General features: G+C 39.1%; 2 protein-coding genes across 4 annotated transcripts; both read right to left on the bottom strand.

Annotated features, from left to right (window-relative positions):
* Window positions 1–25,707: 25,707 nt before the first annotated feature.
* LOC109038323 (uncharacterized) lies at window positions 25,708–41,003 on the bottom strand. 3 transcript variants are annotated; one of them, XM_019053349.2, is made up of 3 exons: window positions 40,875–41,003; window positions 27,080–27,377; window positions 25,708–26,103 (listed from the first exon to the last, which is right to left on the bottom strand). In XM_019053349.2, exons 1-3 carry the CDS (start codon window positions 40,878–40,880, stop codon window positions 25,841–25,843), a joined length of 567 nt encoding a protein of 188 aa, XP_018908894.2. In that variant the 5' UTR covers window positions 40,881–41,003; the 3' UTR covers window positions 25,708–25,840. The 3 variants fall into 3 exon arrangements, with proteins under 3 accessions (XP_018908894.2, XP_018908896.2, XP_018908895.2); XM_019053351.2 differs by lacking the exon at window positions 40,875–41,003 and adding an exon at window positions 39,726–40,852; XM_019053350.2 differs by lacking the exon at window positions 40,875–41,003 and adding an exon at window positions 38,071–38,486.
* A 7,163-nt stretch (window positions 41,004–48,166) lies between these two features.
* On the bottom strand, window positions 48,167–67,579 carry LOC109038287 (uncharacterized). Its single transcript, XM_019053310.2, has 3 exons — window positions 67,141–67,579; window positions 56,436–56,687; window positions 48,167–49,814 (listed from the first exon to the last, which is right to left on the bottom strand). Exons 1-3 carry the CDS (start codon window positions 67,144–67,146, stop codon window positions 49,287–49,289), a joined length of 786 nt encoding a protein of 261 aa, XP_018908855.2. The 5' UTR covers window positions 67,147–67,579; the 3' UTR covers window positions 48,167–49,286.
* Between the last annotated feature and the right edge of the window lie 345 nt (window positions 67,580–67,924).

Raw genomic sequence — 67,924 nt, 5'->3', positions numbered from 1 at the left:
CAAGAATAGACAATTTATCCGAGGAAATTTGGCAACTCTCGAATGTTCGTACGGCGTTTTTTCTTAGCATGGCCGAATCGGATGTATTTCTGCCAAACGGAACTATGTGCATTACGACATTAGACCAGGGCTGGGAACCCGATCGGAACCCGGAACCCTCAGAACCCGCATGTTTATGCGGAACCGGAACCGGAACCCGAACCCGAAACTTCGGACCTTCAGAACCGGAACCGGAACCGGAACCGCCGGGGCACAATCCGAGAACAGGGTTCCTACACGGGTTCCGTATCGGTTCCGTGACAGCTGATGTTGCAGCAACGCCGGGTTTGAGACGGCCCCGTATCCAAGGAAATTGTAACAAATTTTTTATCGGTGAAAAATCAATTTAATTGAGCGAACTCATTTTAAGTGAAGTGGAATTTTAAAAAGTAAAATGGGAAGTATTAGAATTTTTTTTGACTACATCAAGGAAGAAAATAAATCAGTTTGTAGACGTTGCAAAGAAAAAATAGGAGGGAATCATGTAACAAACTTAAAAAAGCATGTCCGAACGCAGCACAAGGAGGAATACGAAGAGTGGTTAAACAAACAAAAGACCGAAGAAGAAGATAACCTCAAAAACAAAAAACGGAATCGAGAAGACGAAGATGCTGCAGCAGGAAGTTCAGCAAAAAAGTTGAAGCAAGGCGACATAAGATCGGCTCTCTTTAACGAAGTGACGGTGAAGATTGCATTTTTTGATCATTTTTGATTGCTTCATTAAAATTGCCCAGTTTTGAACTCTCTCTCATTTTGAGTAATTTACTTTAAAATTAAATTATTTTCGCGAATACTAATACCATGGAACCCGAGTGGAACCGGTTCCGGAACCGGGACCCGAATCTTCGGACCCCCGGAACCGGAACCGGAACCGGAACCCGAATCATTGGACCATGAGAACCGGAACCGGTTCCAAAATCCATTCGGGTTCCCAGCCCTGCATTAGACCCATAAGAATATGTCCATATCAGGGCTCACGTCATATTTCACATAGTTCCGTTTGGCAGAAATACGTTCAATTCGTCGTTTCCCGAACAGAGGAACTTAACTCGATTCCAAGGTTTCAAAATTGACCCGCAAACAATTCAATTTTTTACGAGAATGTAATTTTTAAATTTGTGTCCAAAATGTTTACGATTTTTGCATGAGATTCGAAGAAAAATCAGTTGAATTCTTAGGTAATAGTAACCAAGATTCTTCTGTTATATATTCAATTTCCGATTGGAAATTTTGCAGCATTGAAATTTAGTCACGTTTTTTAGTGAGGGAAACTACGAATTGAGGATGTCCCTTTTAATCTTTGATATTTGTAACTTTCAGACGTGTGAATGAGATAACATCGTCGTATCGTCTCGGGGATAATGAAATTCAATTGAAAACAACGCTTTTCCTTTCAAGTTTAGTTGAAGAAAATCATGTATTTCCGCCTCCAAAGGAAGAAATAAATGTGAAAAGGAATAGGTATCATCAGTTTCTCTCTTCCCAAAAGTTGGATGATAAAATCATGTACAGACAGGCTCAAGCAAGAGTCCGTCGGGTAATCACTCGGAAGAAGAATGAGGCTTGGGAATAAAGAAAGCTGAAGAAAACCATGATTATTGAAATTTATAGGCAAAGCCACAGATAAAGACGACAGAAAAATTGGAGCGATCTTATTGGTGAAAACGGATGATTAGAATGGACAAGAAGGTCTTATTAATTGAGTAACAACCAGTAACCCATAATGGACCCTATATGGTTAGTCCATCATTTCCCCCCTTAGTCCATAATAACTACCAGTTTGAACCAGTGGCGTGGCGTGCTTTGGAATATATTCATTGATCCGCCATTTAAACCTATGGAATAGGATCGATAAACAGGGTGTTTGCAACGAATACCGAAATAATCGATTCTTTACCATAGCTTTAAATGTGGAAATATCGATAATCGATCACTCACGCTTCGCCACTGGTTACAGTCAAATAGAATCGTGTCAATTTCCTTGCCCTCTATTTTTTTCATACTCTCTCAATAATTTTTTATTCTTAATGCTTTTTCTCAATTATTCTCCTGCTTTTTTCCTCCTCCATAGAGGTTGTGTGCATTTCTTTAATTAGTAAGGGCAATTTTTTTTAGAGGAGCATGCATACATTCCATAGCATTATAAATGTATATTACTAAATAAAAATACTATTCTCTTTTTTACCGCACGTTTATAATAACTATACCGGTTTGTCCTATCCGTGGCATTCTGTTTTAGATTTCTTTTTTTACTTTTGTTGAATAAAGAAAAAAGTCAAACAAAACAACATGAAACTGTTTTTTGTATGTATAACTAAAATAATCTCGTGCGTGCAAGAGGTAACCGTACAAAAGACTCAAAATGTATACACAGTTTCCGGTGTGCAGTATATCAATGCTCAACTTCATGAATAAAAAAAGATGCTTGCAAATTTTGGTTAGTAACTCATTTTATTTTTTTTTATTTTTCCACTTTTTTTTAACAATAACAAACGTTGCAACAAAAATGATGTTGCTTTGTTCAAACATAACATCGTTTTCTTGCAGAAAACTGCAGGCTCTCAGGTCATGAAAGTGACGAAATTTTACAGTATAATATAAATGGTCATGGACATGTCTTAAAATATGTACAAAAAGAAGTCATCGATTTATTATTAGAAGAGTATATAGGGAAGATAGCTAATGTTCGACTCCTTCATCATATTTGGACGTATATCCGCTGAACGGAACTATGTGCATTAAGACATGAGCCCTGAGACCCATAAGAATATATGCATAACAGGGCCCACGTCATAATGCGCATAGTTCCGTTTAGCAAAACCACGTCCATTCGAAGTCTAAACTAAGTTCAGATTTAAAATTTTGATTCGAGCTGTTTTTACCAGTTGTGTTTACCAGTAAAAATCTGAGGAAATCTAGAATGGAAATACTGCGTTTTTGCTGAGGACGGCAGTAAGGGTCGTATCGGTGGTCCTGATTCCATATTCGAAGGGATTCGCACTCCGCGCGAGGTCCAAAGAAGAAGGGGCTTATCTGTTTTTGCAGATGCCGTATTCCCAGTCGGGCTTCTCCTGGAAGCAGTATCCGCTGCAGCAGTTCCCGATGCTACCGTCAGGCTTGCATTTCGTCCAATTTGAAATGCATACGCCGTCAGCCTGAAGGAAGACCATGGAAATGGTTATGATGGCGAGGACGAAAATCACGAATAACTTGTGCATGGTGAGGGTGTTTCCGAGCTTTGATCAACCTGTGAAAACACATCAGGCATATTAAATAGGCGCCTTGAAAAATATCACAATTTCTTTTTTTCAAAGAGGAAAGGGGCATCCAAGACTCAAAAAAGTGTCTTTTGCGTTGAACCTGTAAAAACACATTAGGCATATTCAATAGGCGCCTTGAAAAATATCACAATTTCTTTTTTTCAAAGAGGAAAGGGGCATCCAAGACTCAAAAAAGTGTCTTTTGCGTTGAACCTGTAAAAACACATTAGGCATATTCGATAGGCGCCTTGAAAAATATTATAGCTTCTTTTCCTATGAGAAGAAGGCGGTATCTAAGGCTAAAAAAGTGTATCTTTTGTTGATTTACTCCACCGCACTGGAAAAGAAACACATTGGATCTAGAGTTCAGACTCTTGAAAACATTGACAAAAAAAATATTCTTGATTCAATCAGATTTAAGCTTAAATGAAAAGAAAATCCGCTCAAATTAAGAGGCTTGGTACTTGATTTAAGCAAAATTCCGATTGAATCAAGAGTATTTTTTCTTGTCGATGTTTTTAAGAGTCTGGACTCCAGATCCGATTTGTTTTTTTTTCCAGTGCGCGTTAAGCAGAGAGGAACCAAAGCCACATCAGCTATTGCCGAATTTCATTGGACAGTTTTATTTTTAACATGAAAACGGCTGTGCAGATTTTTGTGCAAATTTCTGTGAATTTTCTGCGTAGTACGAAGCACATTCCATAAAATTTTCGAAAGAATTCGCACAAACTTCCTCCTCTAGCAAATTGAATTGCCCGGTTCAATTTAGCAATAGCCGATATTGCTTGGTTCCTTTCTGTTAAAGGCGGTCCACTTGTCATAGAGACAAGGAAAGGTGAGAAAAAGTGATCGATTTTTAGTTTTTGATGTTGCTCTTATGATATCTCGTGAGCTTGGAGTCAAAATTGCAGGTAAAAATGCACATCATCAATGATGTTAAGTTGGTTCAAATAAATTATTTTCAATGCTGGCAACATTTTTTGAGCTCTTATCTAAGTTGAAATTTATCGTTTACTAATTCTAGTAGTATTTTTACGCGAAACTTTAGAAAGTTTATCATGTAGGAGTGTTAATTAAATAATCACACCCAGCTTTACAAGATGAATACGGTTGATTTTCTTATGCAATTGCCTCTGTAAGGCAATTTAAAAAACACGTTGACACGCTGAGTCACGTGGTTCGGTAAACATAAGTCAAACCAAATTATAAAACAATTCGCAAAGATGATACTTGTATTAGATTTTTTCAACATTTGTACCTTTGTATAATTGCATATGGAATATTATGTGAAGAAACTCGAATGGCGGTACATGTTCGAAGACATAGCAAACAAAGAATTAAATTTAACCTTGCTTAATTTAAAAACAGCCCCCATGTGGTTCAGGGGAGGTGTGACAGCGATATATTCTTAATTGTTAGATGTGGAAAAACGATACGTCTTTGATACTTCATATCTATCTATTTTTTAAATCAAATTTTTGAGATGTGGTGAAGATGTAACATGCTCCATGAATTTTTGTTTTTCGTCTTTTAAATAACATTTAATTCCATTTTTCAGAAATATTATGAACCTGGCATACTCCATATTTAAGAGAGTAATTAGCACTAATGAGGTAGTTCCAACCGTAGAACAAAAAAAAAATAACAAGCAAGAAATTACATGGAGAACTGAACATGTTCAAAAATATTAAAGCAAAATAAGGTTACAATAAAATTTTTAACTAACCATCAATTTGTTTTACAATACATCGTTAATGTTAAAAATGTGGATAACAAATAAAAACGATGATTTTCTATTTTTTTTTAAATTAATAAATGAAATATCCCTTTGCAATTCTTTCTCTAAATTTTCATAAATTGAATAAAAAAAATTAACAAAAAATAATGATTAATTGTGTGTTTTGTTTGTTTGTTTTTTAAAAAAAAATATACAATTATAATAGTAAATCAATAATTATTATTAATATTCTGCGCACTGTCAGGTGAACGTAATCAAAAGGTACTTACAGCAGGATCTTCGCTTGTGGATTCAAACACGTTTGAGCTTTCCGAATAACCACGGAGAGTATTTATACTCGCCCATCAAACGTATGGGGAATCCCTAAGATGCGTGATCCATTGACCCGTCGGTGAAATTCTCCGCACTTAATTATTCAAACAAAATAAATTGCAGTGGTAGTGCCACACTGTCTAAAAAAATAAGATATGTGAAGAGAGAGGCGCAGGCGTAAAAACCCGACGATCTTGATTTCTTGTTTATACGGCGCACAGTGGATCGAGTCAATTCGAGAGTTGGGACATGAAATTTTTAACCAAAACTGCAAATTCCGATGTGTAATTTCTCAAATTTTGAATTTCAAGGGGTGACTCTGAGAGAAAATTTCACGAGGAAACCTATGGAACGACTTTTAAACCCTTGAAACTTTGTATGAACGGAGTTACAAGCTTTTAAAGTTTTCAAATTTTGTCCGACCTCTCCTAGTGACTGGTTCCACCGTGTGGTAACGTCTCGAAACAGTCGCGAATATCTTCCTGAGACGTTTGGATGCTGATACACAGGGTGTTCAACGGGAAAGTTATTGTTTTTATTTTCCTCAACGTTTTTTACTTCCATCCTCAGTCAGAGTCGATCGATTTACGACGATCGTTTTCCAGGATTGAGTTTGCGAATTGTTTGTTTCGACTGTATTCGAACCAAATCTGTAATTTTTACGAATGAACGGGGATTCTGTTCAAGTATCGAAACTTCAATACTTCCAGTAAAGGGAATTGCCACTGAGTTTAGTCTGAAGCCTCTCTTTCTTTCTACCCTCTTTTTTCTCTCCCCCTCCTCTCTCTTTTCAAATGTTTACCAATTTCTACTTTTCTCATCTTATCGTTAGATTCGTGTTTAGACATCGTTTCTCTCTTAGACTTAATCCTCCTAAAGCCGACTAATTTTTTTTTTATTTTAAGTACGAGCACAGAATGTCTCCTGTTCGTAGCTTTTATAATTTTTTGGCAATATTTTTTTTTTCCTGTTGGCTTGGAAGTGAAAATAGTTGTAATATCTAGGATTCTCGAGGATTATTGTATTTCACCGACGCTACTTCCAATTATCAGTTTTCGACCACTGACAAAATATTTTTAACGCGCTGATTTATGACCTTTTTTCGTTTTTTATTTATTTTTATATTTTTTTGGGGGGGAGGGGACGGATTGGTTTTTTATTTTGAGCTGAAACGCTCATTTAAAGAACAAAATCCACATTGTAACCAAAAACGCTCATTATGCAACACGCTGAGAAAAATAATAGATTCATTATTGTTACATTATTTACGATTGCCGGCGGTTTTCCTTGTTAGGGTAACCTTTTCCGCGACGATTTTCCCTCGTGCTTGTCGCGTTAAGGAAACATCTTCAAGCCCAAGTAAAATTTGAATTGACATTTGAGTTTCCTTGACCCGCACAACTTGAAAAACAGTCCAGGAAGAGATGCTCTTTGTTTTGATGAATCCGATTCTTCCAAATCCGGAGCGAAGCTCAGTGGAGCGAAACGATGGAGATATTTGCCTCGTTAATTCTAAACGTAGAAGCTTAAAGGAATTTTCATTGATTTTCTCCTAACGTTTGCCAGGAAAAGCATCCTCTAAAATTTATTTTGTGGTAGAATTTCAGTCACGATTACCTAACGCATGCTCCTACATGTCGCGAGGCTTATCCGAGCAAGCTGATTAATGAAATTGATAGGCAAAGAAGACACATTGAGAATGGAGCGACCCTATTGGTTGAAATGGGTGCACTGGAAAAAAAAAACACATTGGATCTAGAGTCCAGACTCTTGAAAACATTGACAAGAAAAAGGACTCTTGATTCAATCAGATTTAAGCTTAAATCAAAAGGAAATCCGCTCAAATTATAAGGCTTGTTTCTTGATTTAAGCTTAAATCTGATTGAATCAAGAGCACTTTTTCTCGCCGATGTTTTTAAGAGTCTGGACTCTACATCCAATGTGTTTTTTTTTCCAGCGTGATTCCTATAGATTACGGGAGAAAATGATAGACTGACAATGATAGATTGAGTCTCTTGTGGGTTGCCGTTAGTTTTTCTATACCTACCTCCTTTGTCCGTTGCAACCACCCGCTTCCACCAATAGGATCCCTTTCCTCTTCCTTGTCTATAGCTTTGTCTATCAATTTCAATTATCGGCCCGCAGAATGTACTTACTGCTCTTTTTCGTAAGACGGGAGCCCTGCGCTTTCCATGGGCTGATTGTGAGATGAGGTGTAACTTGACTCCCTTGCGGGAGCTTTGCCATTGGCGAGTCTAAAAAGTTGGCAACTCAGTTTTCCCTCATTTTAAATCCATTCAAAATATCGATTTTAAATGAGGCAGATTGCCTCACTACCAACACTGAAAAAAAAATCTTACGTTTGCCGCGAAGAAATATTTTTTTCTGAAACCAATAAAGTACTTTTTTGCTTAACCCAAGCATCATTTTTCTTGTATCAAGAAAACCTCAACTTAAATCAAGATAAAATAAATTCTTGGCGGCCAATGGAGATGTTGCATGTGTGAGGGATTTGCGATTTGACCATTGATCCTTACGTAAAACTTCGCGAGAAACACGATGGTGTCACTGGTTTTCTCTGAAATCAATCCCAAGCTCAAAAAAGCTCTCAAGTGAGGCCAAATGGAGGGATATCCCACCCTACCCTGAGAGTCCACCTCTACATCAAAACAAAATCTCCATACATCGATAGGGAGCAAATATATTAGCAGGGTTGCCACTTTATTTGGGGACTCCAAAACTGAAAACACGGCAACCCTGCTAATGTATTTGCTCCCTATCTATGCATGGAAAGTTTGTTTTGATGTAGAGGTGGAATCTCAGGGTAGGGTGGGATATCTCCTCCATTTTGGCCTCACTTTGAGAGCTTTTTTTGAGCTTAGGATATGATTTCAGAGAAAATTAGTGGCACCATCGTGTTTTGAGCATCCTGTACCAAGAACGAAAATTTTGAAACACCGCAATGGAGATACGTGGTTTCGCACTTCAGTCGGTGCGATACAAACATCCATCAAGTTTAAATAGTTGCATCAAGTCCCCGTCACCGCCGACCAACGCGTCTGTCGATCGAATCAACTACAGGTAGTATGAGCAGGGAGTCAAAACGCCTTCAATTTTTTGAACGCAATACGGACATCCGTCGAGGTTGTATAGTTGTATCAAGGCGCCGTGGCGAACGCGTCCCATTGTTTATCGTTACAGACGAATATAAGTTGAGAGAGGAAAGTCATAATGCCTTCACTCTTATACATACATATTTTTGGGCAAAATGAGAGACGACGTTTCTCCATTTGCGACGTTGCAGACTTCCTTAGAAATTTTATTATTTTTTCGAGAAGCTGGTCAACATAAAACTTAAATTCTCCATGATTTTTCGTATTCGATAGCAGAAGATTTGGTTCAAAATTTAAAGTCGTAAATGGATTGTTTTTCATGGAAGAGATGAAATAAGAACGGGAATTTTGAAACACCGCAATGGAGATACGTGGTTTCGCACTTCAGTCGGTGCGATACAAACATCCATCAAGTTTAAATAACCAGTGGCACCATCGTGTTTCTCGCGAACTTATGCATAAGAATCAATGGTCAAATCGCAAATCCCTCACACATGCAACATCTCCATTCAAGAATCATCATGCTTGAACCAAGCACCTTTTTTTTCAGTGAAGAATCGATGTTATATTTAATTGACGTTGGAGTGCCCGTAAGGCGTCGAAAGTCAACACGGCCCTTATAAGCTCCATTATTTGATGCCGCGATTATTCTAACACGAGTTCGAATAATCACGTCAAACACAGTGCGACCGGCGTTAAACGCATACGAGTATTAGCACCTGCGAAGCTGCAGGGATACTTCATGCATTGCGTTAAACGGTGCGGTCAGCGCAGACGCTTAATAGCGCCTACAAGGCAGCATGAATACTTCTCGCATTACGCCAAACTAGGGACGAGTTCTACAGGACGCCGTACTATGGTGAGCGCTGCGTTCAGTGCACTCTCGCGTAGGATCCTCGTCAACTCAGAGGATCCTTCCCCCCGAACAGAACGAACGTGAATGACAGAAATGAATCTCAAATGGATAAATCGGAAAAAAGTAGTGTTTCAGAGTTTGTTGAATGTTGCCTCGATCGATGCCAGTGCGGTTTCTCTCCTTCACTGAAAAAAAAGAATCTTAAATTTTCCGCCAAGAAGTATTTTTTCTTAGTTCACGAATTTTTTTGCCTTATGTAAACTACGTTTTTGCTTATAACCCAAGCATAATTTATCTTGTATCAAGAAAACTTCAGCTTAAATCAAGATAAAATATATTCTTGAACGCAAATTCAAGAATCATCATGCTTGGACCAAGCACCTTTTTTTTCAGTAAAGAATCGATTGTTTTGCATGCATTTCAATGGAGGAAAACAGTATTGCCAAGTTTCAAAAATCGCTATTGAGCTTTGCAAAACGTAAACAGAGAAAAAATGCATAGCGATCGCAAAAAATTACGAAGAAGTAGATAATGGAGGTATCTGACCTGTATTTCTCTTGACCTTGCGTAAATTCCCACGGCGTATCGCAGCGTCGCGTCTACACGTGACCCGCGGCTCGATTGTTGAATCGATATTGAGTGACCATGATCGATACAAAGCATTGCTAAGATAGGGATTTATCGATCAGGATCATGCGATAACCAGTGACGTGGCGTGCTTTGCGACGTATCGATTGTTATGCCATTTAAAGTTATGGTAAAGAATCGATCATTACGATGTTCGCTGTGCGAACACCCTGTTTATCGATCCTTTTCCATAGGATTAAATGGCATAACAATCGATGTATCGCAAAGCACGCCACGCCACTGCAATCGACCCGCAGCAGCGTCGCGTTGTCATTGCGGCTTGTGTTTTCCCCAGTTGGCACGATGCACCGGTTTTACTCTCAATTTCTCTCATCTTCCGTCTTATTACCTCGTAACGAGTTTTATATTCTTTCAGAATGGTCCACTATTTATGCAGGGCAAGAATTTATCAAAGTGTTAACTTTTTTCCGAAATCGCAGAAACATGTCTCGCCCTCTTAAAAGTTCGCATTAGGCTTCGATGTTGGGGTTTATAACTTAACTGGTAATCATGTTAATGATTTGAAAATATCAATTTCCCCCCCTTTGTTTAACTTTTCAATGAGCCCTTTAGAAAGTGGGCCAAGAGACATGTTCTGAAGTAGAGGAAAATATCACATGTTTTTAATTCAAAATCTTGCCTAGAAACAAATTAACTCACATAACGGGAAGTTTTGAAATCAACAACTAAACGAGATATCAACAAGTCTTTTAAAGACAGGTCAAATGGATCGCTTTTAGCGAAAAGGAACCAGCGCTATTACAGCGTTGTAAAAATGTTGCTTCTTCGTAATTATCTTACAAATCTCCCAGATTAGCAGATTGTTTTTTCTTCACACCAAAAAATTGTTAATTTTAAAGGAAAATAATTGCGTAAACTTCGATTCTGCACATAAATTAAGTATTTTTAAAAGAAAAGAAGAAGTTGCCCGATTTTGAAAACTTTGAAATCGCACTGGTTCCTTTTTGCTAAATGTAAGTTCGATTATCTAAATGGTGTCTTTTGTTGCATAAACAGCGCACAAATGAAGGTGGAGCTTTTCAAGTTTCACCACATCCATGAATTTTAAGAAGAAAAAAAAAACAAGCAAATCTTTAAAAAATAATTTCAAGTTAAATTTATTTTCATAGAATTATTTTTTTACATTGTACTTCATATTTTATATTTTACATTTTACTTTTTGTTTTATTTTTTACAACTAAATTACAATTAAGGAAATCATGAGGTTTGCAATTCGCAAAAACCTGCATGATTGTCAAGTGTTCCATGTGTATAAAACGTCAATGTCAATGGACGGGAAATTGACATCGAAATTATTGACTTCATTGGTCAACCCTGGGACTTCAGTCTTAAATCCGGTGCTTCAAAATGTTCGCTTAATCACATGTTTTTTCTTTATTTCTTTTTGAAAACAAAATATTCTAATTCATTTAAATTTCCTCAGAACACTCTTCTCAATGAAGGATAATTACAAAGGATCTGAGAATTCACCGAGGAATTCAATTTAAATTAAAGCATGATTTGAAATTCTGGACAGGTAAGACGATTCGTTTGGATTTTGGAATTAGATCAATTAGAATTCCTGTGATCGATTTTAATGGAAGATGAGGTGTGGATCCTCGAAGGTGCATCATGTAAAACGATAGGTATGAAATGTGTGAAAAAGAGGAGATTCGTTGGGCTCAGGTTTGTCGGCATCCCGGTTAGAGTCGGATGTAATAGGTTGGCAACACTGGATTTTCCCCATCTAAACCTGTGGTGAATAGTCGATTCTTCCCATAGAGTACATAGAGTCGTAATGTAAGTGGGAGAGCTGGCGCCACTTTTAAGCATTTTCCATATCCCGAATTCCGAGACTCCTGTGTGACGCCGGGTCACTTTTTCGATACATAATCGATTGTTTGCGATACACGGGTACCCGGCCATCCGATGACAAACAACAACAACAACAACAAATGAGATAGGAATTACCACGTATTCCACACCGCCATTTTGGATCGAAAATGTATCGAAAGAAGCGACCCGAACTCGGCGCACACCGGGCTCGGAATTCGTCGAGCAGAACATGGCGCCAGCTCTCCCATTTACATTACGACTCTATGCACTCTATGATTCTTCCTTTGGGATTCGACACGTTTGCAAAGGTTTAAACGGAGGGTAAATAATGTTGCCAACTTGGTAGATCCACGAATGTCCCTGTCTATTTGCAGATACCGAATTCCCAGTCCGGCCTCTCCCTGAAGCAGTTTCCGCTGCAGCAGTTTCCTATGCTTCCGTCCGGCTTGCATCTTGACCACTGGGAGATGCAGGCATCTGCGTGCATGAAGAGCATGGAGGCGGTCATGACAACCAGGAGGAAAAACACGAATAGCCTGTGCATGGTGCGATTGATTTGGAGCTTGGATCAACCTGGAACAAATGAAACAAATCGAGTACACATCATTACTTCAAGCTCCCCAGTTCCCTAAATTTTAGTTTTGTTTTCGCGGAAAAAATTGAATGTTGCTTCAGTGTGTATCTTACATTATTTAAAAAAATATAAACCGTTTTTTGTGTGTTTGAGTCGATTCGCTTTTTCATTGGTTGTTTGATTAACCAATCAGGAAACATCATTCAGCACCCCGGGAAGAGCGACGCCAAAAACGACCGTTTTTTGGCACAATTTGGGCCAGAAGGGATTTTTCTGAAACCGGGCCCAAACGATACCTTATGATACCCTAAAACTCTGGTAAAAATTTTAGCTTGAGTATACGCACGGTTTTTGAGAAATGAGGGGGCAAAGTTGCCAAATCGCCATCATTCTGGACAGCATTTCTACAGCAAAAAGACGGGAAAAATGGACGAAAAAGTTACACCTTTGATGGGTTTCGGCTGTAAATGTTCTCATTGGGCCCCCAAGCATTTAACTGTGTTCAGTTTCAAAAATTTTGGTCGCACAGTGGTCCAAAATGGGGGGAAATCGTCGACAAATCAGGATTCTTTGTCAAATTTTTAGAAATGGAAGTAAAATTGTCGGTCTGCTGCAGTTTTCATGGCTAACAATGTTCGTATCGGTCATCAATGCATGAAATTGTGTTCAGCTTCACAAATTTACATCGCACAGTGGTCAAAAATGGGGGAATTAGTGGACAAATTAAGATCCTCTGTCAAACTTTTTAAAAATGAAGTGAAACTGTTGGTCCCCGGTAGAGTTTAGATCCCGGAAAAATTCTTTAAATTCTTTTTTTGACTATTTAAATCTTTTTTTAATTTTTTCTCTCCATTTTTCCTTCTTTTTTTTAAATTTCTGAAAGTTTGCATATTTTATTGAGATAATGCTACAAAGTCTATTCTATAACAAAGTTCTATAAACAATACGGTCTGACATGTAGTAATAATTAAAAAAATTAAAAACATGAATTTTTCCGGGATCTAAACTCTACTGGGGACCAACAGTTTCACTTCATTTTTAAAAAGTTTGACAGAGGATCTTAATTTGTCCACTAATTCCCCCATTTTTGACCACTGTGCGATGTAAATTTGTGAAGCTGAACACAATTTCATGCATTGATGACCGATACGAACATTGTTAGCCATGAAAACTGCAGCAGACCGACAATTTTACTTCCATTTCTAAAAATTTGACAAAGAATCCTGATTTGTCGACGATTTCCCCCCATTTTGGACCACTGTGCGACCAAAATTTTTGAAACTGAACACAGTTAAATGCTTGGGGGCCCAATGAGAACATTTACAGCCGAAACCCATCAAAGGTGTAACTTTTTCGTCCATTTTTCCCGTCTTTTTGCTGTAGAAATGCTGTCCAGAATGATGGCGATTTGGCAACTTTGCCCCCTCATTTCTCAAAAACCGTGCGTATACTCAAGCTAAAATTTTTACCAGAGTTTTAGGGTATCATAAGGTATCGTTTGGGCCCGGTTTCAGAAAAATCCCTTCTGGCCCAAATTGTGCCATTCTTGGCGTCGCTCTTTACATCCCCAAGAAATCAGGATGAAACGACATAAATCAGCATAAATCTTGATTACATGGGATAATGATGTTAATACCATGTGTGCAAGTATAAATGCTGCTTTTACAATAAAAAAATGCTATTATTAACCACGGTCATGTGAACAACTTTAATTTTAAGTTGGCATTTTTTTATTAAATGTAATATCAGAATTTGATACTTGTCTCACAATTTGTTAACAGTATTAATGCTAAATCAACATTCAGTTTTGCGATTGATTTACTCTATCAACCGCACGTATAAAAGTGGTTTAAAATCGATAAGTTTGTCTCTATCTCGACGGGTGACCGTCAAAAATTAAAATTTATCACAATAAATGCGAGCATAAGACGACATGTGGATTACATTTTGCAAAAAGAAACCACTATCTCTGGCTCCTCCATAAAAGCACCATTCTGCATAAGAAACCAATGGCATATTTATTGTTTCTGAAATGATTCAGAAAAAGTGGTTCCTTATCGCAAAATGTGCTCCATGTAATACATACATTTTGAATCCTATTATCTCAAATATAATAGTATTGCCCACAGTTTCAACTTGTTTACAGGTAATCATACGTGAACTTTCAAACTCAAAAATACCTCTATCTCAAACATGTAAAATCTTGCGTAGTGAGGAAGGTTGTAGGAGATAGTGCGAAACTCCAATTTTTAGTGTAACGTAATTTGTAAACGGACCCATCTGTTGCTTTGAAATTGGATGTCAACCGAAGGAGTCCCTTGGGTGAGGCAATTTGCCGTCTTCTGGACTAAAGAACTTAACTCCATTCCAAGGTTGCAAAATTGACTCAAACAATCTAATTTTTCATGAAAATAAACCTGCGCAATTTTCATTGAAAATTCGTCTAATTTGTTCACGAGATCAGTGGAAAAATTAGTTTATTTTTCAGCTAAAAATTCCCGAGATTCTCATAGTAAAAGAACAATTTTCGTGAGGAAATTTGGCAACATCGAAATTGAGTTACGCTCTCTCGAGAAGGAAACTGCGAATTGTATGATTTGACGTTCCGAGTGTGAGAGAAATTGGATTGATGGTTCATCTTTTCGTCTTACACTGGCAAAAAAATGAACAAAAGCGCTCCATTTGATATTTGGCATCTTTCGCGTGTTTTCCATCGTGAGCTCAAAATCCGAATTTTCGACCTTACTCGAGAAAAATCACTCCCTCAAGAACAAATTGCCTCCAAAAATGTATGTATTTTTTTTAGATGCTGAGGAAAGCATGCGCATCGCGAGGAATTCCGAAATGTATTTGTCGAATGAAGGAAAGAAATACATTTTAAGCACAGTAATCACTATGTCTGGTATAATAGTTAAAATCACCTATCTACGTTGGGATACTTATGGCACATGTAATGTTTCTAAAATAAGTCAGAAATAGCAGTTCCTTATTAAAAATGCAGCGCAGTTACTGACTTGGAATAAAATTAAGCACGCTTTTAAGGGTAAGCACTAAAATACGAATGGAAATCAATCCGAAGTACTCACCGTGATGTTTCAGCGTCGCGCTTGTAGAAGGGCACACGTTTGAGCTTTCCAAGCGTCTACGAAGAGTTTTATACGATGCTAACAAGCGAACGGGGAATCCCAAAAAACGACGTATCCATTCACCTGTTGTAATAGAGGACTCAAATTATTATGATGATATAAAAACTAAATCATGGGATAACCCTTAACATAAAGCCAAGAGCGGGAAAACCGCGCGTTAAAACCCATACCGTCTGAATCTGTTTTACCGTTTGATAGTAGCTAATTAGCAGCGATTTTTGATGAGTCGGAGAATAACGTGAATGAAGATAGTAATATAAATTTTACTCTTCTGATTTTGTACTTTTTGAATTAAATTATAAACGTCTTACGAGTTGTATAAGTCGGAAAAATTTAAACTAGACTCAGCTTAACTGAATCTCACGCTGTCGAATTTTTTCTCATCTTTTTTTTTTTTTTTTTTTTTAGCAGGAATTCTGATCAACTGAACGCTTGGCAAATTTCTGCGAGTTTATTCTTTATCATAGAGAAAATACTGAAAATCCAGGGTTGCTTACTTTTCTGTTGAAAAAAGTAAAAAAAAATTAGAGAAACTTTGGCAACGTCTCATGCGGTCAAACTAATCTCGGTTAAATCCGACCAGTTATAGATTGGACCACATTTTGCGATTAGCAACTACGATTTCTGGCTCATGGTTAAAAAACACTTGTGTACATAAGGAAACTAATGGCACATCGGCTGTTTCTAAACTGAGCCTGAAATAACAGTTCCGATTTGCAAAATGTGGTCTACTTGAAAGTGTTTTCATTGATTGCCTCGCAATTAGCATTATTGACAAGTTCAAAAAAAAAGAAAAAAAAAGAACCCTCACACTTATACGTGCTTAGTGATGTTGCATGAGCAAACTTCACACGATAACCAGGAAATGGAGCTCTTACATACGTCAGAGAATTGTGATTTAAGTATATTTTCTTTTATGTATATTTAGTGCTTAACACGACGGTTCCCCTGGTTTTTCGTGGAAGTAACTTTCAAGCTAAAAAAAATGGTCTTAAAAGGATGACCGCACTGGAGGGGAACTACACTCTACACTGGAATAAGACAAGGGGGGGGGAGGCAGGCTTGCCACATTCCATCTCTGGCCCTGGTACCATTTTTAAGGTCCGGGCCCCAAGCGCGGAGGGGGGGGGGGGTCCGAAGGGCATCCCCCGAGAAATTTTAGAATTTATACGACTGATCGGACGCAGTTTGAGGCTTCCATAAAGAATTTTTCCATCAATTTCTGCGGAATAATTATGTTTTATTTCTACTTTCAGCACAAAATACTTGCGAATTGTTGCATTCAAAACATCTGGAAAATTTTTATTTTTTTTTTTTTTGGGGGGGGGGGGCATATGATACTATTTTCTGTTCTAAGAGGGCCAGGCCCCCTGGACTCCCCCTTCGTTTGTCTATGGCAAGGGAGTTGAGCCATGAGCCATTGAAGTCGAGGATGCCCAGACTGGAGACTCTTAGCATCTGACGACGAAAGAAAATGAAACGCAGTTACTAAAAATATCCCTCTGTGCTGAAAATCTTGAAAAAAGATAGAAATTTTCCATGAAGTATACTTCTTTGAAAATTTAAGAAGAATTCTACAGTGCCCCATCGTGTTTCTGGAAATCTTTCACCTTTTGCGAGATTTTTAGGGTAAATTTTTCACTTTTTCTTACGAAACAAGGGTTGCATGTGAATTCGTAGTGGTTTTTTCACGGGTAACACGGGCCCTCACCGGGGCCCGGGCCCCGGTACCAGGGACCCAATATCTGCCCCTTGTGGCGGGCCTGCCTTCATGCACGCTGGGCTTGTCAATTTCCTCTGGAATTTTTGCAGTGGTGAATGCATAGTTGAAGTGCGCTTCAGCAAGAATTGTATTCACAAATGGGTGGTTTTTCTACAAGGATTAAAAATAAACGAGTGGTACGGAATATGACAAAAGAATATGAACTATGCAAAACGATAATCCGGGTATCGGAACTTGGGTGTTTTGAAAACGCCTTCAAATATGGCGTGATACCTCACGCATTCCGGAGAGTTCAAATAGTTGTATCATTGCGCCGTAAGAATGTGACGGAAGATTTAAATGGAGATAACCTTCATGCAGCGTGTTTCTGAAAATCTATTCACTTTTTGCGACATTTTTAGGGTAAATTTTTCACTTTTTCTTACGAAACAAGGGTTGTATGTGAATTCGTAGTGGTTTTTCACGGGTAACACGGGCCCCCTCCGGGGCCCGGGCCCTGGTACCAGGGACCCAGTATCCCCCCCCCTTGTGGCGGGCCAGGTGGCGAATTTCATACGCAACATTTCCTGAAAAAGTGAACGTGGAGATTTTTCCTAACTTTTATCGGAAAAAATATTTAATCGACGTTGGAGTGCCCATAAGGCGTCGAAAGTCAACACGGCCCTTATAAGCTCCATTATTCGATGCCGCGATTATTCTAACACGAGTTCGAATAATCAATTCAAACACAGTGCGGCCGGCGTTAAACGCATACGAGTATTAGCGCCTGCGAAGCTGCAGGGATACTTCATGCATTGCGCCAAACAGTGCGGTCAGCGCAGACGCTTAATAGCGCCTACAAGGCAGCATGAATACTTCTCGCATTGCGCCAAACTGGGGACGAGTTCTGTAGAACTCTACAGGACGCCGCCGTACTATGGTGAGCGCTGCGTTCAGTGCCCTCTCGCGTAGGAGCCTCGTAAACTCAGAGTATCCCCCCCTCCCCCCCCCCCCGAACCGAACGAACATGAATGACAAAAGGACGTATTTCTGCCAAACGGAACTATGTGCAATATGATGTGAGCCCTGTTATGCATATATTCCTATGGGTCTCAGGGCTCATTTCTTAATGCACATAGTTTCGTTTGACAGAAATGCGGTAAAAAATGAATCACAAATTGATAAATCGGGAAAAAGGTAGTGTTTCAGAGTTTGTTGAATGTTGCCTCGATCGATGCCAGTACGGTTTCACTCGTTAAGGCCTAGATACACACGGCGATTACTCGCCGCGAGTGAAAGACGGAAGACAATGGAGAGCCTTGATTTCGATATATCGACGTCAATGGATCGAAATCAAGGCTCTCCATTGCATTGGCTTTCGTCTTTCACTAGCGGCGAGTAATCGCCGTGTGTATCTAGGGCTTTAAGTAATAAAAAATGCGGTAGATTGAATCACATATGGGAAGCACAACATATATTGGTTTCTTTATTTGCGTTTTAAAAAAACAATTAATTCTGAGGAATAAATCAAAACTAACTTGGTTTTTACGAGACCTCTTGAAGATCATTCTGCCAACCAGCTAACAAACAGTCTTCATTCAGCTGATTATCCAAACGGGAACAGACGCTTAGCGTAGGGTAGACACAGGAAAAATCAGGTTTCCTCATTCATTCGGACGAAGTAGATACATATTGATTCAAAACCTTCCACGATAGATGCATTTTCTAACGTTTCTACACTACTCCGAAACATTCATTTAAAATAATACTACATAGACTAAGAGTTTGTTGTTTTTTCGTGTAATAAATGTTGCACACCGGCAACTTTGCAGGAGTTTTTACGTCCATTGTCTTTTCACAAATTTTTACGGTTGAATTAAATCTTTCTTCATTTTATTGCTATTATTACATTGTTTGTAATTAACTCGGGAGTCCCACAATTACAGCGGTGAGGCTCATAGTGTCCTTTCTTTTAATTTTTCTTGTTTTGCCGGTTGAAATTGCGAGTGTGATCCCTGCGGAACGTCCCGGGTTCCTTACTTTATTTTATGTGTTTCTTTTTATTATTTGCGGCATTAGTCCCGTTTTAAGTTGTTCCTCTGTTTGTAATTAATATGGTTACCTTTTGTAGCACAGTTTTTAAGAATTTAAACCTCCATTTTGTAATCCAAAGATATTTCGTGCCATTTAAATATCAGTGAAGGATAAAAAATGTCATCAGGGAAGAGAACATGCATTCTCTCCCTGTTTTCATTCATGCTATCGCTAGGGTGTACGCACCCTGACCGCTTTGCGCTCCAACTTTTCTGAAGCTCGCGCTTGAAGTCCTACCAATGTGTTGCACGTTTCTCTAAAAATTGTCTATTATGGAGGATAAGTGGTTACAAAAAGTTAAACTTTTCGCTCACATGAAACAGCAGATAGAGTGTACATTAATCAAATCGTGCACTACTATGCTTTTCGCAGGCTTCTCAAAAAGGCTCGTCCCAATATAGAGGACCAAAGTGCCGTGCTGAGGAAGAACGCCGTATGAACATTCGAGAGTTGTCAAATTTCTTTCAATAAAATGTTTATTTTTGAAGAAAGTTATGAACTTTTTTCCTTGAAATTTTCAGGAACTTTAGGTGAAATTGCGAACAAAGTTGTCTGAAAAATTGGAAGATAAAATATTCATAAGTTTACCAGGAAATTTGTGTTTTATCAAGAGAAATTTGGCAACCCCTGAAGGTTCATACGGCGTTCTTCCTTAGCATGACAGTAAAGTGCTTCTTATAGTTAGTGGCTCCTTTTAATTTCATTTAGTTTTAAATGAATCTACGTAACATAAGCACGCCTGTATGCAGTTGTATATATTTGTACTTTATTCTTCTTTCTTGTTTTTAACAGCTTGGAAAATGTATGTATGATATGATTATAAAATCTACCGGTACCGGAAATATTGTGGTAATAAATTATGCTCATTTTGCACCCACGCGTTGCAGACAAATTCAGAAGATCCCGGAAAGGTATTCAAATGCCCAGTTTGTCGTTGCACTGCAAAGACAACGGTCGAAAGTCTAGTCCATATTAATAATGCTTCCAGAATGAAGTTTGGCCCACGTTTGCATCCATCCACGTACCAAAGTGAACTTGATTTACATGATCTCTTGAGGAGAATTCGATTACATTTTGTATGAAGGAACCACCATCGTGGCTCTTCCATAAAAGCACCTTCCTGTACAGGGAAACCAATGGCATATAATGTTGTTTCTAAAATGAGCCAGAATTAGTGGTTCCTTATTGCAAAATGTGATCCAATTCTGGGCTGTATCCGAATAGATTCCGAAGGTCAGATCCACTGGGGAAAAAAACACATTGGATCTAGAGTCCAGACTCTTGAAAACATTGACAAGAAAAAATACTCTTGATTCAATCGGATTTTTGCTTGAATCAAAACGAAATCCGCTGAAATTAAGATGCTTGGTTCTTGATTTAAGCTAGATTCTGATTGAATCAAGAGTAATTTTTCTTGTCGAGGTTTTTAAGAGTCTGGACTCTAGATCCAATGTGTTTTTTTCCAGTGTCCGAGTTGCGTCCACTGTATTTGTGAACATGTGGCAACGCCGATTAGGGTGAATCTTCAGAGGTGTGTAGTGATCCTACATTATTTTGTCAATTATTCACAATTCACGGGTTAAAAATGGACTTTATGTGACTCTTGTTTTTTCGTTACTGCCGAATACGAAACCACAGACGTACAGCAAACTTTTTGATCATCATTGAAGTGCAATATAGATTGAACCTTTGACCCGAGGCCATTTACACCCCATTTGACTTCTTTCTGCCAGTGATAATAACTTACCTCGACAGATGCAATACCTGAAGTTTCTACACTAGACTAGTATTTGTGCGCAAGAGATTTTGACCATCAAGATTTTGTTCGTTTGTGTAACGTATGTTGTGCACCTGCAACTTTGCAGGAGTTTTTTCGTCCATTGTCTTTTCACGATATTCATGCTCGCACCAAATTATTCTTAATGTTATAAATTGGATACAAGCAATGTAGTTACTCCTCTTAGCATACTTTATCAGTATATTTAAACCTAGATTTTGTAATTCCAAGATATTTTGTGATGTTTTAAATACTAGTGGAATATTAAAAGATTCAGAAAGTAAGAGAACATTCTACCTGTTTTCCCAAGTTTACGATTCAAAAATAAATCATTGAAGATCTGCGCTAAGAGAAAAATTCACCCAAAAGTTTGGTATACATTGAAAGTCTAAAATTACGTAACTCAAGCCTACGGTAGATTCCGTAGTTTCCCGTTCTTCTCATTTTTGTTTTGTACTAAATTCAATGCAAACTTTACCCATATTCACACAAAATTGAGGACACCGCACCAAGAACAGCCTATAACTGGAAACCGCGTTTTGAGAAAAACGCATTTAAAGTTTTGTTTTTGATGTACTGCGCAGACTTTTCTATGCAGGTACCCTGTTTTGGTGTTTTTGGGTGACCTAACCCTTCTATTGAAGGATGCCGGGTAGATTTTGCGATACATTTTGGGTTTATACTCTCATATATTTAATTTAAAAAAGCGGTTTATAGGCCATTATTACGCCCAACAGTCATTTTGGTGGCAATATGAAGTATAAATCATTTTAATCACGCATGATTAACGCAAAATGAAAGAATATCGATAGTGAGTAAAGGAAGGGGTAACTAGCACCTTATAGGCCCTTAAGTTTATAGGCCCGTTTAGAGGTCGTTCTTGCACCCATCGATCTAGAGGCCTGACTTAACTCGGAAAAAAAAAGGTTTTTCGACCTCGAGCCGTCACCTATCTATATTCTATCGCTACCAAAGCATAGTCCAGGGTACGTGGAATCCAAAAAGCAGAAGGGCGAAATAACGACCTATACGCCTATACGCTGTTCTTGGTGCGGTGTCCTCAATTGTAATCTTCCGTCGCATTTCTAAGGCGCAATGATACAACTATTTGAACTCTCCGGAATGCGTGAGGTATCACGCCGCAATTGAAGGCGTTTTCAAGACAGCCAAGTTCCGATACCCGGATTATCGTTTTGAATAGTTCATATTCTTTTGTTTTGTTCCGTACCACTTGTTTAATGTAAATCCTCGTATAAAAACCACCCATTTGCTAAATACAATTCTAGCTAGAGCGCACTACAGCTATGCATTCACCACTGCAAAAATGGCAAAGGAAATTGGACAAGCCCAGCGTGTATGGAGGCTACTTCAATTGTAATCTTCCGTCACATTCTTACGGCGCAATGATACAACTATTTGAACTCTCCGGAATGCGTGAGGTATCACGCCGCATTTGAAGGCGTTTTCAAGACAGCCAAGTTCCGATACCCGGATTATCGTTTTGCAAAGTTCTTATTATTATGTTTTATTTCCTACCATTTGTCTGTTTTCAATCCTCCTATAAAGTGAAATGAACCCCAAAAATTAAATTATTCGGAAAAATGTATGTGTGCAATTTTTACCTAAAATTTTCTGATTTTTCCATTAAATCTGAGAAAAAATCAGTGAAATTTTCACTCAGAAATGCTTAGGATTTTCTGGATAACATGCAATTTACGGGGGAAATTTGGCAACATTTGAATGGAGATATGTTCTTTCCTGGAGGGAAAAGACGAGATGAAGCCCCCGGGTACTAGGAAGCGTGAGTCAAATTGATACCCGGTTCTCGAAGAACATCTCAACAAGTTTTCCTCCTATTTTTGTTTTTAAAAATGAATGCATGAAGCAAACATTCGGAAGCTCAGACGATTTGCCATGGCTGTCCAACGATAAGCCTACCGGCTTGAGACGCCAACGTCACCGAACCGACATTCATTTTGAAGTTCAAGGCTCTGAGTTTTAATCCTTCTACCGCCTCCAACCAGCTTTTACGGCATCTAATATTCATATTTCCAGCTCGGGCCGGGCAATCGGAAAGATTTTAGAGATAGCTGAGGAGTGGAGACCAACGATTTTAGTCACAGCCCACGCGACGAGGAGAATTTTTGATTATCGAGTCCTAGATGCCTCTATCGAACTCATACCTCGAGTAGTGACAATGCAGTTTTCATGTCACGTTTAATTTGTTCAAAACATAGTTGATTAGCCTATTTATATTATTTTTATAGCGTATATATTTAACAGTAAATTCTGTTTAATTTTTTTGCAAAAATGTCAAATGCACAGAAAAAAGTGTGATAACGTCAACTATACACCAGTGAAAAAAAGTCTCTTGGATCTAGAGTCCGGATAATAAAAAAAAATGTGACAAGAAAAAATAGCTTCAACTGGATTTTTGCTTAAGAATCAAAAGGAAATTTGCTTATGTAGAGGCTTGGTTCTCGATTCAATAAAAAATCCGATTTCATCAAGAGTAATTTTTAGGGTCAATTTTTTTAAGAGCCCAGACTCTGGGTCTATGAGACTTTTTTCCCCAAAGTGTTCTTAATTGACTGTGACGCCAGGCAAAAGTGTGGTTGCACCAGCCAGTGGTACGGTTAAGTCAGCCAGAAATTTTCCGTGTAGTGCTTAGATACATTACAGTACTCAAGGCACTGTGATCGTTTATTGCAACAATTCTTAAAGAAATTAAATACATTAAAATAAATAAACAAATAAAAAAAAACTTAATCAGAATCCTTCAGATTGCATTTCTGAAAAATGTCAATGCATACTTCTAATGGTTGCCATCAGCCAAAGGTGTGTGAAAAGAAATTCTGTTTATGCTTTCCTTTTTTGCGCCGCATAGTAGATCGAGTCAATTAGAGAGGTCGAACATGACATTTTTAACTAAAATTGCAAATTATTATGTTTAATTCGTTAAATTTTAAAGTTTAAGGGGTGCCTCTATAAGAACATTTCACTGAGAAATCAACGGAACCGTTTTTAAAACCTCAAAGTTTTGAATGAAAGGAGTTAAAAGCTCTCAAAGTTTCCAAATTTTGTCCGACCTCTCCCATTGACTCGATCCACTGTGTGCCGGTGGAGTGTTTTCTTGCGGAAAAATGCTTACTTTTTCTCTCTTAACTCACCGCTGAACCTGCTCGATTGAATTTAAACAACGAGTCCTACATTGAAAGGCTTCAAAAGTAAAAATAAAGCACCTAGTGTTGCTGATAATTATTTTATGTCGATTGCTGTGCCTCTTTAAAATCGCATAATGTGCTGTAAATTTGGAGAATGACGCAAATTGTAAAAATTAAATGAAATATGTTCCTAAAAGTTTTCACGCATCTACAAAAAAAGCAACCCACATCAACAAAAAACCATTAATTTGTTCCCACGGATAGTCTCGGTCCTATGCTCGAGTCGTCTAAATTTTTTTTGAGGGTCATTTCTTATGATTTCAACCTCTCTAGTCTTCTAAATAAAAGGAATAAAAAACTTGGCATTTGATGATAAAAAGAAGAGCAATAGGCTGCTAGATGCGGTGTATTTTCCTACAAAATTGGAACAGAATGACTAAAATTGAAAGAATATTCTACTAAAAATATAATTTAATCCCGTCAAGAAGAGGAAAATAATTTAACAAGCATCACACACTTACCAAACTAATGGCAACAAGAAGCTAAATTGTTATCCGCTGTCTGCCACGTCTATTCTCATGAATTCGTTATATTGGTCATCGCCCTTTAGAACGCATGTAAAAAAATCGACGTATGTCAAAGTGGGCTATCTCATTTAGAATAAATTATTTATCTGGATAACAGGGTTAAATTGAATTTTGAATGGTAATAATATCTCCAACGTGCAAGATTCACCATCGACAATTTTTAGGACAACTTACAAACTATATCACAGAATTTAAAGGTACCATTATAGAGCTACTTTACATACTTTTCTATGGGGTCACGTAAGGCAAAAAATCTATTTTAATATAGTTTTGACTTTAGTGCTCATATTACGAAGCAGCCATTATAGAAAATTAGTATAATCCTCAATGAAAAACCTCGAGGGAGGGATAAAAACATTATAGCTAACTCGCCAACAGTCTTACGTCAAATGTACACTGTAGATTAGCAAATGTTGAGCAATCAAACAAAACATGCTTGGCCCTTTGTCCTTTTTTACGCCTTCAAAACAAGTCCACGTTTCTAAAATAATGTTTTAAATGCGGCACTCATGGCGGCAGGGAAATATAAAACAAATGACGCGACCACCAATTGTGAAAAAATATCCGATTCGATAGCATTTCTCCCGGTTCAAAGGACAACTCCATTGGCGCTACGTCCTAAAGAATCAGCAGATCCAGGCGGATTTCTTTCCGGAACATTGAGTCGAACTCCTTGCCCTCGTGCACTGGTCCCTACATCTGTAGATCCGGTTGGATCTCTCTCCGGACCATGGAGCTGAAGCCCTTGTCCTGGTCCCTGGCTCTGGAAATCCGACCGGAACCATGAAATCGAAGCCCTCACCTCTGGAAATCCAGTTGGATCTTGCCCTGGTCCCTAGCTCTGAGAATCCGGCCGGAACCATGGAGTCGAAACCCTCGATTTGGTCCCTAGTTCTGGAGATCCGGCCGGATCTCTCTCCGGACCATGGAGTCGAAGCCCTCATCTTGGTCCCTAGTTCTGGAGATCCGGCCGGATCTCTCTCCGGACCAGGATTTGAAGCGCTTGCCTTGGTCCCTAGATGGCCCCGACTGGCGGCGGTGGGAACTCCTGTCCCTGGCGGGCGGGTGTCTCTTGCGGGGCGTCGTCCTTGATCCGGACCGGAATTGGGGGTGGCGGGACGTCCGGGACGCTTGGGTTCCGGTTCCGGTTGTTGCGGATGTCCCCGAATCGCTCCTGCTTCGCTTTCCCGCGCGGCCCAGGCGAGTCCTCGGCCGACATCGAGTTGGACAGGCTCTGGTTCAGCGTCAACAGGCTGCTGATCAGGTCGTTGTACACTCCTGCAACAAAGGCGAGTACGTAATTGAACATTCTTATGTTCATGATAACTTTCGGGTACTTTCAGGTACTTTTTAGTTCGGTTAGATCAAACAGAAGAACTTGGTTGTTCGACCAAAAGTTTTGATTAATTCGTACCGTATTTTTTTTTTCTTTTTAATAAAGCTGGGAATTTTGTTCGAAGGTCAGGGAAAGTTAGAGAATTAAAAAAATTGGATTGAGGAGAAGTCAGGAAATGTGAACTTACGGAAATTAAGACAACCCTGCAGTAATGTTACGGACATGCTTGAAAATATTGCGCCTGCACGGAAAAAAAGTATCACATCCCAATTACACCCCTGGCTGATTTTGGCGCCGCCAGATATAAGAGTAGTTGTACCAGTCAGAGGCACGGTTGAATCTGCGGAAGTGTGGTTGGATCAACCATACCCATACCTCTGGCTTGTGAAACTCTTCTCATATTTTGCGCCAAAATCAGCAAGGAGTATATATGTAGAGTACCTGTATAGGGAGAGTACCGACAGATCGGTTCATGGAGGGCTTAGGGCCCAAAAGTGCAGCCACCCTTCTAACCAACTTCTAACGCACAAAATTTCACTGCCAGTTTGCAGATTCCAATTCTAACCAAGATGGCCAAGAATGTACAGAAATGAGCGTTCTTCCGCGAAATTGAGTAAATTTATGCAAAAACTGAGTCAAACACGTGCTTAATAAAGGACGGTTCGTAACAATAGTATCAGTAAATCGCTCTGGATAATTGAAATTCATAGGTTGGCTGCCTTTGGGCCCTAACTTTATTCGCGGAGGCATCGGTGAAGGCCTGATGGACTTTCGGAGTTTCAGACCTGTCGATACTCTCCCTATACAGGCACTCTATATATATGTAGTTGAGATTGTGATGCTTTTTTTCAGTACGATGGCGCAAGCGATCTGACGTCGCGCGCTGCCTGTGGAAAGGCGGCTTGACATGGGTCCTACCTTTGCGGTCGTAGCTGAGGACCTGGGGGTCCTGCTCGAAGTGGCTCTGGTAGGACTCCTGCGGGGGGATGACGACGGGTTCGTGGGTGGCGACGTTGACGACGGGGGCGTAGGGGAAGTAGGGGCTCGGGGCGATTGACTTGACGATGGGGGACACGGCCTTGTAGGCCAGGCTCGGGATCAGCTCCTCGTCCGACGAAATCAGCGTGTTGTAGATCTTGGGCACTCGCAGGAGACGCCCCGCCTGTTGTCCGAAGCTCAGCGCCAGCGTCGCTGCCATCATCAGCAACGGGATCGTCTACGCAAGAAAACCATCATAATCTCTTTAGTCATTACGGAGAAAAAATCTTGCTGATTGTAATTAAATGCTATATTATTGCTAATAAAAATTTGATCAGTAAAATGCTTGTCACACTACTCCTGCTAAGCGGATAGCATGAAACGTAAGAAAGAAATGAAATATTGGAAGTTTCAGTGAAATATTTCATAAAATTTTACGAGGCTGTGAAATAGTTTATATTCTTCCGGGGCTAGAGTATGTACCCCGCACTCAGACACACAAAAATCGAAGAAAGTCACACTTTCTACATTTTGCGAAACATGAAAAGGAACCGGTATTTTTCAATATATTTCATTCATTTTTGAAATTTCAAGAAATATTGTACGTGAAATTGCAAGACTTTATTTTCCATGAAATATTGCCACCCTGCTGCGAAGTATTGCTCAGTACGTGCAAGATATCGGAGGATATCGGGGTTACGCACATTGCTATTTCGCCTTCAATTTTCGAGATAGGCTAGAAAACATCCTCTGTGCAGCAATAACCAACTCGAGGATTTGTGTCTTGTGTCGCTTGTCTCTCAGTAAATTACGTCTAACTCTAATTGATGTGTTTTTTTTTTAAAATTATCTACATCCGAAATTAAAAAAATAATGTCAAAATAATAATTCATTGCAAAATGTCACGAGGGAAGCAGTGCTACCTCAGTGTAGGTTTAGAAAACGCCACACACTGGAGCGAGTCAGAAGGAAGAGTCGGACAAAATCTGGAAACTTTAAAAGCTCATATTTTCCAAAATATTGAACCAGAAAATTTAGGAGTGGTTTCATTTTTTTTTTTTTTTTTTTTTTTTTTTTTTTTTTTTTTTTTTTTTTTTCCCATGAAAAATTCCCTTTCAGAAACACCCCTTGAAATCGAATCACTGACAAAATAAACATCCAAATTTGAAATGTTAGCCAACAATTTCATGTGCGACCTCTTCTGTTAGCTCGTTCCGCACTGTGCGCCACTGACAAACCTGCAAAAAGAGCGCGAAAACGTCACGGAGTCAAGGAGACTGAATTTTTTCTTTCGCATTAATCGTTTCGTTATTTCGGACGCCATGCAAAAGTTAACCAATTAGTGATGATGGAGAAAAGGGGCCCTTACATGCGCCGAGAAAGTTTTCTGTCCACTTTTGAAAAGAGAGGTGGACGTCAACGGTGGACGCTATCTCGTCGTCGCGGAAAGTTTTAAAACTCAACTTAAGAAAGTGAACTTTTTAGAGCTTATGATAACTTTCGTGGCGGATAAGTTTGCGGACGGCATTGGCATGGACAAAGTTGCCAAGCCTCTATAGTTCTTGATCGCGTAACTGAACTGCATTTTACAATACGAAATGAGCCTGTTGCAAACTTTAGCTGAAGGGAAAAATAGAGTTATCCCGCATAGAAAATGGCTCAGAATCACGATAAGAGCATCGAAAAAGTCTAAAATTACTCCAAACTTTAAGAATCAGAGTAAAAAATAAGCATTTTTTGAGATTCTCACTTCAAAAACGATACCCTGGCGCAGGTGAACATTTCATTAGAGGAGTTGTTCCATTTAACCAGGCTGGCAAAATAAAATCTTGAAACGCGTGAAATATTTCATGAAATTTTAGAAATTTATGAAAGCTTAAAACAACGCATATTTCTTGCGCAGGTTGTGAAGTTGCGCTCATCGTGATTTTTGAGCCGTTTAAATACAAGAAATTCTTCTTTTTTCATCTGGCTTAAGTTAGCAACATATTCATTATTATCTTTGGCTCTTTTCAGAGACAACGCATGTGTCGTCAGTGGCGAGGCGTGAATGATCGATTATTGATATTTTCCCATTTGAAGCTATTGTAAAGGATCGATTATTAAGGTGTTCGTTACGAACACTCTGTGTGTTGATCCATTTCCATGGGTTTAAATGACAGATCAATCGATATATTGCAAAGCACGCCAAGCCACTGTGTGTCATTAGTGTCCCTGTGTAGATAAGTACCTTCATTGATGAGCCAGAAGAATAATTCCTCATTGCAAAATGCGGTATCACTATAACTGAAAGCCCGCACGCAAAAACCGTTAAAATAGACCAACATGTTTGCCAACATTAGAGTTCAAGACACGTCATTTGAAACTGTGACGATGCAAGTACCTAAGACTACATCTATAGGCCGGGACCTTAAACTATTTGTTACCGTAGAAGTAACAAATATAAAAATTAATCACGGCTACGCGTACGGAGAGAAAAATGAACACAAAATTTTGGTTAATATCGGAAGGAAAACACCAAATAACTCAAGCCTTCGACCAACTCCGGTGTTTCCCAGTCGCTCCTCTGCTTTGTGCGCCGAATTCACCACAAAATTGGTACCAAAATCAACTCAAAATTGAACCGATTATTTTCCAAATCACGTAAGCGCCAAAATTGCGAATGCGAAAAAAACAAGAATTACCGTTTTACTCGCTTTTCTGCCTATCTTCGAATTCCTAAAATTGTATGTTCTTTTAGATGGCTATTTTAAAATCTGACATGATTGATTATACTAGAGAAAACAACCCCTCTACCACTAAAACAGAGATTGACGTTCACGTGATTAAGAAAATAATCGGTTCAATTTAGGTTGTCTTGTGTATCACTTCCTGTATCAATCAAAAGTAACACAAGAACACGGATATTTTTATCAGTGTAGGAAGTGGGTTGGACCTCGAATCCGTAATGAGTATTTAGAGAACAACGATCTTTTTCCCCAGTTTCCGGCTCAAGAATAATATTTCAAGATTTAGTGTTTGTTTCTTCCTTCATCTCTGCGAACTGTCGAATCCTCCTTCATTTGGAACTCCGTGCCTGACCGGATTCGCACATTCCGACTTTTCGATGCAGAACACTCATTTGTGAATCGTTTCTGCGGGTCGATTGTTGAACCGTTAACGATCCTGATCGGTAAATCCCTATCTTAGCAATGCTTCTTATCGATCAAGGTCATTCGATATAGATTCAACAATCGAGTGGTTCATTTTGATTGATACCGAGTTCTTGACATTCATGGATCTTGCGAGCTCATTTCCGTTGCTTATTGTGTTGTTGTGACGCCCGCGAGAGGTCAGCGAATGCCCGCTTTGACCGCGTAAATCTCTTGTTTTATTAATGTCACATGAGCAGATGCTGCGGGCGCTGACATCGACAATGTCGATGCAAGTTGGATCGAAACCAGTGGCGCACAGTAGATCGAGTCAATAGGAGAGCTTGGACAACATTTGGAAGCTTTAAACGCTTACAACTCCGTTTATACTAGACTTTGAGGTTCTGAGTGTGGCTCCATTGATTTCCTCGTAAAATATTCTTTTAGAAACACCCCTTATAACTTGAAATGTGACGAGATAAACATAAAAATTCGCAGTTTTAGTCAAAAATTTCATGCTGGAATTTTCTCCGCTAACGTGCGTCAAAAACTCAGCATTAAGCTGAAAATTCTCACTACAGAGGGAAAAACTCCTTTGGAGTACTGGTTTCCCTCAAAGAGATATGCTGTTTGGTGCAACACTAGTTACGTCCATTCAGGAAGGCAACTGCATAGACGCGTTTCGGCCTTGTTGGGCCATCCTCAGTGCAGTGCAGCCTCCTGAATCAGTTTGTGCACCGCGATCAGTTTGTGCAAAAAATTTCATGTTCGACCTCTCTAACTGACTCAATCCACTGTGTGGCGTGGCGTGCTTTGTGATGTATCGATTGATCTGTCATTTGAACTTATGTAAACGGATCGATAAATAGGGTTTTTGCAACTATAAACATGACACCAGATTTATCGATTCTTTACCGTAGCTTCAAATGGGGAAATATCGATAATCGATAACTGATCAAAACCACGCGTTTGCGTTTCTCACCGCAATTTGGCACCGCCTGAATTTTCGCACGACCTTCTTTCCAGAGCACGGCAGTCTTACCGTTTAGAGCAAGAACGCTGTAACTCCTTTCTAGATTTCCTCCATTTGCCTTTGACAACAATTTCTATCGCAAGAAACCCAAGGAGTGCCTGCCCTTCATATTTGGAAATTGACCATGACGCACCATTCAGAACTCGTAGTGAAAATCAGAGTTTCTTGAATTAAGCATTTTGTGTCGAAGAAACATACAGAATCTATGATAGAGTTACAGCGTTTCTGCCCTAGAGTGCCTTGCTAAGGAAGAACGCCGTATGAACATTCGAGAGTTGCCACATTTCCTTCGATAAAATGTTTATTTTTGAGGAATGTTATGAATATTTTTCCTTGAAGTTTTCAGAGACTTTGGATCAAATTACAAACAAAATTATCTGAGAAATTGGAAGAAGAATATTCACAAATTTTCCTGAAAATTAGTGATCTATCTAAGGAAATTTGGCAACGCCTGACGACTCGTACGGAGTTTTTCCTTTGCACGGCAGTAGACGTCAGATTAACGCGCCTTACGAAGCCAATGCAAATGAAGTCAATCACCAGCGGAACGTATCTATAAATAAATCAGGTGAGAGGTTCGATCGTTGAAATCAATCAAAGTCGATCTCGAGAAAAGTGGCACTTCGCAGCTTAGAGACATGCCCTGATACTTAGACCTAGGCGTTGGCAAAATTTCACTCTTCCATTTCGGCTTCTTTTTGGTCATTTTTTGTACATACTCGCCTGGCATCATGCTTAAATTGCTTGTTTGATAAGTGATCGGAGGGAGGGATGTGTATTCTATTTTTGAGTTAATAGGACATCAAATTCCTTATATTCGTTGAAGTAGCCATCGCAGCTTACACAGGAGACAAAAATGAATCGTGAATACGTCTGCTCAGAATAATTTATTCGCGGCGGAATTAAGTATTCACAGTATTTGCCTGTTTAGATTGGGAAAATCGTGTGAAACTTAGAGGGACTATCGATTTTCTATCGAGGAAAATTATAAGCGACAGAAAAGTAGCCTCGGCAATCAGCAGGGTGCTTCATTTGCACGTGCAACGTTGGTGGTTATTTTTAGGAAATATGAAATCTTATTTATTTTTTCAGGCAATTTTTTGTAGCGGTAGTGAAATAGTATTATCATGACCCCATCGCTTCAAAATGCCTTCGGTTTTTGAAAGTTTTTATTTTTTTATTTATTTTTTTTTAAATCTAAATTTAAATGTATAAGATAAACGAAACTCATACAAACGTTCAATACAAATAAGGATTAGCTTATCTTTAATTAATTGAAATTTAACGAGAAGTCTGCAACTTTACATACACAGATTCGCGTTTATAAAGAAATATCTCTCAGTTGCAGTGTGGCTCTTGTTGCACACGAAAGATACAGGCAACTGATCGTAATTTACAGTTAAAATAGCACGAAAATTACGTTAAGGCCGGCCGGGTGTGAATAGCACCTGGATGCAATTATTCGTGCTCGATGGATGGTCTTGTTGCATACTCAACAAATTGAAGGCGTTTTTGACGCTTGTCACATAACACTTTCAGAATGTCCAATCCATGCTACAGGGTTATATAGGGTTTTAAAAATGGGTTCCCAACTACGAAATATCATTCGGTCACAGTGTGGTTCTTGTTGCACACAAAAGATACAGGCAACTGATCCTAATTTATAGATAAAATCGCAGGAAAATCAACTTAAAGCCGGCCATGTATAAATAGCACCTGTGGATGTATTTATTTGTGCTTGATGGATGACCGTGTTGCATACTCGAAATATTGACGGCATTTTGACGCTTGTTACTTAGCACTTTTAGAATATTGTTAAATCCACTCCTCAGCGCACCCTTGCGTATTTTTTCTACGCTTTTGGAATTTTCCGTACTCGCAAATAGTTTTCCTTAGTTCCCAGCAATCAGGTTATTTTACGGCTAAATTTATAATTAAACGAACAAACACGTCTTCGAAAAGGTGTCTCTTATATGATTAGAATTGCTTTTTTCATACTTCTTTGAGTTTGCAAAAACAAATATTTTGAATCAACTAAAATCATAGATGAGAAAGATTTGAAATATTCGGCGATATTTATGATCCATTGAGTTTCAGTTTCCCCATATACGACTCTTTTTCGGCAAACCTGCTGACTGGCTACGAAGAAAAACTGCCCGCGCACGCGGTATTTCTGAAAAAAAACTCAAACCGAATCAAGCAGGACATTTCATGATGTTTGGAAAGTCATTTTCGTGCGAGTTTACCTACTTATGATAAGATTACGCAGTTGGCTGAATTTCTTTTCCACAAAAGATCAGTTCAATCCCTTCGCAGCTAAATGAAAAATATCGCATAAATATCCAAATTAAAATATTGGCACAAGCCGCGTTTCTTGCATGAAAACGATTGCAAAACTCTGCCAACCGTGTTTAACAGGCGGACCTTAATTTCTTAAGGCTGCCCATACAGATTTTAAAAATTGCACTGGAAAAAAGTCTCTTGGATTCAGAGTTCAGACTCTTTAAAAATTCGACAAGAAAAACATTCTCTTGATTCACGCGGATATTAACGACAGTCGGTAGCCCAGCCTCTTAGTTTAAGCGGATTTCCTTAAATTCAAGCAAAAATCCGATTGAATCAAGAGTATTTTTTCTCGTCAATTTTTTTAACGTTCTATCCAAGAGAATTTTTTTCCAGTGTGTATTTACAAATCTTAGTTCTCCGTTACGATGAGTCCAACAAAAATATACGAGGCAGAGTAACTAGAGGTAATGGCAAACTCATCATCGAATTTAGTGGGACGAAGCTGCGTGAGGTTGCATGGTGAAATAAAATATTCGTGAAGTCGCGACTGACACCATTTACTACGTTATTATTTTTAACCATTAAAATATAATTTTGTTACGAGCTCAACGAATTAATCAATACACAAGCAAGATAATCAATCGCAGAGCCAATGTGTAAATACTATCATATGAAGGAGTAAATATTGTTTTTTTTTTTTTTTGCTCGCTGAGAGTTAATCACTCACTCCTAGTTAATGAAAAATCTAAACACAAGGCTACTGATGGAAATAGCTTTGGCGTGTGTGATAAGTGAAAGGAATCACAACGCCTATTCTAGTCTATCAAGTAGACTGTGGAGTTGTTTAATTACGACCGATTTTTCGAGGTCAAAGTTCCTCGCTACTCAGTCGGCACGCACAGTCCAATGTCATGAACAAATGAACACCCAGCTGTGATGAGCAATGCCGTTGTGTGCACTTTCGTTCAGTAACTTCAATTTCCAACCGACTCGTTTTGAAAATTGTCCTTTTTCTAAAAGTCTTTCCTAAAATCAGCATAATTTTTCTGCTCTTAGGTTCAAAATTACTTATAAAAACGCGATAAAATAAACTCGAGTAAATACGGCAGTGAAGTTGTTTTTCCTATGATTTTAATGATATCCTTATGTTTACAACTTGGAGCGTTATACGGTGTCTTAAATATTGACAGCGTGATAACCATAATATTGCCATTTTTACATTCTTATCATGTCAGTGTCACATAAAAGTATTATATCTAGTATTCTTCCGTGAAGATCATTGTGCATATTGATTAGTGTAGTGTCCAAGCCTAAGCCTGGAATTTGATTACATTTTGAAAACAATTTAACTCGATACATGATCAAGAGATCCCATTATTTATTGAAAGCAGTCTGCCCATGAAAATTTTAAACCAATCAAATTTGCTGCAGAAGTGGCCTAAAATTTTGTTCGAGACGCCGCGCCGGGCGGCCGTGTTATATCGATAATATTTTCAATATGGCCTCAGAAAAGTTCTTTTTACAAGAAAATCTGTAAGCATGCAGTTTTTAGATGTTTAGAATCATGTATCTCTGTGAAAATTTCACACTAGAAAAATGAAGCTTGGAGTTAGTTCAGTAACTTTATAAAGCGGGAAATTTTCCTAAGAGGAATGAAGTTTACAAATTGTATATTTATTAATCCCTCCCTTATAGTAATTAGAAAGGTGATTTAACTAAATTACACTGTTTGCTCGTCTTTCTTTTTCATGGTTATTTCACCGAAGAGAGGTAAATAAGGGACTCACAAAAAAAACACCGTACTCATTCAAAATTTGCCGTTCACATTACCGTAACTCTAGGTCCTTGCCTGAGTCAACGCGAGGACTGTAACCGTAGATTGATCATAAAGAACAGTATGTGCAATCTCTCAATGCCAGTGTATCTACTACTGCCATGCGAAGGAAGAACGCCGTATGAACATCGAGAGTTTCCAAATTTCCTCTGATATAATGTTTATTGTTGAGGAAAATTATCAATATTTTTCCTTAAAATTTTCAGACTTTTTAGATTAAATTAAAAACAAAATTACCTGAGAAATTGGAATTGAAATTTTCACAAATTTTCTTGAAAATTAGTGATTTGTCAAAGGAAATTTGGCAACGCCTGAAGGCTCATACGACGTTTTCCCTCAACACGGCAGACTAGTTATGAGTGTTCACGACCTCCTCGGCCATGATCTGTCTCGAACGCCCTGCATTAATTTTTACCTCATTAAAATCCGTGGCAAACACTCCAGTAGTTCTCACCGTAGGCTACCAAGTCTACTACAGTGGAAAAGAAAACTTAATATCCCCAAAACTCTAGGTACATCAGTTCAGTGAATAGCATTAATTACATACCACATTTGTTGGACTTTCTTGGGAGAAACTGTCATTTTATGAGCCGATTGGACCGCGTTTGCAGAAAGAGCCAAGCCACATCAGCTATTGCCAAATTTATTTGGGAATATTAATTTTTCACATTGAAGCGATAGTGCGATTTTTTTTTTTTTTTGGGGGGGGGGGGGTGCAAATTCCAGTGAATTTTCTGCATACCCTGGTAAAAATTGGCGATAGGAGCTGCGTTTCAAAATACCATAGGAGTTCTTGTAGCCGACTGAAGAAGGCGATAGAAAATCTTATAGCTGGCTGTAGAAAGTGGGAAAAATCATAAGGCCGGGCTACACGAAGCGATACAAATTATACAGCCGGGCTATAGTTCCTATTGCCGGGCTTTACACTTTATCGTTTGGCTGTTGCTTTTCGCCGTTGGCTATAAAAGGCTAAAAGAAATTGTGTAGAAATTCGTGTGCTTTGTAAATCCTTAAGTTTGTACGCAATCACCTTAATATTTACAATACGCTTATTATATTTTCCTTTACTACATATTTTTTTTTCATCAATTAAAATGAGAATAATCCATACAGAGTGTGCAAACATTTCAAAGTCACGAGTTGAGAAACGCTGACTCCACGAGATTAAATATTCGAGCCTATCACTAAGCGGAGCGGCGGCGCACTGGCGCCTACAAACCTAACAGGGATACTTCACGCATTACGCAATGCGTGAAGTATCCCAGTTAGGTTTGTAGGCGCCAGTGCGCGCTTCGCTCTGCCCGCACCGCGCCGCAGCGTACCACGGCGCTTGAAGCAACTATTTCACACCAGAGGTATTGCACAGTATCATACGAAATTGAAGGCGCTCCAACATATTAGGAATGGCAGGCATCCTTCAAAAGTACGGAGCTTTCCTCGCAAAATAAATCAAGATACTACGGCCCAAAAAGAGAGCGGTAGTCCAAACACTCACTAAGTCCTAGCATCCGTAATTAGTTACGTTTAGCATACACTTTATCGCCAGACTGTTGCTTAATCGCCATCGGCTATAAAAGGTCATAAGAAATTGTGTTGGCGGCTTTAGAAGCCATTGGAAATCTTACAGTCGGCTGTAGGTCTATGGTATTTTGGAACACATATTCTACTGACAATTTTTACCAGGGTAGTACGAAGCAAATCTTAAAATGTTCAAAGGAGTAGGCACCTACGACGTTTTCTTGTAAAAAATTAAATTTTCAAGTTAAATTTAGTTTTAAATCTGAATTGATAAAAATGACGTATACGTTTAACGTGACGTTGGTAATTTTCGTTAGTTAGTTAGTTAATTTATTCGTAGACATTCAGAATCCTAGGCTATTAAATTCATTACAAAAAGTTTAGTTTTAAATACGACGGCAGAGTATACGATATGTATAAACCGAATGTGTGAACGCCCACAAGAAAAGATATCCCAGTGGATAAAATACATTTTTCCAGAAGGACGATTTTTTGTCCATTCGGATCGAAAATTGTTGGTATACTGTGGGTAATAAAAACATCGCATAGTGACCTCGACCTTCCATATGAATATATTTTGTAATTTCATATTGCATGAAATAATTACACGAGTCAGATTTGTGCGGACTTTTTTAAATGGCAAAATTTCTCATGATCCTTTTTCCAGTCACTATACTAACGTAGCCACAGCGAGAACCTCGGATCGAACCGATTGATTCTCTTGGTTTCCTCTGGTATAATCAATCATGTCTGATTTCAAAATAGCCTTCAGAAGTAACATACTTTTTCTTGGAATTCGAAAATGTCAACAAAGCGAGTAAAACGGGTTCTCCTGTTTTTCTCGCATTCGAAATTTTGGTACTCCTGTGATTTGGAAAATAATCGGTTGCGCTGTTGAACTTTCAGAAGGGTTAAAATCGCATGCATTTTGAAACACTACACGCAGTGTATTCGAACTATCATCAGAATTTTTAGAAAAGATGGTTCTGAGATAAGATAAGACAATATCATTGGAATTTCACGCTATGAATATTCCTAACAATTTCCAACCTATCGGCCAAAATATGGATGATTGCATCCGATGTCACATGCTATCTAATGCTCTTTAGTATAGATATGGCGCACTCACTTTTGGAGATTCAGTCACAAAGGTCACTAGAATTGTTGTTAAACATTGGGCACCATTAAAAACACACGCGGCGAGGTTTGTGCTGATATCTAACGCAAGGACACTTTCGACTTGTTTGGGCAAATGTCAACCGTGACAAGCTAGTCGTGCACTAATGAAGAGAAAGTAGTTTACTGCTGCAATTAATAATTTCCAGTCACTCACTTGTGGGAGGGCAGAGTGGAATGCTGCCGCTACGGATAAACGCCGTATGAGCATGAGTAGTTGTGACGAGTTGCCAAGTTTGCTTGGATGAAAAATGTATTTTTGAGGAAAGGTATTCATATTTTTCATCGAAAATTTCAGATATTTTAGATCAAATTGCAAATAAAATTGTACAAAAAATTGAACAAAAAATATTCACAATTCTCCCGGCAAATTCATTTTTAGTGAAGGAAATCTGGCAACGCCTAAATGATAATACGGGGTTCTTTCATAGCACAGCAGTATGAGGGGGATTAAACGTGGTGAATTGGTGATGCACGATGCAATGACCAATTAACAGCTGTTGGAAATTAATTGACATCATTCGGTCTGAACACGTCCATCGACGTTTGCCCGAAAAACACATCTCAATCGGCTGGAATTTTTGGCAAGTGAATATTACTTAGAATTTAAGTCATTTCTGATTGGATTGTATCGTGCCAAAACCGCTTTTGTCCATTTCTCCAGCGTTGGGTTTTAGTGTGTTTATACTTTCCAAGAAGCGCTACACATGTGAAAGTGCACCGGAGAAAATGATACTGCTGCTTTTACAATTTGTAGTTTAAAAAAGTGCCCTACGTGTTTCAATGTTGAATTTACAATAAAAAACCCACTCCCGTGGTTAAATTAGCTTTCCGCTATTGTAAAATGCACATTTGAAACATGTTGGACATATTTTTAAACAATTGAATTGTTAAATCAGCAATCTATTTTTTCCGTGTGCTGCACGGCCTCTTTTAAGGATCAAGCTAGTCCGAAAACGAGAAATTTTACCAAATTTCATGGTCATATCTATCTGTGAGAAGTATTGTCAACCTTGAGGAACTGAAGACTCGGTAGAGGGACACTAGTGGTTTTCGCACGACACAATTCAATTTTGAAACGCTTCTAATCTGAAAAAAACTCTTAAAAAACTACTCAAAATTACATTTTTGAAATCGTTTCCGGGTGTTTTCAAGTAAAATTTGCGAAAAAGTCTTTTCAAAAACCAATATTTTTTCAAAGTTTTCCCCCTCTTTTTCAAGATTAAGTATCAAATAACTAACTTGGATAATTTAAGAGCTTATCAACATCATTAAAGTATGCAATTGTTCTCTTTTTTTTTTCATTTTACATTAGTTTTGTTTCCCAACGGATTAGCATAGTTAAACACATTCCAAAAGTATCATAATCAGTTCAACTGCACTTCCCATTAAAAGTTGCAGTGCAGTATGGGACTGATAAAATACTAACTGCTCCTAATGAAGTCAGAATTAATTGCTGTTAACGACGGTCAAAACGGTCGAACTCCTTTAATCACTTGCGGAATATCAACCTGCAAAAGTTGGCTAAATGTACAGTAGTGTCGTGGAAAATAATAATAAAAAAAAACCTATTTTAGCGTGAAAAGAACATTGAAAATACCTCATTACCTTTAATAAATTTTTGTGTTTGAAGGAACTGGTGTTTCGTATCGCTCTGCCTCAACAGTGAGCAGCTTTTTTAAAGACCCAAATTCGCTTGAAGCACCCCCTATTCAAGATGAAAAAATCACTTAAAAAGATGGTCGCTTGCGTGCAAACGGTCCAAAATTCCACGAGATGATCTTATTATTCGAATCACTGTGACAAATGTTGAAAAAACTAACTTTGACGTTAATGTAGTAGCGAGGAACAATTGCTCGGGGTCCGTAACCTTTTGAACAGGTAAAAAATCCGCAAAAAGGTCAGTCTCATTGAAAGCACCATTAGATAGTCAAAGCTCACGAATTAACGTTCATTCCTAACTAAAGCACCAACATTTTGAGTTTAACGCACCTAGAGTCAAAAACTTTTCAAAAGGTGGGACGTACTCAAACCAATGTCAACGCCGCTTGTCACAAGTGCACTGGACGAATTCCACCCATTTTAACGTAGAAATCGATATTTTAACATGGAGCGAACACCGCGACTTAAATGTGATGTCGTTAAAAGGGCCGCAAAAGCTCAATAACAGTCAAAGGTCGGATTCACTCGATGCAGATGCACAAATCAGAAATCATCGATTTTTACGCACGATTCTAAGCTTTAACACGGAAAAACAACACTAGAAACCCTAGTTTTGAGCACAAATACGAGTACGATCAATGCGGCTCAAAAACGGTCAAAATTTTCCGTTAGCAGTCAAACAGGTTTGATTTACACCGTGCAGATGCACAGACTAGAATCCAACGATTTTTACGTACAAATCCAAGTTCAAGCAAAAATCAACAACACAAGGACTTCTTTTTCGGGAGTATACACGATCCAAACAACTCGAAAACGGCCAAAATTGTTCATAAGCGATCAAACTGGTTGGATTTACCCGACGCTGATGCACGAATCAGAATCCATCGATTTTTACGGACGCATCCATGTTTCACCATGGAAAAGCAACACAACAACCCCTCTTTCCGGGCTACACACGGAGAAAACGGCTCGGAAAGAGTCAAAATTTATCCTAAGCGGTCAAAGAGGCCCGATTTAGCGGATGAAGCGCAGCGGTGGCGCTAGGCGTAGATGCACTGGCGGGCCCGGGCGGGCCTGGAGGATTTCGTCACTTACCTTCATGGTGAAAGTGCAAGTTGTCGGGTCGGGCGGTGTTATTGTTGTCGGTCACGGCACCTCGTTGTCGTCGTTGCGCAACGGTGTCTCCGTGCTCTGTGTGTGTGGACGCGGCCGCGGATGCGTTTGACCTCATCGCGGCCGCGGCGCTGCGCTGCGCCTTTCCGCCACCACCGCCACCGCCAAGGTCGACCCGACCGGTATTCAAATCCTCCGCCTTTGCGCCTTCCTGGATACAGCCTCTTTTTCGCCTGTTCGATACGAACCTCCGCGATTGTAATGCACCAGTGCACTGGGTATAAAGTGGACGTATTTATGCTAAAAGGAACTATGAGCAAAAGGAAAGACGGGGTGTGCTCGTGGAAGCTGGATAAGAAACAATGCGGTCAGTGGATATAGTTCCTTTTGAGAAAATGGAGAAGCGGGATTTTCAATTAAATCAAAAGGATCTGAGCGCTGACTAGTGAGCCATGGACATGTGGCAAGAGCGTGGTAAACAGGGCTCATGAGTTAGAGCCGAGCAAGAGCGAAAACGGGGACGGCTTCGTTGCCGCTGACGTCACTGGCGCTTTATATTTCCCCTTCATTCTTATGGCCCAAGCACTAAGGAGTAGAGTCCCTTTATACCCAGAGTTAAGACAACTCACTTTTGGTTGGGCCAGGGTTGGGCTGAAAGTGGCCTAAAAAAAATCCAATTCTGATTGGTCCTCGCTCATGGAGGCCGAAACGAGTTCACCAAATGGCGGTACCTCGAATGTGAACAAGAGTAATGAAAATATTACCTAATTGTGGTTTATCAAGAGTAAATTGTTATTTCTATCTGTCCAAAATGAAAATAGATTAAGACATTATTCACAAACCAATCTCATTTTCTTTTTAATTGATCTATTTGTTGATGTTGTTGTTTTTGTGTGACAGACATCGCAGGATTCCTGATCCTTATCCCTCAATATCGTTCGTTTGGGTGCACTCGTTTCGGCCTCCATGGCCAGTCAAGGCCGGCTGCCAGTCAGCTGATAATCGAGTTGTCTTAACTCTGGGTATAAAGGGACTCTACTAAGGAGCACACCCCATCTTGCCACTTGCACATTGTTCCATATGTGCAAGTGGCAAGATGGAGTGTGCTCCTTAGTGGTCGGGCCATAAGACTGAATGGGGATTTTAATGCGCCAGTGACGTCAGCGGCAACGAAGCCGTCCCGCGTCCCCGTTTTCGCTCTTGCTCGGCTTTAACTCATGAGCCCTGTCCACAAGGCTCTTGTCACATGCCGACGACTCATGAGTTGGCGCTCAGTTTCTTTTGATTTAGTTGAAAATCCCGCTTCTCCATTTTCTCGAAAGGAACTATATCCACTGACCCCATTGTTTCTTATCCAGCTTCCACGAGCACACCCCATCTTTCCACTTGCGCATAGTTCCCTCTAGCATAAATACGTCCAACTCCTCGCCTACCTGACTTAAGGGCGTAACTACACTCGACGATGAGCACTGTTGCACATATAACTCGATGTTTTCCTGGGCTAATCTCAAATTGTAGTTAAGCCCTTTTGTCAGACAAGTGACGAATTGAAGCATCCTAATTCATGAAGTGTCTAGAACAAGTGCCTTGAAAAAGTGGTTAAAAATGGAAACAAAATAATATGGACTACCCAAAACGATTATTCCGAAAACAGAACTTGGCTGTTTTGAAAACGCCTTCAAATGCGGCGTAATACCTCACGCATTCCGGAGAGTTCAAATAGTTGCATCATTGCGCCGTAAGAATGTGACGGAAGATTTAAATGGAAATAGCCTCCATGCACGCTGGGCTTGTCAATTTCCTTTGACATTTTTGCATGGGTGAATATATAGCGGAGGGGCGCTCCAGCTAGATTTGTATTTAGCAAATGGGTTGTTTTTGTACGAGGATTAAAAATAAACGAGTGGTACGGAATATAACAAAAGAATATGAACTATGCAAAACGAGAGTCCGGGTATCGGAACTAAGCTGTTTTGAAAACGCCTTCAAATGCGGCGTGATACCTCACGCATGCCGGAGAGTTCAAATAGTTGTATCTTTGCGCTGTATGAATGTGACGGAAGATTTAAATGGGAAAAGCCTTCATGCAGGCCCGCCACATCCCATCTCGGGCCCAGGTACCAGTTTTAAGATCCGGACCCCAAGCACGATGGGGGGGGAGTCCGAGGGGCATCCCCCGAGAAATTTTAGAATTTATACGACTAATCGGACGCAGTTTGATGCTTCCATAAAGAATTTTTCCATCAATTTCTGCGGAATAATTATGTTTTTTTTTTTTTTTTTTTTTTTTTTTTTTTTCTACTTTCAGCACAAAATACTTACGAATTGTTGCATTCAAAACATCTGGAATTTTTTTTTTTTTTTGGGGGGGGGCATATTATACTATTTTCAGTTCTAGGAGGGCCAGGCCCCCCTGGCCTCCCCCTTCATTTGTCTATGGCAAGGGAGTTGAGCCATGAGTCATTGAAGTCGAGGATGCCCAGTCTGGGGACTCTTAGCATCTGACGACGGAGGAAACGACGCTGTCGTGAAGCTCCGTGTAATTTTGAAACCTTGAAATTTTGAAAAACGTATTCTTTGAGATAGCAAAAAATGCACTTTTGCGTCTTGCCCTCCAAGCCCCTCATTTGTTTTTAAATTTATTTTTTTATCATTTAACGGAGACGTATCTATGAAAGAGCTTCCCTGCAATTTTTAAGTATTTAGATTAGAAAAGCTGTGAACTTTTGAAAGAACTGGATAATACGCAACTCTTTCCCAACACAATCCACCAGCAAGGGTAATAAGTCTGTTGTACGCAAAAGATGCAGGCAAATGAATGTATTCTTCACGGATAAAATCTCCCAAAATTCACGTTGGGCAAGTCAAGAAAATCTGTAATCCATCCCTTGGTGCGCAATCTGCGTAGTTTGTCACGCGCTTTTTCAAGTTTCCTGCGTCTGCGGTCAGTTTTTTTCAGCCACTGCCTACCACATTTGCACAGGCAGGAGTCAGAAAAACTAATCTGAGTGAACAAAAAATTTCACTAACTCTTTTCTTTGTATGAATTCGTTTGTTTTCAAGCGTTTGTTTTTGTTTGTTTTTTTTTTGTTTGTTTTTTGTTTTTTTTTTTTTTTGTTTTTGTTTTTGTTTTTTTTTTTGCAAAAACAAAAGCTTTAAACGAATTGAAATCTTATGCAAGAAGAGTTTTTAACAGTTCGCGTGATTGTTTATTCATTCAGGTCAGGACTCTCTCCGGGAATACCTGACTGCCAGCCAACACGAGACATTGCCCGCATACGCGGTAAATCTGAAAAAGCGTATCATAAACTACGCAGATTGCGCACTAAAGAGTGGATTTCAGACTTTGTTGATGTGGCCACCGTGATTTTCAAGCAAATAGACGCCTAGAATGTATTTTCAGTTGGCTGTATATCTTGCGTGCAACAGACCAATTGTCACTGCTTAATTAATAAATCACGCCTCTACTCAGTCAGGTGTCTAACAATAGTGCCCAACGGAAGAAGCGTCCTCAGCTAAAAAAGTTGTTTTGAGTGCTTTCCACAACAATTTCTTTTTTATACTTTTAAGCTTTTTTTGCGTTCCGTCTCGGCCATTACTCATTGGAGACTCAGAAATCTCTCCGAAGAGAAACCTGCAGGTATTTTCTAGAATTTCGCCCAAAATCTATTTTGAGAATCACCACTTGCGTCAGAAAAAAAAACATTTCGTAGAATTAATTGAGAACAACGGTGGGAGCCAATATATTGCATGCCATTCTGAGGCGTTGAAAAAAGTGCGAAATGAAAACCTGTTCTCGGTACGGTTGGTATTATGTAATGGATTTTTTTTACCAAGAAAATCAGCCGATTATATGCAGTTTAGATAGCTAAGCGCTAAGTGAAAGTATTTCATACAAGCCTTTTTGGGGCGGACGTGATCACGATTTTGCTTTGTTTTTTGTTTTGCACGTCGCCTTTGCATTTTACTTGTTGATCAAATCGTGGAGGCACCAATCAAAGTTAATTGCATTGACGTGTATACTGCCGTGCTAAGAAGAAACGTCGTATGAGCAACCAGCAGCTGTCATATCTCCTTCAATACGAAATAAATTTACTGTAAAAATTGTGAATATTTTTCCTCAAAATCTTCAGACTATATTGTTCGCAATTTAATCCAAAAGATCTGAAAATTTCAAGGAAAAATATTCATAACTTGTGTCAAAAATAAACATTCTATCGGTGGCAATTTGGCAACTCTCGAACGTTCTTACGGCGTTCTCCCTTAGCACGGCAGTGAAGTGCAGGAATACAAATTTTACGGTTGAATGAAACAAACTTCGATTCATTCGGCCAAAATTTTTGATTCAGTCGATAGAACTTTCCAATTGGACGAATTTCTACGAAACAGACCTATGTGCAGGAGAGAGATAAGGGGTGTGCTCGTCAGTTCTCTGGCCGTAAGAGTGAATGAGAATAATAAAGTACCAGTGACGTCATCGGCAATGCTGGAGCTGAGGCGCGAGGTGGAGATCGTCGTCGGGGCGCTTTAACTCATGAACCCTGTCCACAACGCTCTCCTGCCATGCCCGCGGCTCATGAATCCCGCATTCAGTTGGCGCTTAGTTCCTTTTGGCAGAATGTAAAATCCCGCTTTTCCAATTCTTCAAAAGGAATCACGCCCACTTTTACATTGCTTCTTATGCAGCTTTCTGGAGCACACCTCATATTTCTCACCTGCACACAGTTCTGTTTGATAGAAATACGTCCAATTATCGTATAACCGGAGCCTTGTTTTAGATAAATGGAATTGAGTCCGCTGCTAATATTGAGTTGGAAACATTTTTACGAGTTAAATGTGTCTTCTACTACTATATTCGATATGTATACAGGTGACCAAGGACTGCGGTAGGAGATACGAGTGTATGATGAGTTACATATTTTCTACAAAGGCATTTGGTTATCTGAACCGGTTTTCATGCTCTAAAAGTTCAAAGTAAGTTTTTTTCCTCACAAATATCGGCCAGAATAGTTCGCACACAAGTCAAAAAAATCTTCTTTTGGATTTATCCGCCAAAACTTCTATCTTTTCTCCAGAAGAAGTTCAGTTGTTATAAATAGGAATGAAGATAAATCCAGTTGTTTTAGAAATAATCCCAGATTATCTGAAAGGCTCCGATTCAGAGCGTGACGATAAAAAAAAACTGCAATATCCCTTTTGCAACTATGTGGTGCCTTCCTTGAATTTCCTGTCAAAAATAGTATCACACAGGCTCCAAGCTGGGGAAGCTTATCGCTTGATTGGTCGAGAGTTTACTTTTCATCACTTGTCTCGCAAGTTGTATCTTGATAAACGGAAGGCGAATAATAAACAAAACAAAGCACGATTCGCTGCAACGTTAGATTCAAGCTATCTCATACTCTCGGAGTAAAAGCTACAAAGCATCTCGTCATTTACTTTGAAGTGAGTTCGTGTGATGTAGGGACATAAAGCAACCCTAACTTTTGTCGTCGCACATCACGACACCATTGAAATAATAAAATTATCGTTTACTATCAACGTTAACTATCGTCAGTTAGGAACATCCGCATCCCTTACTTTTAACGAAAAATTCAATAAATGTTGACAATTTCAATGTCATGCCGCACAGTATTAATCCTCCTACACAATGGCGTGGCGTGAATAATCGATTATCGATATCTCGCCATTTGAAACTGAGGTAAAGAATCGATTACTAAGGTGTTCGCTGATGTGAACACCCTGATAATCGATCTTTTTTCATAGGTTTAAATGACATAACAATCGATATATCGCAATTCACGCCACGCCACTGCTCCTAAATTTTGAGGTCCTTTTTTCAGTACATTGCTCTTTTCATGATACTATGCTTTAGGCCTCCCAAGAAAACATCTTTTATCGGCTGAAGTACATCTTTAATAATAGGTGGAAGAAGTGTCCCAGTGGCGTTACTTGGATTTCAGGCTCATAGATAAACACCTCCCGTTTTAATTTAATGTGAAAAACGCACTGCAGTGGCGAGGCCTGAATGATCGACTATCGATATTTCTCCAATAAAAGCCGTGGTAATACACAATTGATTATTAAGGTATTTCTTGCAAATATCCTGTTTATCGATCTTTTTCTATAGGTCTAAATGGAAAATCAATCGATATATCGCAAAGCACGCCACGTTTTTGGCCACTGACACTTTACGCGTTTCATTTTTCCGAAAATTTTATTTTTATACGGCGCACAGTGAATCGAGTCAATGGGAGCGGTCGAACAGAATTTGGAAACTTTAAAAGCTTATAACTCCGTTAAATCAAAACTTTGAGATTTTGAAAATGATTCCATTGGTTTCCTCGTGAAATTTTCATTCAGCGACCCTCCTTCAAAATATTTTAAAATGTGACGAATTAAACATAATAATTTGCAGTCCTAGTGAAAAATTTCATCTTCTCTCTCTTTCTCTGATTGACTCGATCCTCTGTGCGGCGTGGCGTAAGAACTGAGGAGTTGGTAGAGACAACGAATTCTATTGTCAATTCCATACGCGGGCCGATTATTTAGATTTCATGTCAACACAACAAAACATTAAATACGCTACACATCTTGGTAAAAATCGAATTCATCCGTGTCTCGTTGTGTCAATATCTCGACAACGTTTCAATGATCAGGCCGCAAGTCCCGTTTTCAGATCCTGCCACAGTAGGCAACGAATCCACGATAGGAAAAGTAATGTATTGTGGTGTCCTTGCCCTGTATATTCCGGTAGATTCATTACCCAACTAAAGAGAGAATTAGCCGTTATCTACAAAATTCTTTCCAAAAGTCACGAAAAACTTTAAATTTTATGCTTCTGGAACGCTCATGACAGCTCCAAAACTCGTATATCTCGATTGCGATTGACTAAGTTTCCGCTGTCGTTTTATTTTCCCTAATGAGATTTTGTTGATTGCTCAACGTGTTCACTGAATATTCATCATAGTTTTTGGTGGAGTTAGTGGAAAAAATGACTTAAGGTGAAGACCAGCTGTATTTCATCGCCTCTAAAGATTGATTTGGGCGATTTCAATATTTGCTGCCAAGAAAAAGTTAAAATTTGGAAACTATTTTGAATGTTTCCACGAGTTCTTGAATGTTCTAAATGGCAAACAGATGGGAATCGAATTCTCACGAGCACCTTAATGTTGTTAGGCCCCATTTGATTCCTTCACCTTGAGCCCCCCTTTCCCCGTCTCGATCAAGATAAAGGCATGTTTTAGGGAGGAAATAAAATTACCAATTGCGGGGGATTTTGCAATTTTTTTCTGGTTTTTATTTTTTTATAGAGTGTTGAGAACAGTATCGAAAAAGTCAGGCGAAAATTACAAAGATCATGAAATTCACAAAATTACAGAGGCTATCTAATCATTTCAGCATTTCCACTAAATGGATGGTATTCTCATTGAAATTGTTTCAAATTCCTATCTGGTTAAGTGAGAAGTTTGGCTCATATTCCTATCAAATATGGCAGTTGTACTTGAACACTAAAATTCTTCGAGTGACTGGTGAGTATTTACACTAAAAGGTGGAGATCACTTGCAATAAAATCATGGTTATGGCGTTTGAATATTCATTTTCAAGTTTTCCGCATGATCTTGTATAGTAATAGTGCATTTTATGTTCGCTTCAATCTCCAACACGAAATTGACTCATCATCAAAAGGGAATCCATTTGGTGTTACAAAGGTGAGTCTGTGTTACATGAAAGCAGATATGCAAAAGATGACAGGAGGCCAAGTTTGACAAAATCATCCGAAAAAACACGTTTCTCGTAAATTCAAATATTCAGGTGAATTGTATACAGTGATCATCAGATGAGCCTTTTTTGGTGTAGAGTGCCTTTACAGAGAGATTTGAATAAAGTGGAGATAGTTCAAGCAAAATTGATGTAGATACAAGCAAATAAAACCTCATTTTATATATTTTTGAATCAACTGCATGCTACGTCCACCATTTTTTTCATCCTAAGAGCTTCACGAAGCCTATTATGGCTGAGCCAATCAGATATGGATCGTCCATTGGCCATACTCTCCCTAAAAAGGCACTTTACTTGGATCCAGAGTGGGGTGTTGTAAATGCGACATTATCGACGAGATCAATGGAGTTCTGCCGTGCTGAGGAGAAATGTCGCATCAACATTCGAGGTTTGTCAAGTTTCCTTCGATAAAATGTTTATTTTCAAGAAGAGTTATGAACGTTTCCCCTCAAAATTTTAGATAGTTTTTAATAATTCACAAAAAATTGGGAGAAAAACATTCACAGCTTTCCATGAAAACTCGTATTTTATCAAAGGAAATTTAGCAACGTCTGAAGGCTCATGCGGCGTTCTTCTTGAGCATGGCAGAGTTCCAGCGGTGAATGTTTTCTACATTTATGCGGATTCCACGGTGATGGAGTCATCGTCGGAAGAGGCACCTTGTGCGGGGGCGTCCTGAGATGGGGCTCCTCCTTGAGCGGGGAAAGAGGGGGATGGTTGAGAGGGGAAGGAGGGGGCATCTTGAGCGGGGAAGGCGGGGGATGGCTGAGATGGGAAAGAGGGGGCATCTTGAGCGGGGAAAGCGGGGGATGGTTGGGATGGGAAAGAGGGGGCACCTTGAGCGGGGAAGGCGGGGGATGGTTGAGATGGGAAAGAGGGGGCATCTTGAGCCGGGGCAGCGGGGGCTGGTTGGGCTGGGGATGGTTGAGCGGGGAAGGCAGGGGATGGTTGGGCGGGGAAGGATGGGGCGTCAGCGGCCGGGAAGGCGGGGGCTGCGGGGTAGACGGGGGCGGCTACTGGGGCAGGGGCGTAGATCGGGGCGGCGGCGGGGTAGACAGGGGCGGCCGCTACGGGGGTGGCGTAGACAGGGGCGGCTGCGGGTACGGCCACGGGAGCGGTGATCACGGTGGCTTGGGCTGGCTCCTGCACAGAAAAGAAAATATTTGTTATGAGTTGAATAAGGTTCATGCAAGCACAATACAAAATTGGTGCACAGTTTGCCGGTAATCAAGTTTTTCGAAAATTGAAAATAACCAAAAGTGAGAAGAAACAAGATTGCATGTACCAAAGGGAGTCAACCTAATGTCCAAGTAGCACAGTGCAACAAAAATATTGAAATAATTTTGCAAATTAATGCAATGAAGTTGCGATTTCTACCATGAAATTGCACAGAAATGTACACGGTTATGAGTTCCAGGTTCATACTGGCACGATACAAAATTGGTACACAGTTTGCCAGTAACCAAGTTTTTCGAAAATTGAAAATAACCCAAAGTAAGAAGAAACAAAACTGCATGTAACGAATGAGGAGCTTGGAGGACAAGGCGCATAAGTGCGCAGATTTTGCTATTTCGAAAAGTAACGCTTTTAAGTTTGATTTAAGTCGCGAATGTTTCACAGAATATACTATCAAACTAGTTTTAGTTGAGTTCATGAATATCTCAATTTTTAAAAAAACTTTACTCACGCGCTTTGTCCTCCAAACCCCTTAAATGAGAATCAACTTCATCCAAGGAGCACAGTGCAACGAAAATATTGAAATAATTTTGCAATTAAACTGCGTCTTTTACCATACATATGCAATATTTTTACATTCATCTCTCAAAAAAGTCCGATTTAAACCATAAATTCCTTGTGTGGGAAAGAAAGGCATTTAACCATGGAGAGAAAATTGCAACTTTTCAATTTCATTGCAATGCATTTCATCGCAATGCATTTCATCAAGAAGAGCCCCTTCAATCAAAGAATAGACAACATACACAACACTCTAATACAACAGCATTAATGTTACCTGCAATTGCTATTTATTGCAACCTGTGCTACTTGGGTTATTGTATTCTTAATATCCTGTAACTTCTTCTCAGCTTGAAAAAATGCTGAATTTATGACATGTTATCAAGTACTAACGATCGGTCTATTTTAAAATTGACAAATAATCGACAGAAACACAGAAACTTTCTGTTCCTCGAGGCTTTTTTTCTTTTTTTTTCAACATTCCCTGCCGAGAAATACGATTCAAATAATCTCACATTGAATATTGTAAATTCTATCATAATTATCATCATAATTTCACAACCAGCAGACTGTCTATTTATTAAAGTCATTAAATAAGTGCAAGTGATTTAGAGACAGTTCATTCAATTAAATCCGAAAAGGGGGAAAAAGCTTCACAAGAAGTGTCGAAAACTACCCCTAAGTTAATCCGAATCGCCCAAAAAAGGGTAATAATAAAAGTGGGTTATTAACGTGCTGCAAATCGCAGTCTCTCCGAGCCGGCACGAGCAATTATTATCACTATAACTTGGTAGAATCGAAAAAATTAAACTCATTAATTAATATTGCTGTTGCTATCTCAAAGTTTTCAGGTCAGCGTTTATTTGCTCCGCAATAATATTATGTTCAATTTTTTATTATTTTTCAACGTCTGATAGTAAGAAAAATACACAAAAAATTCTGATAGTATACGTAACCTACATATTTAATGAGAAAAGGTTAGTAGACCATGATAACACAAACTGGAGGAAAAAATCTGTGAGCTGTTGTCAGATTGTTCGCTTCTGTACTCCAAAGTAATATTTGCAAAAACCGCGGATCTGCAAATATTTGCGAAAGAAGTCCACGTATTAAAATCCCAGTTTCTGATCAGTCAAACACGGAGAAAAAATTTTCTTGAGCTATTAATTTGACTTAAAGCGCCGTTTCTTGTCGACAAAATTTGACTTCGTGTTGAATCCGCGCAGACTTAACAGTTTTTTTTTGAGTGAAGAAACGTCGGTTTGTTATCTTTTTTGAAGTCAAACTTAACGATTACAAATTGACGTATTTGTAATTCAAAACTACTGACTTTAAGTTGAATCCTCACAGATTTAACTTTTTAAAGGAAAAACAAATTTTGTCAACAAGGAAGTAAACATTAAGTCAAAATAATATCTCAAGAAAAAATTCTTCAGTGAAAGCTTGTTACATCTTGAATAGATGACCCAAAAATTACGCAAATGACACAAGCACATATGTATAGAAGACGGAGAAAAGAAATAGAAGGAGTTATTTTCATATTATCTGTCAAAAAAACTTACGTGTCGTAATTCCATTGAATTGGTTTTCTTTTTAATGATAACATACATTGTTTTTATGTGCGCAAGGACTCTTAAAAATTAATTTCGGTTTTTTATACTAACTCGAGCAGGGCCATCGTAGGAAAGGAAGTCTTCAATTTCTCTCCCACTGAATTCACTCAGTTTTCCAGTCATATAAAAATCAATTTTCCGTGGCTCCTTTTAAAAACCCTTTAGTAAGCTTGCGATCATATCCAAAAATTGAACTAATCAACTGCAAAATTGAACTCGTACCATTATTAGAAGTGCCGCGGAATGCGTAAGAATATCCTCGTTCTAAATGTTTTGAAATCAAAAGAGCCTTGTGAACTGCGCAAACTATCAATCAGGTGTTCTCCTCTGTTTTATTCTAAGTTTTTTTTTTTTAATTAAAGCTGGTCATGATAAAGGAGGAACGACTTATGAGCCTTTAGACGTTGCTAAGGTTCCTTTGATAAAACATGAATTTTCAGGGAAATCTGTGCACATATTTCCTCCGATTATATATCAATAATTTCTCTTGCCATTTCAGATAATATAGACCTGAATGTGAATTTTAAAATACTCTGAAAATTTCAAGAGAAATTATTTATAACTCTCCTCTAAATTTAACGTTTTACCTAAAGAAATTTGGCAACTCTCGAATGTTCATACGGCGTTTTTCCTCAACAGGGCAGCTCACGCGAACCACTAATCTCACTATTTGCAAGTGACATTTCCGCGCGACATCCCGATGGCGAATGTGCGAAACCACGTAACTCCGTTTGCGACGTTGCAGACTTCCTGTCTTACTCTATTTTTTCTGTGCAAAACTGGTGGACGGAATTTCATGAAAACATCCTCAATTTTTGCTCCATGTTAGTAGAGAATATTCGGAATGAATTTCAAGCTCTACAGTTTGGCTCTCCTCGAAAAAATAAAATAGGAGCTGACATTTTGAAACACCGCAATGGAGATACGTGGTTTCGCACTTTAACCATCGGTATCGTTTTTTCCTTAGATCACTTTATTTTCTCTCGCTGTTTTTTCCTGCTTCTCGTATCTCTGTTTTCCACACAAAGGAACGTAACGCCGGACTGTAGTTGCAAAATTGGTACTAACAATTTAAATGTTCACGTGCATATTACCGTAAAATCTGTCTAAAAATTTGCTGATATTTGTGTGTAAACAGAGGTAAAACCGATGAAATTTCGACCCAAAAATACCCGACAGTTTCGAGTAGAAGAAAAATAAACGAGTGGTAATTTTGCGCCGCTGGAAAGTAGTTGCGTTATTTTCTCTGGGAAACTGCGGAATCTCAGAGCGCCATGCGTATGTACAGTCGCGGCGCTGTAATCTCCGCTGGAATGCGTCTACAATTTGAATTCCCTAAAATTTATGGACAGGCGTGGTCTGCAGATTTTTCAAATCCCGAAAACGGGTTTTGAGACTCGCCTCTTCGTGAGAATATGCGATACCCCGCAGTGGTGTGGCATGCTTCTGCGATGTATCGATTGATCTGACATTTAAACCTATGGAAAAGGATCGATAGATAGAGTGTTCGCAACAAACACCTTAACAATCGATTCTTTAGCATAGTTTCAAATGGGTAAATATCGATGATCGATCATTCACGCCTCTCCACTGTTATCTCGCATTCAAACGATAGGAGAATGATTGATGATACATCAATCTACATTGTACTTGTCTACATTTGGTTAGAGGAAAGAAAAACATGTTTGAAGAGACAGTGGAACAATTGGAGCGGTGAGGAGAGGAGAGCTCATTGTATCATTTGCATAACGCGACATTTTACCCCGGAAAATCGTGCCATTCTGCCGGCGCTACTAAACGAAGTTCGCTAAACGACGTTACATGCTCTGCTGTCGAATTTCCGCTAAAAAGCGCTCCTTATACACTTGAGTACTCGTATTTACGCCAGCGGGATGATTCACAAAATTGATAGACAAAGGTGGTAAACAGATAATGGAGTGATCCTTAGAGGAAGCGGGTGGTTGAAATGGATAAAGGAGCTTAGTGATAGACAAACTAAAAACAGCAACCCACGAGATCCGTATAGTTGAACCGAGTTGAGCAGAAAGGAACCAAGCCACATCAGCTATTGGCAAGCTTAATTGGACACTTTAATTTTTTACATGAAAACGCTGTGCAAATTTTTGAGCAGATTTCAGCGAATTTTTTCATAGGAGGAAGCAAATTCTTTAAAATTTTCAAAGGGATCCGCACAAACGTTCTCTTATACAAAATTCAATTGCCCAGATAAATTTAGCAATAGTTGATGTAGCTTGGTTTCTCTCTGCCAAATTAATGCGGTCCAGTTAGCCCGTCATTTTCTTTTTTAGTCTATAAAAACCATCCGTTTGAACCTATGTGATCGTTCCATTTTCTTTTTGGCTTCTTTGTCTATAGCTTTTTCTATTAATTTCAATAATCATTAGGCCTGAAAACTAATTTCTGTCTTTGGGAAAGTAATTTTGCCGGCGAAAATTGTGATGAAACTTCGGCAACGATGTCAAAACACAGGATACGGCGCACAGTGAATCGAGTCAATTAGAGAGTTCGGACATGAAATTTTTGACTAAAACTGAAACTTTTGATGTTTATTTCCTTACATTTTAAATTTGAAGGGGTTCTACTAGGAGAAAATTTCACTAGGAAACCAATGGAACCATTTTTAGAACCTCAAAATTTTGTATAAACGGAGTTTTAAGCTTTTAAAGTTTCCAAATTTTGTCCGACCTCTCCTGTTGACTCGATCCACTATGCGGCGGGAAAAGGACGCATGATGCAATTTGCGGTGAGCTTAATTTACGGTGTCCTAAAGCTGTGTTTCAGTCTGCTTTTGTTTGTCCAAGAGCATGCGCAAAGATGGCCGTTCAAACAGCGTTGCCAAAATCAATTCAAAGGCCCAAAAAACTCCGCCTTTCGGGTCAAAACTCGCGGACAACTAGTGCCTTATGGCGGCCGCGCCTGCCTGGCCCGGTCGGTGGTGAGGACTGCATAAGGTACACATCGAGTGAGTCCTTATCAAACTTGCAGATCGCACACTTTTGGTTGCCCGCCAGCGCAGCGGCCAGTTGAAAGTTCCACCCTTAATGAGCCGTAGCTTTTGGTTCCTTTGCCAGGGAAGGGAGAGGGTGTGTGTGCTTTCTACTCATTTGACCGCGGTTTAACCACTAGTTCAAGCGAGTTCCAAAAGTTCAAAATGAATCGACACTGAGAGTGAACAAACGTCGAGATATCGAAAAAAGTATGCAGATTTACTAATTTCATTTTCTATTCTGGACAAAAAAATTGATGCATACGCCTGCAGGCACATTTAGACTAAATTATTAGAGATTTTTGGACTCGCATGAAACCTCAGGAGATATGTATGTTGCGAAATATTTTGTTTCATTTGCCCCTTGAATTTTTAAGGTAGACTAAAACACCCTTCTTCTTGTGATTCTTACCTAATTGATTTCTTAGTTTCTGAGGAGACAGTGCGAACCAAAGCCTCTAGAAATTTTTTCAATCCCCCATTCCCCCTCCGCCCCAAAATGGCATTGGAACTCCGTTTTGTAAATGCCAAGAATGGGACCCGTTTGAAACGATAGTTTCGGAAGGGGCCTGATGATGTAATCAGGTGGCGGGAACAGCATTTGCTGATGAGCAGGACTCAACTTCAAGCATCGCCTTGCTTCTTCAACTCGATTTTCGAATTTGACCGTGTTTAACAGAAGGGAACCAAGGCACACCAGCTACCGCTTAATCGGGCAATTTTATTTTTTACGAGAGAGCTTTTGTGCGGATTCCTCTGAAAATTTTAAGGAATTTGCTTCGCACTCAAGGAAAATTCAGTGAAACTTGCTCGAAAATCCGCACAACAGTTTTCAAGTAAAAATTAAAATTGCCCAGATAAATTTGGCGATAGCTGGTGTGGCATGGGTCCTCTCTGTTCAACGCGGTCCAATGGACAACTAGACAAGGCCTGAAGTAGAGAAAAACGTCACGTGCTTTCTCTTCAAAATCTTCCATGGAAAACAAATCACACAACACGGGAGGTTTTGAAACCAACCCCTGAACGACATACTTACAAGTCTTTTAAACACGGATCAAATGGAAGTTCGAGTATACAAATGAAGTAATTGTACTTTTGCCATTTGATCAACGTTGATAGAAAACACTTGTTTAGGAGTTGATTTTCAGATTTCCCTTTGTGTGATTTTTTTCCTTGTGAAATTTTGAAGAGGAAATATGTATGCTGTGCTTTAATTTATACCTTGTCTAGAGACCCATTAAGCTTTTGTCTTTTTAAACATGATTTTGCTAACTTTTCAATCGTCATTTCGGTCGTAACACAAAACTTTAGGTATGAGTGAGAATATCACAGCCCTGAAAAATGCCTTGCCACTTAATAAAATAGCCACAAATTGAGTGACTGGACGAGTGGATAGAAAAGTATGCTTACATGGTAGGTGACCTGTCCGAAGATGGGTCTGTGGGCGTAGCTGACGCCGACCTGGGTGGGGACGTTCTCGATGACGGGGCTGACGGCGGCGTAGGCGTGGGCCTCCATCGTCTTGTAGGCGAAGTTCCCGCCGAGGCGCTCGTGCTCGATCGAGGCCGAGTCGAACTGCGGGGCCCTCATCATGGCCATCGGGGCTCCGATCGCAGCGCCTTCAGCGTAGGCAACCAGGGCGGAGACGAGCACAACGAATACCTGCAAAATCCAAATGAACCTCGTCACAATCACAATGAACGAAAACGGGTATAAAGCACCCAGAGACAACGAGACCCTCCGTTGGAATCTTGGCAACGCTGCCGAGTTAAGGAAAAACGCCGTATGAACATTCGAGAGTTACCAAATTCCTTCGAATAAAACATGTAATTTTGAGAAAAGTTATGCATATTTTTCCTTGAAATTTTCAGATATTTTACATTAAATTGTAAACAAAATTGACCGCAAAATTTGAGGGAAATATTCACGATTTTCTTAGTAAATTCGGTTTTTCTTGAATGAATTATGGCAACGTCTAAAGGTTCATACGGCGTTCTTCCTTAACACGGCAGAATGGCGGAAAATGTTACTTTTACTTTCAGGACTCTAACATTCAACTGCTGACTCATCTACTCTGCCGTGCTAAGGAAGAACGCCGTGCGAGCCATCAGGCGTTCCAAATTTCCTTCGAAAAACAACGAATTTGTTAGAAAATTTGTGAATATTTCTCCTCCGATTTTTCAGAGGATTTGGTTCGAAATTTGATCCAAAAAGTCTGGAAATTTCAAGGAAAAATATTCACAACTTTCTTAAAAAATGTGGACATTTTCTGAGAAGACATTTGACATAATTTGAATGCTCTTACGGCGTTTTTGCTCAGCGTGGTAGTACTAGGTGGGTGCTTCGCAACGTGTCGAGTATTCCGTTTTGCAAACAAATCGAAATTTGGCGAACTAACCCAAATTTTTCGTTACCACCCCAACTTGAGTTGCGAGGCTACCCAAATCCATAGCAAGCAAATCCATATTCTTTTTGCATTTAATTTCGAAATGAAATTCATGACATATTCTCCCTGAAATTTCAATATTTCATTTATCATCGTTAGAATATTGGAAAAAGCACCAGTACTTTTGATGAAAATATCAGATGCGATGTCGTTAACAACACTTAAATGCAACTATTCGTGTTTAAGGGATGTGCGTGTTGCACGTACAAAACGTTGAAGGCGTTTCAACTGAGGTTGCGTCCATGAAGACGCGTTGCAAGGCTACACGAGAATAATTGGACTGCATTTTGCAATTAATCAGGAACTACCATTTGTATCTCAACCGTAAAAACCCTTACGGGCACAGGGAAACTATTGGATCACATTTTGCAATAAGGAACTACTATTTTTGGCCCATTTTCGAAATATTATACATGCCATAGCTTTCCCTTTGCAGATGAGTGCTTTTATGGGAGAGCCAGAGATAGCGGTTCCTTATTGCAAAATGTAATCCAATTGTAAGATGCACCTAGCGAAAATTCCATGAAATCAACCCGAAGAAATAATAACTAGCCACCGCTGTGAGTCGCTGTATCCTTCGATGACCTACTTCCATTGACTCAATAAGATCCGCAAATCCGGACGAGACAGTTCCCTCCTCCAAAATGAAAAGCCCGCCAAGTGGGGATTCGAGTTCCATTCACTCCGCCGTTCGGATGCGTTTTCATCGACACAAAAGACAGGAGCCGGGCAGTGGGGTGGCGTGCATTGCGATATATCCATTGATCCGTCACTTGAACCCACGGAAAAGGATCGATAGAGAGGGTGTCCACAACGAACACCTTAGTAATCGATTATTTATCATAACCTAGGATGGGGAAATATCGATAATCGATCATTGACTCCTCGCCACTGGAGCCGGGCCGTAAGTCACTGTCATAATGACACCGATTATACTGTCCTCCCTGGCAAGAACCACGTATCTCCAAGCAGTACGCTGTATAAATACGCGGTTTTCACTATTTCACTTTCTAGCGGTCGAATTTTTTATCCCTCTCGATCGCGAGACTCAAGTGCGCGGCTCCGACTTGAGAGGTTTTGTCCGCGAGACGTTTCTGCGCCATTGATCAAAGGAGAAAGGTCGCGACACAAAAGACAAAACGGCTTACCGTCCTGCCGGATTGAACGTGTTTCCCGTTTATTTTGGATGGGGCGCTTTTGGGTTTTTCGACGGGTTGGCGACGCCGCAAAGTGCAGCCACTTCCAGTCTTCATGAGCCGATGCGCTTCCGATTTAGTGATTGCCAAATTGAACCGAGTAGAGTGATTTTTCAAATGTGTTCCCTTTTTTCATCCCTTTGGAGCCGTTTATAACACAAAGGGTTGTATTTATAGTCGTTCCTAAAACAGCTTTGTCCCTCGGGAGGTTTCATGTGGTTTTTCATCGCGCTTAAACCGTTCAAGGAGATATTCAACGTAGCATCATAAAAATGACAGCTTTTGTTGATCTAGAGTAAAATTCAGAAGTCAAAATTTGGGAATGCATTCTGAAAGGGATTACAACGATTTACTGCTCCAAAAAATACAAAATACGGAAGAGCACAGCTTGTAAGTTTTGAAAATTGTCAGGTAGTTTCGCACCAATCTTAATGTTTGTCATAATCATAGGTTTTTTTATTCTGTACTTTGTACTTTTTACTGCAGCAAATTATTGCTTTCCCTTGGAAGGATCAATTTCAGAAGATTTACTCAAGGTTGGTCAAATTGACCCTTCATGATGCTATTTAAGTCCGTTAAGTCTCCCTTAATCATAATGTAATCCAAATGGGGCCTTCTGTGAATAGATGTTTAAAAAACGGCTAGGAGTACGACCCTGAAAAATAAATTTTTAACCCTTCTGTAGATGAATCCATTTGATTAAAAACATCCTCTCGATCACGAGGTATCCGAGAGAAGTATTAACAAAGTAAGAAAATCCCTCATTGAAACGATTCAATGACCTCAAATAATTGAAGTTTCTGAAAAAGGAAAAGTTGTCGAACAACTGCAGACAAAATAGCCATTACTTTGAAAGACAAGAGTGTTTTAAGTTATTCTCGGCATTATGCTCTCTCCCTTTCCGTCGTTTAAATGCAAAATACGCTCCAGGATTCTTCGCCTAATCCCCCGTTGCTTGAGCCTTTGCGGTGATGGTGTTGCGGCACACCGCATTTCCTCGTGTTTAACGTTGTTCGCGGAGAGAAGGATCCTAACCACGTCCTCCTTATCAAAAGGCTCCATGAACGTGAGAATTTCATTTGCGAGATACAAATCCCATCATTTTAAAAATGCGTTACAAAGACCAAACAATATGCTCCGGGAAAAATTCCCTTTCGAATCGAGATTAATTTCATTTTCCCGCAGAACAATAAACCACTGGATCGGATTTATTCAAGAGGAACCAGTGTAATTACAGTCTTGTAAAACTGTTTCTTCTTTCTAATTATATCTAGAAAATCACTTAGAGTTGCAAATAGCTTTCTCTTCCCAAAAAATTGTTAATTGTAAAGAAAAATTATTATGTAAAGAATAGTGTACGTATATCAAGTTTTTTTAGAAGACATGAAGAAGTTGCATGATGTTGAAAACACTCTGATCACGCTGGTTCCTCTTCGTAAAATGCGACTCACATGACAGGAATACATATTTTGAGTAGCGGGTCATCGCGAATACCCGAAACTTGTTTCAAGGTATAAAACAGTGCGTGATTATTTTCATTTTATCGTATTTTACTGTATCGACAAAGCTACATTTTAAGTTGTTCCAAACTTAATTCCAATTTTATCTAGTAGCGGCTCGTCATCTTTGTGGCTTTTGCCAGCGCTTTTCATTTTCCTGATTTCAGGAGCAGAGGCAATAAACGCTACAACGCTATCGTGCTGCGGAAAAACGCCGTATAAACCTTCAGACCTCGCCAAATTTCCTCTGATAAAATACGAATTCATTGGAAAAGTTGTTAAAAAATTTCTTAAAACTGTCAGACTATTTTGTTCACAATTTAATCTAAAACATGTGGAGATTTAAAAGCAAAATATACAGAAATTTCGTCAAAAATACATTGCTCAACCAGGGAACTTCGGTAACTTTTGAACGTTCGTGCGGCGTTCTTCCATGAAAGGTCAGAATAAAAGTCACTGCCGCTTGTTTTAAGAGAAGCAAGGAAGTTTTTCGGTTGTTTTGAGAAAAGTTCTGATCGATTGAAATGAACATTTCTCTCAGTGTTTGATTGGTCAGCGGAAAAGCCGTCTCGATGTTAAAAAACCGCAAAATTTGGATATGAAAACCACCGCTGAAAATAGTGATTTACAATGATCTTAGAATGAAGAAACGTAGACAAATGTCATACGTAGCTAAGGTAGAAGACTGGAAAAAAACACAATGGATCTAGAGTCCAGACTCTTGAAAACATTGACAAGAAAAAATACTCTTGATTCGATCAGATTTTTTCTTAAATCAAAAGGAAATCCGCTCAAATTAAGAGGTTTGGTTCTTGATTTAAGCTTAAATATGATTGAATCAAGAGTATTTTTTGCTGTCGATGTTTTTAAGAGTCTGGACTCTAGATCCAATGTATTTTTTTCTCCAGTGAACGAATTGAAGTCTGCCGTTCTAAAAACGTTGTTTTGATGAAAAGTTGTATATTTTTAGGTTTAATCTTATATATTTGGAGGAAGATACTGCCGGATTATGATGACAGTCATGTCCACGCCCTCTTTTACTGATTGCTTTAAAACGAACCACATCTCTCCTGACTTGTTTTTTGAGATGCTAGTTTGGTTTTTTTTTTTTTGGTCCAAACTTAAAGTAGATGTTTAATACCTCTTGGCAAAAATTCCTGTCTAGAAAGCTTTTGCTCTTGCATTAAAAGCAGTGGCGGAGCGTGCCTTGCGATATATCGATTGATCTGCCCTTTAACCCTGTGGAAAAGGATCGATAAACAGGGTATTCGCAACGAACATCTTTATGGTCGATTCTTTACCATAGATTTGAATGGGGAAATATTAATAATCGATTCGTCATTCCTCACCACTGATTGAGAGGCCCCTTTTTTCGCGGATGGACACTGGACAGTGGGATCGCATTTAGCAAACAAAAAAGGAACCAGCGCTATTAGAATGCTATAAAAATGTTGCTTCTTCATAATTACCTAAAAATCTCCCAGAATAGCAAATAGTCTTTGCTTCCCACGAAGATTGCTAATATTAAAGGAAAATAACTGTGTAAATTTTAATACTGTACATACATGAAGTAATTTCATGAGACAAGAATAAGTTGCATGATTTTGAAAACACTGTGATTGCGCTATGGTTCCTTTTTGCTAAATGCGGTCTAGTTTAGTATTATTCAAAGTAGATATCAAAAAGACTCATTGTTCTCGGAACAATAAAATGAACATTAGTATGTCCATCGGTTTTCGATTTTATTCCTAGCTATCAGTTTGAAATGTGAACTTAAAATGATTAGGCTTTTATTCATCAAGCGTTGCCTTTGGGGAGAATTATTTTAGAGACCTACTACTCTTCTATCTCTTTTTTTTCTATCGTGGTTTTCGTATTGCTCTTTTAGGCTTATTGTTCTGTACCCACAAATTTCCCGGAAAATTTAATTTTTCTCGAGAAAGTCCGTTTTTGAGACAAAACTCAACTTTCCGTAAAAGTGGAGGGTATTAGGAAAACCTGAGGTCATTTTCGAACTCAGCGCTAAAAATGTTATTGTGATCAACCATCATTATTGGAAGGCTTGGAGAACAAGGTGCAGTTTCTGCTATTTCGAGAAATACGTGTTTGGTGTATCGAAATTTGGATCCTTATGGCGGAAAGAAAGTTCAAACCGACTTTTTGTTGCTTGAAAATTGGAATTTTGGAGTGAATTTTTCACAGATTATGCATTAAGACTAGTTTTACTTGAAATCATTTCTTTCTCAAAAACTGCACACGCAGCTCTCATCAGCACACTCTTTCTGATGTAGAACGCTGTCGTGGTAAAGTATAAAACGCCGTATGAACCTTCAGACGTCGCCAAATTTCCGTTGATGAAATACAAATTCGTCGGAGAAGCTGTAAATATTTTTCTTCAAAATTTTCAGAATATTTTGTTCTCGGTTTAATCTAAAATATCTGGAAATTTAAAAAAAAAATATACTTAAATTGCGTCAAAAATACATTTCTCAACCGGGGAACTTTGACAACTATTGAGTGTTCTTACGGCGTTCTTCCTTAGCCCGGCAGTATGTCTCGGGCGTCCTACCGCTTTCAGTATCGGTTTCAAAGGTCTCAATAGCCGTGAAATATGTCAACAGAGTCAGCTGCCCCATGAAAGATTAACGATCCGTTTGATGTGATTTTATTCACTCATTTCTGCACGATTTCTCCTCAAGCCTGGGCTTCTATCTTGCCAAGAGCTCTTCTCCTATTCAATGGCGTCGCGTGCTTTGCGATACATCGATTGATCTGCCATTTAAACCTATAGAGAAGGATCGATAAACAGGGTGTTTGCAATGAACACCTTACTGATCGATTCTTTAACATAACTTTAAATGGAGAGATATCGATAATCGATTATTGACGCCTCGTCACTGCTCTTTTTCTTGTTTTGATTTTTTTCCCCGTCTTTTTAGGGTCACACGACGCGCCAAAAGCGCAAGCAAATGACGCCGCGGCTTCGGGCAAGCGTCCAAAAGAACCCACGACGTAGCGTGCTTCGCGATAAATCGATTGATCTGCCATTTAAACCTATGGAACAGGATCGATAATCACGGTGTTAGCAACGGATACCTCTGTAATCGATTCCTGCCATAGCTTCATATAGGAAACCATCGATAATCGATCATTCATGACTCGCCTCTGAACGGAACCGATACACAGACCAACCTTTGAATTCAAAATGAGATGGAAAATAAGAAGATGAAAGAGGAATCACCTAAGATGACATTTTTATAAAAGAAAAGAAAGGGAAGCTCTCATCTAGAACGTTTAATTCGGGCGGTTTATAAAAGTATCTTCAATTCCAGTCTCTTTTCAAAAGGAAGAAGGGAGATGTGGCCTTTACTTTCCGATTGCCACAGTGCAACGAACATATTGAGAGAATTTTGAAATTGCAGCATTTTTACACCAATCGGTTTGTATATGCCGATGTAAACAATTAATTCCATGTGTTATAGAGAATTAGGCGCTTTGAATAATAAAAAAAAAAAAAAAAAAAAAAAAAAAAAAAAAAAAAAGCAACTGATTTCAATTTTATAGCAATAAATCTCAATGAGAGGAGCTTCCTCAACCAGGAATTGACAACATATGCAACTTTGCAATAAAGTAGCAATTATTTTACCATGTTATTGCTGTTTAATGCAATCTCTGGTATACTTGGGTTGAAAGACACGCATACTTTAAAGTTTCTCAATTTTTTCCAGAGAGATACCATCGTAGTGATCTTATTCCGTGCAGAGATTTCATTTCATCTCATTTGAAGTTCAGAGCAAAATATTCATAAACTCTATAACCATACTGGTTTTCAATTGAACTTTTACTCTTCTCCAAGTTGGCTGGGTAGCACGACTTTCGTTCATGTGCTGGCTGTTTCTGCCGTGCTAAAAAAAAAAAAAAAAAAAACGCCGTATGAGCCTTCAGGCGTTGCTAAATTTCCCGTGGTAAATCACGAATTTTCGGGGAAATTGGTAAATATTTTTCTTCCAATTTTTCAGATAATTTTGTTCGCAGTTTCACCTATAATTCCTAAAAATTCCAATGGAAAATATCCATAACTCTTTTCAAAAATGAAATTTTTTTCGAAGGAAATCTGACAACTCTCGAATGTTCATACGGTGATCTTCTTAGCACGGCAAATTTGCACGTATACCATTTGGAAATCGAAGATGGTTTGTATAACTTGAGAATGACAGATAAGACGACCCCTAAAACCTAAGTAGAAAGTTATTGCACTAGTCCTATAGGTATGAGCAAGAAGCACAAGGAACCGGCTACTCGGCAACGCGTCTATAAATATTGATTGGAGTAGCGAAGCAAGTGCACACGTAAAACAGCGCGCCATCTGTCGCGTAGACGCAGGCACTAACCTACCTCATTAACGACACGAATTATTTAACACGCTCGCTACTATTTCATGCTTTTTGCCCGAGCTGCGGCCGGATGTTTATTTTTTGAAGCAGCAGTAAAGAACTGTTTCGTTGCATTTGAGCAGCATTTGGACGTATTTCTGTCAAACGGAACTTTGTGCATTAAGGCATGAGCCCTGAGACCCATAATAATATATGCATAACAAGGCTCACGTCGTAATGCGCATAGTTCTGTTTGGCAAAAATACGTCCATTTTGCTTGTGAGAACGGAGCCATGATGTGTTTCCTTATTAAAACGGCATTGTAATGGTGAGTGAAAGAATGTATCTTGTTGACGCCAACAAATGGGGAAAAAAACTTTAAAAAAATTATTTAAAAACACAAAGATAAAACACACTCACTTGCGTAAAATTGTATAAAATAATAACCGGGACGCGTTTCGGGAGCTTAGCTCCCATCCTCAGCCGCGACTCAAGCCGCGATTTTTTTAAAGAATTTCAACTTGTGTAGTCCCCTAACGGTATTAAAAGTGAAAAAAACTTTGTTTAGCAAATAGCTTAGGCCGTGCTTCACAGGAATGGAAAATTTGGGCGAAAAAATGTATCTTGATCTGAGAGTGCTCAATGCGCTGAGTTCATAGTAGTTTTCATACTTTTTTACTGAAATGAGAAATTGTAGGAAATAGATATAAAACTGAGAAAATGTGGCACTTTGTCACGTCATCTGGCAGCACTTCCCATTTACACGCATGTACTTCGACAGATTAGGTTATTTAGTCATATTTATTCCAATAATTTTTCAATTTAGAAACCAAGGAAATCCTTATGCTCAACTCTCTTGGTATAATTTCATCTTTAACATAAAATTCACGAGATATCAGACACCTGTAAATTCTCCATTCATTCAGTAAAAACATTTTATGCCCACAAAACGATGGGTAAGATCACCCTTTGTAATTTTTTAAGCACCTCCTATCTTTTTCATGGAACAACCCCACATGGTTTAACTTTTAATCTGTGGAGGTTTATGGAGGCCTATAACCTAGCACCATAGAAAGGACAATTTTCAAGAATTTCAAGTCAAACTCAACGGTGTCGCATTGAAATTATTTACTCGAATGGGATGACAATGATAAATCCACTGAAAAAATGTAGTTAGTCTATCATTTTCCTCTTTAGTCTATGACAACTTTCCGTTTCAACCAATAGGATCGCTCCTTGTTCCCTGTGTCTCCTTTATCAATTAATGTCAATAGTCAGCCCGCCAGGATGAGCCTCGAGATATACACAGCATGTAATAACCGTGGCTCAGCACAGAAATGAACTTATACGTCTCTGTCCCATAAAACGAGAGCTTGGATGACAAAATTTTGATGGTGGAAAAGTGATTTTTCATTGTATTCACACAAAGTTAACTAATTATGCAAATCCCAAGCGAATTGAGTGCACCTGTCATACGCGTGCTTCGTTTTATTTATGGCTCCCAAAAAAAGTGGTTGTGCGCTTATTTTCCTTTTTTAAATGTCAGTATGTGTTTTTTTGGGTGAAGATCTATACTTTTCCTCACTTAAAGGTCAATGCCAAGAGAATTTAGAACTCGGGACTCGAGGTGCGCATTTTTAATTCTCATTCTTATCGAAAACCCTCCTTTGGTTTGACTGTAGATCTGGTTTATGTAGGACAGAATAAAAATCCCATTCTGAATTTTAGATATTACAAGTTTTAAATAGGATTGCTCCCTAAGAATCTAGACATTTTTTTCTATTTTACTCTTCTCCGAGCGAGATAACTAACATTTTTAGACACATTTTAACAACATGTGGATACATGAGTGCATCGGAAATGTTTTATATTTTTCAGAATTTTATTGAACAAAAATATTCATGAAATATTCCCTCCTGCACGATACGAATTACTCGAGAATGTTAATTCTTCGATACGACGGACGCACCAATAGCCGTACTTTGATCTCATTCTTCTCTCACCACATTGCGCAATAATATTGCGTATTTCAATGAAAGATCGAGTCTCATTACTCGTCGTGATTTCAGGGATCTCAGCCGAAGCGCCTTCAATCGATTGCACATGCAACACGCACATCCCTCGAACACGAATAGTTGCATTCAAATGTTGTTATCAACATCGCCACCCGTTCGATATTTCCATCAAAGGTGCTGGTGCCTTTCCAACATTCTTACGAATTCTTCCTTTTTGGTCTCCAGTGCCTCCAATCTTCCTCAACCAATGTTATAATTTCTCATTATTAATAAAACATTGAAACTTTAAGATAAATATTTCGTGAATTCTCAGGAAAATTTTAAAATATTTTTCGAAAATAAAATAAAAGGTATGAATTAGATTTTTTTTGTTATTTGTGGGTGTCATACCCAGCTCTTGTAAATATGTTTCATATTTTTCACAGCTTTGCGAAATTTCATGAAATATTTCACAAAAATGTCCAACTTTCAAATTGTTCATTTCCCTAGCGCGACCCTGTCCTGCACCCCCCAAATAATAAATGAATAGCTTCACGCGGGATTGAAACCACCCCTAAAAAGCCGGCTATATTCACTGGTCTCTTACCTTCATGGTGGCTGTTTTTGAAATGGCTCCCAAGAACACTCAACACACAGAAGCGTCACCGACACAGAACTAACACCACGCCCTCGCAGCTCGCTTATTTTATATCCGAATTCAAACTCAAAACCGTTGAGAATGGAGAGGCCTGAAAAAAGAAAACATAATTGACAATCCCACATCCACCTGGACCAAAGTATGGAGGGAGGGGCTGCCACGGCGGGATTGGAAAATAACTTATTTTATTCACCTGGAAAAGGGGAGTGGGGAGGGGGCATGGAGACGGATTGCGCTGGCGAAAATGGACGCGATGATAGAAAATTCTGCCCTGCCCTTCTTACGCAGAGGCGCAAGGCCGGTCACCACACCGGCCAGAGTCCTCGTGCTAAGCCAAAACGCCGTATGATCATTTCTATGTTGCCAAATTTTTTCTAATGACAATGGCGCTCACATTATATAGTCACTTTTCAGCCAAAGTATCACAACCGCCATACGACGCCTCAAAATTTCCGCCGTCATTTTATTTTTTTACAGAGAAATTGATGATTGAAATTTTCAGACAGCTTCGTTGAACAATTTTTTTGTAAAATAATAAAATGGCGGCGAAAATTTTTAAACGCCACGTAGCGCTTATGATACTTTGGTCGGAAGGTGAAGCCGTACCTGCACATATTACATTGCAACCTTTAAAAAAATTGTTAAAGTAAAAAAGACGGATGTTTTTAGCTGCCTGAATCTCATTTTTAGTCGCAAACGCAAAAATGTTGACTTTTTTTTCAATACCAAACTG

Source organism: Bemisia tabaci, chromosome 10 (assembly GCF_918797505.1).
Source record: "Bemisia tabaci chromosome 10, PGI_BMITA_v3".
NCBI classification, from domain to species: domain Eukaryota; kingdom Metazoa; phylum Arthropoda; class Insecta; order Hemiptera; family Aleyrodidae; genus Bemisia; species Bemisia tabaci.
The sequence above is the reverse complement of the archived record's forward strand: the minus strand, read 5'-3'. Positions and strand labels throughout refer to the sequence as shown.

Coding starts and splice junctions, on each gene's coding strand:
- LOC109038323 (XM_019053349.2), bottom strand. Junction 26,104..27,079: donor CCTCAGCTACGACCGCAAAG/GTAGGACCCATG, acceptor CCTTTGTTGCAG/GAGTGTACAACGACCTGATC.
- LOC109038287 (XM_019053310.2), bottom strand. Junction 49,815..56,435: donor TCGGACAGGTCACCTACCAT/GTAAGCATACTT, acceptor TTTTCTGTGCAG/GAGCCAGCCCAAGCCACCGT.